Source organism: Capricornis sumatraensis, chromosome 14, assembly GCF_032405125.1.
Source record: "Capricornis sumatraensis isolate serow.1 chromosome 14, serow.2, whole genome shotgun sequence".
Lineage (NCBI taxonomy): Eukaryota > Metazoa > Chordata > Mammalia > Artiodactyla > Bovidae > Capricornis > Capricornis sumatraensis.
In genome coordinates, this window is record NC_091082.1 from 8,953,476 (window position 1) to 9,025,235 (window position 71,760).

Sequence of the window (71,760 nt, forward strand, 5' to 3'; positions counted from 1 at the left end):
TAACAGGTTCCCCTGGACCTCCTACAGTTTGTGAATTGCTTACAGCCCCCCAATCGCGAAAGGCACAAAGCTTGAAAGCATCTTAAAGAAACAGAGTCTTTTCTAAAGAGTTAAAAATTATATTGGGAGAGGGTTTTCACTGTTGACTGAAGGATTGCTGCCAGACTTCCATATTCTTTATCTTTTAGGCATCTGGAAGGATGTTACTCAATGTAAGCAGGATGTAGAAAAAGATACACAGTAGTTTTGATGTTAGCAACACTAGACTTTTGAGTTAATTGCTTCTCTTTTGCTGTAAATCACTGTACTCCCTCTACTTGTTATAAGTTGCTGTATCTTTGCTGTGTAAGAATGTGACTTTGTTTAGTGCTTTCTGAGAGTGGCACCAGACCTTGGGAAGATCAACCCAAATAAGTCTTCTGGTTGACTAACCCTTATCAGAAAAAAAGGCTGTAAATTGTTAATTGGCCCTTTTGGCTGGAAGATGATGTAAATTGCCTAAGACTTGTGTATACAATTAGGTATGCAGAGAGAAAAGCCTGGTTTTGATAAGAGTCTGGACTGCTAATGCTGCATAACTTTGTGTTACCCATTGATCTCCATGTTTTATCAAAAGTATAAAAGGCCTTCCTGAACAATAGGGGCCGGAGCTAGTTGCTGGACTGGTTTCCCCCATGTCTCTCTCTTTCTTCTCCTCTTTACTCTTATTTCAGGCTGAATTTCCACCTGGGGCGTGGAGGCTCGCCAAGTCTACTTACTTGCCCTGGCTGTTAAGACCCGGGCAAAAGGGAGCCCAATGAGAGGCACCCTTAGATATTCAAGCAAGTGCCGGTGGCCCAACGTAGATGGTGCAAATTCCTTGTCTGGAATTTTATTGATCTGTGTAATCCAAGCTATTCAGCCCTCTTCCTCCACTTAATCTTCCTACTACACTATTTCTTCCTAATCTAATCTTATATTTCTTATATCAATCAATAAATAAGTTTTTCTCACACCAACACTGTCCACCCTTCCAATTCCCTGGATCCACCGGGCCTGGACCCCAGCAAGTGGCGCCCGGAACAGGCTATTTGAAGGTAGGTTCCCAAGCAATCAGGGTCATCAGCCCTATTGCCACCCCTTTGGAACAAGTAGGGTCATCAGCTCTATTGCTCTGGACATCTAGGGTCATCAGCCCTGTTCCCCTAGTAAGCAGCAAGTAGGGTCATCAGCCCTATTGCTCAGAACAACTAGGGTCATCAGCCCTGTTGTTCCCCCAGTGTTGAGTGTTCGGGACGCATAGGACCCCACTCAGGGTGCCACGGAACCCCCTGTAGGATAGACAGGGTGAGTAGGAGTGGGAAGTGTTGAAGGGTTTAAGAGAAACCTGCTTTCTTCGGGTCAAACCCCTCCTTGCCCAGGTTAAAACCCTTGACAAGGTAGACTTTTCTATGCTAGGGTTGAAAAGAAAACCCCACTTGCAAAAGGTAAAACCTTTTGTCAAGGCAGACTTTTCTATAAATCTTAATTTTCTGACACGGGTAACAATGACTCAAAAGAACGACAACTCTTTTTAGAAGTAATTTAGCAACTGTTAAACAAAAGAGAAATTAACGTTAAAAAAGGCTAGTGTTACAGGAGCAATGCCCTTGGTTTTCACAAGAGGGTACTGTTAATTTAGATATTTGTGTGAAGCTACAGAAACAGCTAAAAACTTATTATACTTATTATACTTTGCATAAGCCAAAAAACGTTCCTGTAAATGCTTTTGCTCTGTAAAATATGATCAGCAATGTTCTGGACCCCCGTCATGAGGCTGTTAGATAGCCTATGGGAGAGGCTATAGCGGTAGATGATAGTGGGTCTCCACCTTCTACGCAGATCATATTTTCTGCCATTGGCAAAGAAAAGGAAAAATACTGTACTCTTCCTCCCGAGGAAGGAGAGTGCTTACAGGACGCAGGGGTTGAGCGCCCTGGACAGCCCCCTCCCCCTCTACACAAACCAAACCTTTAAAAAGTTATCTTATTTAAGGCGACCACTGCAACCTCTGCTTGCGCCTCCCCAGGGCTTAAGAACTCCCTACTTTGCATCCAAAGCCTCCTAGAACATTGCCTAATGTTAAAAAGGATAGGGAGAATAATTTTGAGCAAAAGAGCTTTTAAAACAGAGCCTGCTCCTTGCATAAAATCCCCTCAGGAGGGGCCTCACCCAAGGAAAAAAAAGAGAAAAAAGAAAAGAAAAAAGGAAGAAAAACAGATAAAAAGAAAGAAAAATAATCGTAATAAAAAGGATTTTACAAATACAAAATGTTTCTCTTGTGGGCAAATGACACATTTTGCTGGCAATATCCTGCTAAACAGAGACAAAAAGCACCGCCAATTAACCCCAGGACTTAGCAGCAGCCGCAGCAGCAGTTCAGGACTAGACCTCAGCTCCGCTACGGCAACAATATTAACCCCTGATGTACCAGTTGCTCAGATTCCAATGGGAGTCGCTCGCCCCCTGCCTTAGGACATTATAAGACTTGTGCTAGGGAATAGCTCGCTTTCTTTTCAAGGAATTTCAGTGGTATCTGGAGTAGTAGATTCTGATTATACTGGAAAAATTAAAGTTTTGATCTCGCTACCTGCTAAAACTGTGCAAATTAATAAAGGTTAAAGAATGGCACAGCTTTTGCTTTTACCTTATTACCAGACAGAAAAAGCCCCAGAGGATCTAGATCTAGGTTTTGGGGTGCACAAAATTACAGCTTCTAGGCCTTAGAAAGATTTTTTTAATTCAACGAATAAAATGTCAGGGCTGTTAGACACTAGAGCAAACGTTTCTTGCATGACTGAGGAAGACTAGCCCAGCTCCTAGCCAACATATACTACTAAGAAGGAGTTGGTGGGATTAGAGAAAGTGGTATGCAGGATTGGAATGCTGTAGACAAGAGGTGAAAAAGAGTTTAAAACTTTAGCGAGTAGTGAGCTCCCCGTTACTGGAAGTATTCAAGCAACGATTAAATGGTTACTTGTCATCTAAAAGGCTATAGACCATATTTGGGTTATAAAAAGATCATTGGAAAAGCTTATAAAGATATTGTGTAACAGCTCTTTACTTTCTTCTTATATTTAGGTTTGCCAAAAGTTTTAAAAACTGATACTGTCCCTTTAAAGTTGCAGAGAGATTGTTTACTAATCTTAAATGACTTTCAAAAATTATTAGGGGATATTAATTGGATACGCCCACATTTAAAACTGACCGCTGCAGATTTAAAGCCTTTTGTTTGATTGCTTAATAAACAATCCTAATCCCGGTTCTAGGAAAAGGTTAGTGAGACAGAGTTGGCTTTTGTTAAAGTGAATTAGGCTTTAAATGATGAGTTAATTAAGATTAATATTGCCAAAAGAGGAGATTAAATTTTTCTTGCCACAAAACAAGATGCTTGTGACAAGAAGGCCTAGTGGTTCCATCTACCTTTGACCCCCCAAAAATAGTTTTATCTTATCCCAGCTTGGTGGCACAATTAATTTTAAAAAGAAGAAAAGGAAGTATGGAACTTAGGGAAAAAAGTAACAAATATAGTAATTCCATTCAATAAAGATCAACTGCAAGTCTTTTACAGAATAGTGATGATTGGCAAGTTGCTCTGATGGATTTCATGGGTCAAATTTTGTTTCATTTGCCCTCAAGCCCCCACAGTAGTTAAAAGTACAAAAATGTAGATTGGCAGTTTGAGGATACCTGTGAAACTTTCCTAACTCTATGTAGTTCCTTCGCTCCCCTTTACCCTATGGGGGAGGGACGTGCTGTTTCAAATAGGAGTTGCTTGGAAAAGGGATTTCTCAATTTCTTAGTTCTCAATAGGCAGTACAATTAACAATACTTCATATATTGATATAAATACATATTATATGTGCCTAATTACAGTTTGCCTGATTGAGTATGGGTATAAATAAAATATAATAAAGGTGTTTTAAATTACTAAGGTTTTAAAGGATTACAAACAATGTAACATCCAGAAGCGACAAGCACAAAGGTATAAAAGTCTAAACTGGAAAAAAAAAAAAAACTTGAAACCCTCATGTTAATTCTTAAATGTAATATTTCTAACTTGTGACAAGACAGATTGGTAGGCAGCCATTTTTGTGTCTTAAAATAACTGGGGGCATAGTTAAGATTTTATACATTAAATGATTGCTAAGGAACGTTGCAGGCAAGATGTGGTTATTTTTAGTTTATTTGAAATGTCTTAAGGTGAGGGAAGGAGGGAGAGCAAATATTTAGATTCGGAAAACTCTAAACCTTTTGATAAGAAATTGTAATTTTCACCTTTTTATCTTTAAGGATATAAAAGGTTGATAAATTGGTGTCGTTAAATTAAGCCATAACCATTGGTGATCATGGGGACCTGTAATTAAGCATGCAGAAAAAAAATTATTATTACAATCTAAGAATTTAAAAAATAAGATCCTAAAGATTTTGTTTAATTGCATCAATTTCTGTATTTTATGTGCATTTAAAAACTGCAGTAAGTTGAATTGGGCTAATCTTGTCTAATATAAGTAAATGAGTCTGTAGACTGTGATCTCCCCAAACTAAAAAATACAGTACTTGAATTTGTGTTCTTTATGGTTGTAGTGTTGGTAGAGCACTGATGTGCAGAAAATGATGGAATTACACAGTGCAAAAAAAAAGGGGGGGTATACCTAATTCTATTTATAGATCTATACTTAATTAATTCATATATAAATTAAGATGTATACTATATATACATATTGAATATATACTGTATAATTATATTATATATATGTGTATATTGCAGTAATATAGTATGTATGTGGCTGATATTAATTGGCAAAGATTGGCATGCTGTGGTAACATATGTTATATATACTGTATAATTACACTGTGTGTGAGACGTGTTATTACAGTACATTGGTTTGTGTTGGTTGGTATTAGTTGTGTGCATGTTGTATTGCTGCAATATGCATTAATTATAAAGATTAATTCAAGTATATTGATTTATTAAATTATTTAGTAAAGAGTCATCAAAAATTGTAATTCCATATAACAGAGAACAACGATGCTTTTCAAATGTTTGATGATGATTGGCAGATTGCTAAAGGAAATTATTGGGGTCACATATTACATCATTTACCCTCACGTGCTTTGTTAATTCAAAAATTAAAAAAGGAGAATTTAAGTATAGCTTTTCCCCATCAGATTTTACAACATGTTCTCCTCGTAATAAGTTAAATGCTGATTCATCTGGAACAGTAAAATGGAAAGCCATTGGTAAAGTGAAAAGATCTCCTCCAGAAAACAAAAAGATCCCAACCCAGAATTTACTGCTGGTTGAGGAACTGTTTATATTTTTTCCACAGGGCGCAGATTCGTCAATTTGGATCCCGGACAGCCTGATTCGCCACAAAAGAAAAAGGAAACTCCTTTGCTGCCGCTCGCGCCGCTGCCGCCGCTCAAAACAGCCGCTCGCCGGGTGCCGCCGGCGGGGCCAGCCTGACTGACTGACGGAACCCAGTGCGCCGCACTCACAGCCCCGTAACAGTGCCAGCATCCGTTTGCAAAACTGTGGGATAGAGACCTGACAGAGAAAAGAGATATATGGGAACTGTATTATTTGCTCAAGTTTTTGTGTCCCTTGACCGCCGCGGTTTCAGTAGAGGGCAGGGTGAGGGCTGCCGCGCGCGATGGCAGGAGAGGCAAGATAAACATCAAGATCCCGGTGAGACTGACAGCTGCTGCAGCACAAACTCCAACCAGAAAATGACTATTTACTCTATTTTGGCTTTTCTATCCTCTCCTTATGTTTTTCTACCTCCAAGGATTCCGGAAAACTCAAAGTACAAATGGACCTAATGTAGTGTCTTGTGAACAATGTTTGCTTTCATCCTGTTTAACTCCTCAATATATGTCTGCTCTTTTGTGGCTTTAAAACGTCCACCCTGTAACTGTAACAACTGATGCCTGTAACTGTAACAACTTATTGATATGATAATTATGGTCTTGCTGTGTTACAACAACTGTTACTGTTATTGTTATTGTTACTATGGCAGTGATCATTGACTTAACAAGTGTAAATGCCCAATATGTTTTAGGTGTTTGGAACAGCTCAGATATTAGCTTAGACTTAGGGAAACATCATAATCAGATTCAGATCTTGAAACACTCCCGATTAGATTTTTCTGGCCCAGGAGAAGCCAATGACGTTTTCCACACCTTTTCTAACTTCATTTCTAGAAAGACTATTCTGTCTACTGTTTATAATCTTACTCCTCATAATCATTCTTCCCTGTATTGTCTAGATTCTTTGGCAGAGCACTCAGAATCTCGCAACTGAACTGCACCTGATTTTAAAAATAAATAAATAAAATAAAAAAGGGTGAGATGCTGGGAGCCAGCGTGAGGAATTCCACCCGTGACAAGGTTATGCAGCAAGAGCTCTGATGGGCAAGGCTAATCAGACCTCAGGTTTTCCCCCTGGAATTTCCTGAGCATTCACCCCCCAAAAAATAAGAATCTGCCAACTTTTCTCCTCTTCTGATATTCTCTGGAAAAAAAGTAAATTCAGCGCTTAAGTCTTCTGCATTTGAAAGGGATGTTTCAGTTAAACCGCCTCTGATAGCTCTCTAGCTTGCCTAACAGGTTCCCCTGGACCTCTTACAGTTTGTGAATTGCTTACACCCTCCCAACCGCGAGAGGCACAAAGCTTGAAAGCATCTTAAAGATACAGAGTCTTTTCTAAAGAGTTAAAAATTATATTGGGAGAGGGTTTTCACTGTTGACTCAAGGATTGCTGCCAAACCTCCATACTGGTTAACTTTTAGGCACCTGGAAGGATGTTACTCAATGTAAGCAGGATGTAGAAAAAGATACACAGTAGTTTTGATGTTAGCAACACTAGACTTTTGAGTTAATTGCTTCTCTTTTGCTGTAAATCACTGTACTCCCTCTACTTGTTATAAGTTGCTGTATCTTTGCTGTGTAAGAATGTGACTTTGTTTAGTGCTTTCTGAGAGTGGCACCAGACCTTGGGAAGATCAACCCAAATAAGTCTTCTGGTTGACAAACCCTTATCAGAAAAAAAGGCTGTAAATTGTTAATTGGCCCTTTTGGCTGGAAGATGATGTAAATTGCCTAAGACTTGTGTATACAATTAGGTATGCAGAGAGAAAAGCCTGGTTTTGATAAGAGTCTGGACTGCTAATGCTGCATAACTTTGTGTTACCCATTGATCTCCATGTTTTATCAAAAGTATAAAAGGCCTTCCTGAACAATAGGGGCCGGAGCTAGTTGCTGGACTGGTTTCCCCCATGTCTGTCTCTTTCCTGTCCTCTTCACCCTAATTTCAGGCTGAATTTCCACCTGGAGTGCGGAGGCTCGCCAAGTCTACTTACTTGCCCTGGCTGTTAAGACCTGCGCGAAAGGGAGTCTAATGCGAGGCATCCTAAGATATTCAAGCGAGCACCAGTGGCCCAACCTAGATGGTGCATATTCCTTGTCTGGAATTTTATTGGTCTTCCACGAAATCCAAGCTATTCAGCCCTCTTCCTCCACTTAATCTCCCTACTACACTATTTCTTCCTAATCTAATCTTATATTTCTTATATCAATCAATAAATGAGTTTTTCTCATGCCAACGCTGTCCACCCTTCGAATTGGCTGGATCCACCTGGGCTGGACCCCAGCAGTGGTGTGAGTGGATACTCAGCAATGCAGGGAAATCAGTTCCTCTGGAGTGGACTGAGACATTTTGGGGACTTTTGGAATGGTGGCCCGACCCCTTGAGTTCTTTTCGACTTTCTTGTTGAGAGCGCCTCCTCTTGAGATGTGACGGGAATGCCTGGAAACCTTTCCTGAAGAAGCAGGGAAAGGAACCCTCATGTCGAGCTGAGGCGGAAATGGGGTTCCTCTTGATGCTGGCGGGACCCTCGGTGTTTCTCTCGGGTGGATACGGGTATGTTGGGGAACTTCTTGAGTTACAGCAAGAGTGTGAAGGACGCTTTCGAAGTTCAAGAGGGAATGTGTGATTTGCCTCGAGACGCCTCAGCGGAAAAGGGCCTCATGTCGCCTGGAGGGGAGAACCTCCTGGATTTTCTCAAGTTGCGGCAGGTGCCTCTTGAGTTATGACAGGAACATCAGGGACCCGCTCCTGTGGCCTCAGGAAAGGCCAGTCACCATGCGAGTTGCGAGGGGACTCTTGGGAATCCTCTCCAGTCGGTGCTGGGGCCTAACCTCCTGTGGAGTCGAGACCGAAACCTGAGGATTCCTCTCCAGTGCTGACATGGATCTTGGGGGATTTCTGTAGTCTCCACAGGGGAGTCAGTCCTCATCTAGAGTAGGGGCATGCACCTCCGCTTTCCTCCCAAGCTGTACCAGCAGTATCAGGCTTCCTGTCGCGTTGATACAGGGATCTGTGGCTTTCCCTCGAGACTTTCCCACAGGGCTCTACACGTGCCACCGTGGTGTGAGTCGATACTCAGCGCGAAAGTCGAGGCAGTGCAGGGAAATCAGGTTCCTCTGGAGTGGACTGAGACGTTTGGGGGACTTTTGGAATGGTAGCACGACCCCTTGAATTCCTCTCGACTTTCCTGTTGAGAGTGCCTCACCTTAAGATGTGACGGGAATGCCGGGACTCCTCTCTCAATGAAGCAGGGAAAGGAACCCTCATCCCGAGCTTCAAAGAGGAAAGAAGCTCCGCTTGATGTTGGCGAGACCCTCGGTGTTCCTCTCAAGTGGATACTGGTATGTCGAGGAACATCTTGAGTTGAGTATGGGTGTGACGGATCCCGTCGAAGTTCAAGACGGAAAGTGTGATTTGCCTCTAGACGCCTCAGCAGAAAAGGGCCTCATCTAGCCTGGAGGGGAGTACTCCTGTGTTCTCGCCAGTTGAGGCACGTTCCTCTCGAGTTACAATGGGGAACAAGTGACCCACTCTTGAGGCCTCAGGAAAGGCCAGTCTCCATGTGAGTTGCGAGGCACCTCTCGGAATTCCTCTCCAGTCGGTCCTGCAGCCTAAGACCTCATGTAGAATCGAGGCAGGAACCTGAGGATTCCTCTCCAGTGCTGACATGGATCTTGAGGTACTTTTGGAGTCCCGACAGGGGAGTCAGGCCTCGTCTCATGTGGGGACATGCACGTCTGCTTTCCTCCTGAGCTGTAGCAGCAGTGTCAGTCTTCCCATCGTGTTGATACAGGGATCTGTGGCTTTCCCTCGAGGCTTTACCATAGGGCTGTCACAAGTGCCACTGTGGTGTGAGGCTATACTCAGCGTGAAAGTCGAGGCAGTGCATGAAAATCAGGTTCCTCTGGAGTGGACTGCAACATTTGGTGGTCTTTTAAAATGGTGGCACGACCCTTTGAAGTCCTCTCGACTTTCCTGATGAGAGCGCCTCATCTTGAGATGCGATGGGAATTTCGGGAATTCTCTCCCAAAGAAACAGGGAATGGAACCCTCATCTTCATCTGTGAGGTGAAATGGGGCTCCTCTGGATTTTGGCAGGACCCTGGGTGTTCATCTCGAGGGGAGACGGGTATGTCGGGAAACTTCTTCAGATGCAGCAAGGGTGTGAAGGACCCTTTCGAAGTTCAAAAGGGAAGGTGTGATTTGCCTCGAGACGCCTCAGCGATAAAGGGCCCCATCTAGCCCAGAGGGGAGAACTTCCTGGATTTTTTAGTGTTGCAGCAGGTTCCTCTCGAGTTACATTGGGGACCTCAGGGACCTGATCTTGTGGCCTCAGAAAAGGCCATTCACCATGCGAGTTGTGAGGGGCCACTCGGGATTCCTCTCCAGTCGGTGCTGGGGCCTAATAGCTCGTGTGGATTCGAGGCCAGAACCTAAGGATTCCTCTCAGTGATGACATGGATCTTGGGGTACTTCTGGAGTTCCCACAGGGGAGTCAGGCCTCGTCTCGAGTGGGGACATGCACGTGCGCTCTCCTTCTGAGCAGTACCAGGAGTGTCAGGCTTCCCGTTGCATTGATACAGTGTTCTGTGGCTTTCCCTTGAGGCTTTCCAGTAGGGCTATCACACGTGCCTCCGTAGTGTGTGTCGATACTCGGTGTGAAAGTTGAGGCAGTGCAGGAAAATCAGGTTCCTCTGGAGTGGACTGTGATATCTGGGGGACTTTAGAAATCGTGGCACGACCCCATGATCTCCTCTCGACTTTCCTGTTGAGAGCGCCTCTTCTTGAGATGTGATGGGAACGCCGGGATTCCTTTCCCGAAGAAGCAGGGAAAGGAAACCTCATCTCGAGGTACGAGACAGAAACAGGGCTCCTCGTGTTGTTGGCAGGACCTTCGGTGTTCCTCTCGAGTGGAGACAGGTATGTCCAGTAACTTTTTGAGTTGCAGCAAGGGTGTGAAGGATCCTTTCGAAGTTCAAGAGGGAAGGTGTGGTTTACATAGAGATGCCTCAGCAGAAAATGACCTCAACTCGCCTGGAGGGGAGAACCTTCTGGATTTCCACTAGTTGCCGTAGGTTCCTCTCGAGTTACTATGGGGACCTCAGGGACCCGCTCATGTGGCCTCAGGAAAGGCCAGTCTCCATGCGAGTTGTGAGGGGACTCTCCGGATTCCCCTCCAGTCGGTGCCGGGGCCTAAGACCTCATGTGGAGTTGAGGCCGGAACATGAGGATTTTTCTCCAGTGCTGACATGGAACTTGGGGTACCACTGGAGTCTCCATAGGGGAGTCAGGCCTCATCTCGAGTGGAGACGTGCATCTCCACATTCCTCCCAGCCGTAGGAGCAGTGTCAGGCTTCCCGTTGCGTTGACATAGGGATCGGTGGTTTTCTCTCGTGGCGTTCCCACAGAGTGTAACACGTGCCTCCCTGGTGTGAGTCGATGCATGGCGTGAAAGTCCAGGGAGTGCAGGGAAATCAGGTCGCTCTGTAGTGGAGTGAGACATTTGGGGGACTTTTGGAATGGTGGCACGTCCCGATGTGTTCCTCTCGACATTCCTGTTCAGAGTGCCTCTTCTTGAAATGCGACGGTAACGCTGGGAATCCTTTGTGACTAAGCAGGGAAAGGAACCCTCATCTCGAGCTATGAGGCAGAAACGAAGCTCCTCTTGCTTTTGGCAGGACCCTCGGTGTTCCTGTCTAGTGGAGATGGGTATGTGGGGGATCTTCTTGAGTTTCAGAAATGGTGTGAAGGACCTTTTCAAAGTTCAAGAGGGAAGGTGTGATTTGCTTCTAGATGCCTCAGCGGAAAAGGGCTTCATCTCGCCTTGAGGGAGAACCTCCTGGATTTCTCGAGTTGGGCAGGTTACTCTCGAATTAAGATGGGGACCTCTGGGACCCTTTCGTGTGGCCTCCAGAAAGTCCAGTTTCCCGGCTAGTTGCCAGAGGCTTCTCAGGATACCTCTCCAGTCTGTGCCTGGGCCTAAGACCTCGTGTGGAGTCGAGGCCGGAACCTGAGGATTCCACTCCAGTGCTGCCATGGATGTTAGGGTACCTTTGGAGTTTCCACAGGGGAGTCAGGCCTCGTCTCCCTTGGAGACATGCATGTCTGCTTTCCTCCCGAGCTCTAGCAGCAGTTTCAGGCTTCCAGTCGCATTTACAGAGGGATTTGTGGTTTTCCCTCATGGCTTTTCCACAGGGCTGTCACGAGTGATATCGTGGTGTGAATCAATATTCGGTGTGAAAGTCGAAGCAGTGCAGAAAAATCAGGTTCCTCTGGAGTGGACTGAGACATTTTGGGGACTTTTAGAATTGTGGCACGACCCCTTGAGTTCTTTTCGACTTTCCTGTTGAGAGCACCTCCTCTTGAGATGCGACAGGAATGCTGGAAATTCTTTCCTGACGAAGATTGGAAAGGAACACTCATCTTGAGCTAGGAGGTGGAAACGGGGCTCCTCTTACTTTTGGCAGGACCCTCGGTGTTCCTCTCGAGTGCATATGGGTATGTCGGGGAACTTCTTGAGTTGCAGCAAAGGTGTGAAGGACCCTTTCGAAGTTCCAGAGGGAAGGTGTGATTTGCCTCAAGACGCCTCAGCGGAAAAGGGCCTCATCTCGTCTAGAGTGGCGAACCCCCAGGATTTCTTGACTTGGGCAGGTTCCTCTCGAGTTACAACGGGGACTTCAGGGACCCGCTAGTGTGGCCTCAGGAAAGGCCAGTATCCATGCGAGTTGGGAGGGGCCTCTCTGGATTCAACTCCAGTAGGTGCCGAGGTCTAAGACCTCATGTTGTTTCGAGGCTGGAACCTAAGGATTCCTCTCTAGTGCCGACATGGAGAGTGGCATAGCTCTAGAGTATCCACAGAGGAGTCAGGCCTCGTCTCGAGTGGAGACGTGCACGTCCAATTTCCACCCAAGCTGTAGTAGCAGTGTCGGGCTACTCCTTTGGTCGACACAGGTATCTGTGGCTTTCCCTTGAGGCTTCCCAAGAGATGTCACACGTGCCACCATGGTGTGAATTGATACTCGGCTTGAAAGTCGAGGCAGTGCAGGGAAATTAGGTTCCTCTGGAGTGGACTCAAGTATTTGGGGGTCATTTGGAATTGTGGCACGTCCCCTTGTGTTCCTCTCAGCTTTCCTGTTGAGAGCGCCTCCTCTTGAGATGCGATGGGAATGTCAGGAAAAATTTCAGGGAAGAATCAGGGAAAGGAACCCTCATTTCGAGCTTCCAGGCAGAAACGGGGCTCCTCTTGATTTTGGCAGGACCCTCGGTATTCCTCTTGAGTGGAGACGGGTATATCAGGGAACTTCTTGAGTTGCAGCAAGGGTGTGAAGGACCTTTTCAAAGTTCAAGAGGGAAGGTGTGAATTGCCTCGAGACGCCTCAGCATAAAATGGCCTCAACACGCCTGGAGGGGAGAACCTCCTGTATTTCCTCGAGTTGCAGCAGGTTCCTCTCGAGTTTCGATGGGGACCTCAGGGAGTGACTTGTGTGGCCTCAGGAAAGGCCAGTCTCCTTTCGAGTGGCGAGGGGCCGCTAGGGATTCCTCTCTAGTTGGTGCCGGGTCCTAAGACTCCATCTGGAGTTGGGGCAGGAACCTGAGTTTTCCTCTCCAGTTCTCACATGGATCATGGAGTTCCTCTTGTCTCCAAAGGGGAGTCAGGCACCGCTCTAGTTGAGAAATGAACGTCCCCTTTCCTCCCGAGCTGTAGCAGCAGTGTTAGGCTTCCCTTCGTGTTGACACAGGGATCTGTGACTTTCCCTCTAGGCTTTCCCACAGGGCTGTCACATGTGACACCGTGGTGTGAGTCGATACTCAATGTGACAGTTGAGGCTGTGAAAGGAAATCAGGTTCCTCTGGAGTGGACTGAGACATTTAGGGGACTTTTTGGTTGGTGGCACCAACCCTGGGTTTCCTGTCGACTTTCCTGCAGAGAGCGCGGCCTCTTGATATGTGACAGGAATGCTGGAATCCTTTCCCGATGAAGCAGGGAAAAGAACACTTATCTCGAACTAGGAGGTGGAAACGGGGCTCCTCTTGATTTCGGCTGGACCCTCGGTGTTCCTCTTGAGTGTAGACGAGTAGGTCGGGGAAATTCTTGAGTTGCAGCAAGGGTGTGAAGTACCCTTTCGAAGTATAAGAGGGAAGGTGTTATTTATATCGAGACACCTCATTGGAAAAGGGCCTCATCTCGCCTGGAGTGGAGAACAGTTGGGATTTTCTCAAGATGCTGCAAGTTCGTCTCAGGGTTGGACGGGGACCTCAGGGACCCGCTCTGGTGGCCTCAGGAAAGGCCAGTCTCCATGTGAGTTGCTAGGGGGCCTCTCGGGATTCCTCTCCAGTCGATGCTGGGGCCTACGACGTGGTGTGGAATCGAGGCTGGAACATGAGGATTCCTCTCCAGTGCTGACATGGATCTTGGGGTACCTCTGGACTCTCCACAGGGGAGTCAGGCCTCATCTCGACTGGAGACATTCATGTCCGCTTTTCTCCCGAGCTGTAGCAGCACTGTCAGGATTCCTGTCATGTTGACAAAGGGATGTGTGGCTTTCCCTTGAGGCTTTCCCACTGGGCTGTCACACGTGCCACAGTGGTGTGAGTCAATCCTTGGTATGAAAGTCGAGGCAATGCAGGGAAAACAGATTCCAATGGAGTGGACTGAGACATTTGGGGGAATTTCGGAAAGGTGCAACGGCCACTGGAGTTCCTCTGGACATGTCTGTTGAGAGCACCTCCTCTTGAGATGAGACGAGAACACACGGAATCCTTTTCCAACCAAGTAGGGAATGGAACACTCATCTCGAGATGGGAGGAGGAAATGGTGTTCCTCTTGATTTGGTGGGACCCTCGGAGTTCCTCTTGAGGGCAGACGGATATGTCGGGGAACTTCTTGAGTTGCAGCAAGGATGTGAAGAACCCTTTCCTAGTTCAAGAGGGAAGATGTGATTTCCCTGGAGACGCCGCAGTGGAAAATGGCCTCATCTCACCTGGAGGGGAGAACCTCCTGGCTTTTCTCGAGTTGTGGCAGGTTCCTCTCGAGTTACGACTGGGGCCTCAGGGACCCGCTCGTGTGGCCTCAGGAAAGGTCAGTCTCCATGCAAGTGCCGAGGGGCTGATAGGGATTCCTCTCCAGTTGGTGCCGGGTCCTAAGACCTCGTCTGGTGTCGAGGCAGGAACCTGAGGTTTCCTATCCCGTTCTGACATTGATCTTGGTGTTCATCTGGTGTCTCCAAAGGGGAGTCAGGCCTCTTTCCAGTTGAGACATTTACGTCCGCTTTCCTCCAGAGCTGTAGCAGCAGTATCAGGCTTCCCGTCGTGTTGACACTGGGATCTGTGTCTTACCCTCGAGGCTTTCCCACAGGGCTGCCACACGTGCCACCGTGGTGTGAGTCGATGCTCAGTGTGAGAGTCAAGGCAGTTAAAGGGAATCAGGTTCCTCTGCAGTGGACTGAGACATTTGGAGGACTTTTGGAATGGTGGCACCAACCCTGGATTTCCTATCTACTTTCCTGTTGAGAGTGCCTCCTCTTGACATGCGACCGGAATGCCTGGAATCTTTTTCCAACGATTCAGGGAAAGGAACACTTATCTCAAGCTAGGAAGTGGAAACGGGGCTCGCTTGACTTTGGCGGAACTCTCGGTGTTCCTCTCGAGTGCAACGGGTATGTCAGGGAACATCTTGGGTTGCAGCAACGGTTTCGAAGTTTAGGAGGGAAGGTGTTATTTATATCGAGACACCTCATTGGAAAAGGGCCTCATCTCGCCTGGAGAGGAGAACCGTAGGGATTTTCTCAAGATGCGGCAAGTTCCTTTCAGGGTTTGGCAGGGACCTCAGGGATCCGCTCGTGTGGCCTCAGAAAAGGCCAGTCTCCATGCGAGTTGGGAGGGGCCTCTCGGGATTCTTCTCCAGTCGGTCCCGGGGCCTACAACCTGGTGTGGAATCAAGGCTGGAACATGAGAATTCCTCTCCAGTGCTGACATGGATCTTGGGGTACCTCTGGACTCTCCACAGGGGAGTCAGGCCTCATCTCGACTGGAAACATTCAAGTCCGCTTTCCTCCCGAGCTGTAGCAGCACTGTCAGGATTCCAGTCGTGTTGACAAAGGGATGTGTGGCTTTCACTCGAGGCTTTCCCACAGGGCTGTCACACGTGCCACCGTGGTATGAGTCGATACTCGGCGTGAAAGTCGAGGCAGTGCAGGGAAATCAGATTCCTCTGGAGTGGATTGAGATATTTGGGGCACTTTTGGAAAGGTGGCACGGCCCATGGAGTCCCTCTGGACATGCCTGTTGAGAGCGCCTCCTCTTGAGATGAGACGGGAACACACGGAATCCTTTTCGGACCAAGTAGGGAATGGAACACTCATCTCGAGATGGGAGGAGGAAACGGTGTTCCTCTTGATTTGGTGGGACCCTCGGTGTTCCTCTCGAGGGCAGGCGGATATGTTGGGGAACTTCTTGAGTTGCAGCAAGAATGTGAAGAACCCTTTCCTAGTTCAAGAGGGAAGATGTGATTTCCCTGGAGATGCCGCAGTGGAAAAGGGCCTCATCTCTCCTGGAGGGAAGAACCTCCTGGCTTTTCTCGAGTTGCGGCAGGTACCTCTCCAGTTACGACGGGGACCTCAGGGACCCGCTCATGTGGCCTCAGGAAAGGCCAGTCTCCATGCGAGTGCTGAGGGGCCGATAGGGATTCCTCTCCAGTTGGTGCCAGGTTCTAAGACCTCGTCTGGTATCGAGGCAGGAACCTCAGGTTTCCTAAGCAGTTCTGACATGGATCTTGGTGTTCATCTGGTGTCTCCAAAGGGGAGTCAGGCCTCTTTCGAGTTGAGACATTTACGTCCCCTTTCCTCCCGAGCTGTAGCAGCAGTATCAGGCTTCCAGTCACGTTGACACTGGGATCTGTGTCTTACCCTCGTGGCTTTCCCACAGGGTTGACACACGTGCCACCGTGGTGTGAGTCGATGCTCAGTGTGAGAGTCAAGGCAGTTAAAGGAAATCAGGTTCCTCTGGAGTGGACTGAGACATTTGGGGGGCTTTTGGAATGGTGGCACCAACCCTGGATTTCCTGTCGACTTTCCTGTTGAGAGTGCCTCCTCTTGAGATGCGACTGGAATGCCGGGGATCCTTTTCTGACGAAGCAGGGAAGGGAACACTTATGTCAAGCTAGAAGGTGGAAACGGGGCTCCTTTGATTTTGGTGGTACCCTCAGTGTTCCTCTCGAGTGGAGACGGGTATGTCAGGAAACATCTTGAGTTGCAGCAAGGGTGTGAAATACCCTTTAGAAGTTTAAGAGTTAAGGTGATTTAAATCGAGACACCTCAGTGGAAAAGGGCCTCGTTTCTCCTGGAGGAGAGAATCTTCGGGATTTTCTCAAGTTGCGGCAAGTTCCTCTCAGGGTTCGACGGGGACCTCAGGGACCCACTTGTGTGGCCTCAGAATAGGCCCGTATCCATGCGAGTTGCAAGGGGCCTCTCGGGATTCCACTCCAGTCGGTGCCAGATCCTAAGATCTCATCTGGAGTCAAGGCCTGACCTGAGGTTTCCTCTCCAGTGCCCACATGGATCTTGGGGTTCCTCTGGAGACTCCACAGGGGAGTCACGCCTCGTCTCAAGTTCAGACATGCATGACCACTTTCCTCCCAAGCTGTATCAGTTGTGGTTTTCTTCCCGTCGCGTTGACACAGGGATCTGTGGCTTTCCATCGAGGATTTCCCACAGGGCTTTCACACGGCCACCGTGGTGTGAGTCGATACTTTGCATGACAGTCGTGGCAGGGCAGGGAAATCAGGTTCCTGTGCAGTGGACTGAAACATTTGCGGAACTTTTGGAATGGTGGTATGAACCCTGCAGTTCTTCTTGACTTTCCTGTAGAGAGTGCCTCCTCTTGAGATGCGACGGGAAGGCCAGGAAACCTTTCACAACGAAGTAGGCAAATGAACCCTCATCTCGAGCTACGAGGCGGAAACAGGGCTCCTCTTGATGTTGGTGGGACCCTCGGTGTTCGTATCTAATGAGGACGGGTATGTCGGGGAAGTTCTTGAGTTGCAGCAAGTGTTTGAAGGACCCTTTCAAAATTCAAGATGGCTGGTGTGATTTGCCGTGAGACGCTTCAGCGGGAAAGGTCCACATCTCGCCTGGAGGGGAGAAACCCCTGGATTTGATTGAGTTGCAGCAGGTTCCTCTCGAGTTACTACAGGAACCTCAGAAACCCGCTCGTGTGAACTCAGGAAAGGCCAGTCTCCATGCGAGTTGCGAAGGGCCTCTCTGGATTCCTCTCCACTTGGTGCTGGGACCTACGACCTCATGTGAAGTCCAGGCTGGAACCTGAGGATTCCTCTGCTGTGCTGACATGGATCTTGGGGTGCCTCTGGAGTCTTTTCAGGGGAGTCAGGCCTTGTCTCGATCGTAGACATGCAGGTCCGCTCTCCTCCTGAGCTGTAGTAGCAGTGTCAGGCTTCCCATCACGTTGACACAGGGATCTGTGGCTTTCCCTCTAGGCTTTCCCACAGGGCTGTCACATGTGCCACTGTGGTGTGAGTCGATACTCAATGTGACAGTCGAGGCCGTGAAAGGAAATCAGGTTCCTCTGGAGTGGACTGAGACATTTGGGGAAATTCTGGAATGGTGCCAGGACCTCTGAAGTTCCTCTCGACTTTCCTGTTGAGAGTGCCTCCTCTTGAGATATGATGGGAACGCCGGGACGCCTTTCCCGACGAAGCAGGAAAAGAACCTTCATCTCGTGCTGCGAGGTCGAAACTGGGCTCTTCTTGATTTTGACAGGACCCTCGTTGTTCCTCTCGAGTGTAGACGGGTATGCCGGGGATCTTCTTGAGTTGCAGCAAGGGTGTGAAGGACCCTTTCGAAGTTCAAGAGGGAAGCTGTAATATGCTCGAGACGCCTCAGCAGAAAAGGACCTCATCTGGCCTGGAAGGGAGAACATCCTGGATTTCCTAGAGTTTTGGTAGGTTCCTCTCGAATTACAATGGGGATCTTTGGGACCCGCTCCTGTGGCCTCAGGAAAGGCCAGTCTCCAGGCGAGTTGTGAAGGGCCTTTCTGAATTCCTCTCCAGTCATTGCTGGGGCCTAAGACCTCATGTGGAGTCAAGGCCGGAACCTGAGGATTCCTCTCCAGTGCTGACATGGATCTTGGTGTACCCCTGGAGTCTCCACAGGGGAGTCAGGCCTCGTCTCGAGAGGAGACTTGCATGTCCGTTTCCTTTCCGAGCAGTAGCAGTAGTGTCAGGCTTCACGTCGCATTGACACAGGTATCTGTGCTTTCCATTGAGGCTTTCCCACAGGGCTGTCACACGTGCCATCATGGTGCGAGCCGATACTTGGCTTGACAGTCGAGGCAGTGCAAGGAAATCAGGTTCCTCTGAAGTGGACTGAGACATTTGGGGGACTTTTGGAATGGTGGCACGACACCTTGAGTTTCTTTCGACTTTCCTGTTGAGAGCACCTCCACTTGAGATGCGACGGGAGCACTAGGAATCCTTTCCCGACGAGCCAGGAAAGGTACACTCACCTTGATATACGAGGTGGAAATGGGGCTTCTCTTGATTTTGGCTAGATCCTCCTTGTTCCTCTCGAGTGGACATGGGTATGTTGGGAAACTTCTTGAATTGCAGCAAGGGTGTGATAGACCCTTTCGAAGTTCAAGAGGGAAGATGTGATTTACCTCGAGACGCCTCAGCATGAAAGGGCCTCATCTCGCCAGGAGGGCAGAACCTCCTGGATTTTCTCGAGTTGCAGCAGGTCCCGCTCAAGTTACGTCGGAGTCCTAGTGGACCCGCTCTTGTGGCCTCAGGAAAGGCCAGTCTCCGTGAGAGTTGTGGGGGGGGGGGCTCTCTAGATTCCTCTCCAGTCGATGCCAGGGCCTAAGACTTCGTGTGGATTTGAGGTCGGAACCTGAGGATTCCTCTCCAGTACTGATATGGATCTTGGGGTACTTCTGGAATCTCCACAGGGGAGTCAGGCCTCGTCTCGAGTGGAGACTTGCACTTTCGCTTTCCTCCCGAGCAGTAGCAGCAGTGTCAGGCTTTCCGTCGCGTTGACACAGGGATCTGTGTCTTTCCCTCAAAACTTTGTCTCTTGAGTTGCAGCAAGGGTGTGAAGGACCGTTTTGGATTTCAAGAGCTAAGGTGTGATTTGCTCTGATACGCCTGAGAGGCAAAGGGCCTCATTTCGCCTGAAGTGGAGAATCCTACTGGATTTTCTGGAGTTGCGGCAGGTCCCTCTCGAGTTATGATGGGGACCTCAGGGACCCGTTCGACTGACCTCGTGAAGGGCCATTCTCTAGGTGAATTGTGAGTGGCCTCTCGGGATTCCTCTCCAGTCGTTTCTGGGGCCTAAGACCTCGTGTGGAGTCAAGGCCGGAACCTGAGGATTCCTTTCCAGTGCTGACATGCACCTTGGGGTACCTCTGGAGTCTCCACAGGGGAGTCAGGCCTCGTCTCTAGTGGAGACATGCACGTCTGCTTTCCTCCTGACCTGTAGTAGCAGTGTCAGGCTTCCCGTCGCGTTGACACCAGGATGTGTGTCTTTTCCTCGAGACTTTTCCACAGGGCTGTCACACGTCCCACCATTGTGTGAGACGATACTCAGCGTGAAAGTCGAGGTAATGCAGAGTAATCAGGTTCCTCTGGAGTGGACTGAGACATTTGGCGGACTTTTGGAATTGTGACACGACCCCATGAGGTCCTCTCGACTATTCTGTTGAGAGCGCCTTCTCTTGAGATGCGACAGGCACGCCGGGAATCCTTTCCTGATAAAGAATGGAAGGGAACCCTCATCTCGAGCTACGAGGCGGAAACGGGACTCCTCTTGATTTTGGCGGGACCCTCGGTATTCCTCGAGTGTTAACGGGTATGTCGGGAACTTCTTGAGTTGCAGCAAGGGTGTGAAGGACCCTTTCGAAGTTCAAGAGGGAAGGTGTGATTTGCCTCGACATGCCTCAGATGGAAAGGACCTCATATCGCCTGAAGGGAGAACCTCCTGGATTTTCTCCAGTTGTGGCAGGTTTCTGGTGAGTTCCAACAGGGTCCTTAGGGAACCACTCGTGTGGCCTCAGGAATGGCCAGTCTCCATGCGAGTTGTGAGAGGCCTCTCCGAATTCCTCTCCAGTCGGTGTCGGGGCCTAAAACCTCATGTGGAGCCGAGGCAGGAACCTGAGGGTTCCTCTCCAGGGCCGTCATGGATATCTGGGTTCCTCTGATGCATCCACAGGGAAGTCAGCCTCGTCTCATTTGGAACCATGCCAGTCGGCTCTCCTCTCGAGCTGGAAAAGCAATGTCAGGCTTCCTGTCGTGTTGACCATAGGGTTCGGTGGTTTCTCTGGTCACTCCACAGGGCTTTTATACCTACCATAGTATTTTGATTCGGTCCTCTGGGTGACTGTCGAGTCAGTGCAGGCGAGTAAGTTGTATCTGCAGTGCACTGGGACGTCAGGGATCTTTTGAAATGGTGACATGGCCCCTGAAGTTACTTTCGGGAATCAAGTGAGACCACCACCTCTTGAGGTGCGACGGGAACCCTGGGATTCCCTCCATGAGGAATCAGGGAAATGGACCCTCCTCCCGGAATGAGGAGGGAGAACCGGGGCTCTACTTGAGTTGTGGCGGGAACCTCAGTATTCCTCTCGAGTGCAGATGGGGTTGTCAGGGAACTTGATATTCCTCAAGGGTCTCAAAGACTCTTTCGGGGCTCAGGAGGGAAGGTGGAATTTCCCTCGAAACGTAGCATCGGAAAAGGGCCTCAGCTAGCTTTAAGGGGAGAATCTCCTGGTTTTTCTCGAGTTGCGGTGGGGTTCCTCTCGAGTTACGATGGGGACCTCAGGAACCCGCTCGTGGGGCCTCAGGGAGGTTCAGTCTCCATGCGAGTCACGAGGGGCCCCTCGGTATTCCTCTGCAGTCGCTGCCAGGGCCAAGGTCCTCATCTGCAGTTGAGGCCGGAACCTCAGGTTTCCTTTCCAGGTCCTACATGAATCCAGGGGGTTCCTCTGGGGCGTCCACTGGGGAGTCAGGGCCTCATCTATTGTGGAGCCATTCACGTCCACTCTCCTCTTGAGCCGAAAAGGCAGTCAGGCTTCCTGTCAGGTTGACTATAGGGATCGTTGGCTTTCACCAGAGGCGTCACAGGGCCGTCACAGCTGCCATCGTGTTTTCAGTCGATCCTTGGAGTTACCGTCGAGTTAGTGCAGGGGAGTCAGGTGTGTCTGGAATACATTGGGACATCGGGGATCTTCTGTAATGGTGGCACGACGCCTGGAGTTCCTCTCGACCGTCAAGTGGAGACCGGCTCCTCTGGAAGTGCGAGGGGAACGCCAGGATTCCCTCCCCGAAGAAGCAGGGAAACGGACCCTACTCTTGGGATGAGGAGGGAGATCCGGGGCTCTTCTTGAGTTGTGGTGGGACGATCGGTGTCCCTCTCGAGGGCAGACGGGAATGTCGGGAACTTCTTGAGTTGCATCAAGTGTGTCAAGGACCATTTCGGGGTCAGAAGGGAAGGTGGGATTTCTCTCGAGACGCCTTAGCGGAAAAGGGCCTCAGCTCGCATTGAGGGGAGAATCTCCTGGTTTTTCTCAAGTTCCCCTGGGGTTCCTCTCGAGTTAAAACGAGGACATCAGGGACCCCCTTGTGTGACCTCAGGGAGATCCAGTCTCCACACGAGTCGCAAGGGGACCCTAGTGATTCCTCTGCAGTCGCTACTGGAGCCGAGGTCCTCATCTGGAGTTGAGGCAGAAACTTCAGGGTTCCTCTCCAGGGCCGACATGGATCTTGGGTTTCCTCTGGGGGGTCTACAAGGGGTCAGGCTTCATCTCGTGTGGAGTCATGCACGTCCGCTCACCTCTCAATCCAGAAAAGCAGTGTCTGGGTTCCTGTCGGATTGATCCTAGGAATCGGTGGCTTTCTCTCGAGGTGCTACAGGGCTGTCACAACTTCCATCGTGTTTGAAGTCGCTCCTCGGGGTGACTGTCGAGTCATTGTATGGGAGTCAGGTGTGTATGGAGTGCACTGGGACATCAGGGGTCTTTTGAAACGGTGGTACGACCCCTGGAGTTCCTCTTGAGCGTCAAGTGGACACCGCCTCCTCTTGAGGTGTGACGGGAATGCCGGGATTCCCTCCCCGATGAAGCAGGGAAATGGACACTCCTCTCAGGATGAGGAGGGAGAACCGGGGCTACTCTTGAGTTGTTGCAGGACCATCCGTGTTTCTCTCGCATGCAGATGGGGATGTCAGGGAACTTCTTGAGTTGCCTCAAGGATGTCAAGACCCTTTCAGGGTTCAGGAGGGAAGGCGGGTTTTCTCTCGAGTCGGTGCAGTGGAAAAGTGCCTCAGCTAGCGTTAAGGGGAGAATCCCCTGTTTTTTCTCGAGTTTCGGAGATGTTCCTCTCTAGTTACGACGGGCCAGCAAGACGCGAGGGGACCCTCGAGATTCCTCCGCAGTCACTGCCAGGGCGGAGGTCCTCATATGGAGTTGAGGCCGGAACCTCAGGGTTCCTCTCCAGGACCGACATGGATCTCGGGGTTCCTTTGGACGCTCAGGGGAGTCAGGCCTTGTCCCATGTGGAGTCATGCAATTCCTCTCTACTCTCGAGCCGGAAAAGGAGTGTTTGGCTTCCTGTCAGGTTGAACATAGGGATCGGTGGCTTTCTCTAGAGGCACCACAGGGCTATCACACCTGCCATCTTGTTTTGAGTCAGTCCACAGGGTGACTGTCAAATCAGTGCATGGGAGTCAGGTGTGTCTGTAGTGCAGTGGGACTTCCGGGGTCTTTTGAAATGTTGGCACCACCTCTGGAGTTCCTCTCGAGCGTCAAGTGGACACCGCCTCCTCTTGAGGTGCGATGACAATGGCGGGATTCCCTTTCCGACGAAGCAGGGAAACGGACACTCCTCTTGGGATGAGGAGGGAGAACTGGGGCTTTTCTTGAGTTGTGGCCTGACCCTCGGTGTTCCTCTCGAGGGCAGATGGGGATGTCGGGGATCTTCTTGAGGTGCCTCAAGGGCGTCAAGGACACTTTTGGGGCTCAGGAGTGAAGGTAGGATTTCTCTCGAGACGCTGCAGTGGAAAAGGGCCTCAGCTCGCGTTGAGGGGAGAATCTCCTGGTTTTTCTTGAGTTACGACGGGGACCTCAGGGACCCGCTCGTGGTGCCTCAGGGAAGTCCAGTCGCCACGCGAGTTGTGAAGGACCCCTCGGGATTCCTCTACAGTCACTGACTGGGCTGATGTCCTCATCTGGAGTTGAGGCCAGAAACTCAGGATTCCTCTTGAGGGCCGACATGGATCTCGGGGTTCCTCTGGGGCGTCCACAGGGTAGTCAGAGCCTGGTCTAGTGTGGAGCCATGCAATTCCGCTCTACTCTCTAGCCGGAAAAGCAGTGTCAGGCTTCTTGCCTGGTTGACCATAGGGATTGGTGACTTTCTCTCCAAGCGCCACAGGGCTGTCACACCTGCCATCGTATTTTGAGTCGGTCCTCGGGGTGACCGTTGAGTCAGTGCAGGGACGTCAGATGTGTCTGCAGTGCACTGGGATGTCGGGGGTCTTTTGAAATGGTGACAAGACCCTTGGAGTTACTCTCGAGCGTCAAGTGAGACTGCCTCCTCTTGAGGTGCGAAGGGAACCCTGGGATTCCCTCCATGAGGAAGTATGCAAATGGAACCTCCTCCCAGAATGAGGAGGGAGAACCGGGGCTTTTCTTGAGTTGTGGCGTGACCCTCGGTGTTCCTCTCGAGTGCAGACGGGGATGATGGGGAACATCTTGAGTTGCCTCAAGGTTGTCAAGGACCCTTTTGGGGCTCATGATGGAATGTGGGATTTCTCTCGAGACGCTGCAGCAGAAAAGGGCCTCAGCTCATGTTGATGGGGGAATCTCCTGGTTTTTCTCCAGTTTCGGAGGGGTTCCTCTCGAGTTACGACGGGGATCTCAGGGAACCGCTCCTGGGGCCTCAGGGACCCACTTGTGGGGCCTTGGGAAGGTCCAGTCTCACTGCGAGTAGCGAGGGGCCCCTTGGGATTCCTCTGCAGTCGCTGCCGGGGCTGAGGTCCTCATCTGGAGTTGAAGCCGGGAACTCAGGGTTTCTTTCCAGGGCTGACATAGATCTCGGGGTTCCTCTGGGGCGTCCACTGGGGAGCCAGGCCTCGTCTCATGTGGAGCCATGCAAGTCCACTCTCCTCTCGAGCCGTAAAAACAGTGGCAGGCTTCCTGTCGTATTGATCATAGGGATAGGTGGCTTTCTCTCAAGGTGCCACAGGGCTGTCAACCTGCTATCCTGTTTTGAGTCGGTCCTAGATGTGACCGTCGAGTCACTGCAGGGGAGTCAGGTGTGTCTGGAGTGCACTGGGGTATCTTGGGTCTGTTGAAGTGTGGCAAGACCCCTGGAGTTCCTCTCAAGCGTCAAGTGGAGACCGCCTTCTCTTGAGGTGTGACAGGAATGAGGAGATCCCCTCCCCGACGAAACAGGGAAATGGACCCTCCTCTCAGGACGAGGAGGGAGAACCGGGGCTCTTCTTGAGTTGTGACGGGACCCTCAGTGTTCCTCTCGAGTGCAGAAGGGGATGTCCGGGAACTTCTTGAGTTGCCTCAAGGCTGTCAAGGACCCTTTCGTTGCTCAGGATGGAAGGTGGGATTTCTCTCGAGACACCTCAGTGGAAAAGGTCATCAGCTAGCTTGAGGGGAGAATCTCCTGGTTTTCTCGAGTTGCGGCGGCGTTCCTCTCGAGTTATAACGGGGACCTCAGGGACCTGCTTGTGGGACCTTTGGGAGGTCCAGTCTCCACGAGAGTCGCTAGGGGCCCCTCGGGATTCCTCTGCACTCGCTGCCGGGACCAAGGCCCTCATCTGGAGTTGAGGCCGGAACCTCAGGGTTCCTCTCCAGGGCCGACAGGGATCTCAGGGTTCCTCTGGGGCGTCCACAGGGCAGTCAGGCCTTGTCTCTTTTGGAGCCATGCAAGTCCGCTCTCCTCTCAAGCCACAAAACAGTGTCAGGCTTCCTGTCTGGTTGAACATAGGGATCAGTGGCTTTCTCTCGAGCTGCCACAGGGCTGTCACACCTGCAATCGTGTTTTGAGTCGGTCCTCGGGGAAACTGCCGAGTCACTGCAGAGGGGTCAGGTGTGTCTGGAGTCCACTGGGATTTGGTGGTCTCTTGCAATGGTGGCACGACCCCTGGAGTTCCTCTCAAGCGTCAAGTGAAGACCGCCACCTGTTGAGGTGTGACGGTAATGCAGGGATTCCCTCCCCGACGAAGCAGGGAAACGGACCCTCCTCTCGGGATGAGGAGGGAGATCCAGGGGTCTTCTTGAGTTGTGGTGGGACACTTGATGTTCCTCTCGAGTGCAGACATGGATGTCGGTGAACTTCTTGAGTTGCCTCAAGGGTGGCAAGGACCCTTTTGGGGCTCAGGAGGGAAGGTGGAATTTCTCGTGAGATGCTGCAGCGGGAAAGGTCCTCAGCTCACGTTGAGGGGAGAATCTCCTGGTTTTTCTCGAGTTGCGGCAGGGTTCCTCTCGAGTTACGACAGGGACCTCAGGGACCCATTCGTGGGGCCTCAGTGAGGTCTAGTCTCCACGTGAATCGCGAGGGGCCCCTCGGGATTCCTCTTCAGTCATTGCCCGGGCCGAGGTCCTCATCTGGATTTGAGTCTGGAACCTCAGGTTTCCTCTCCAATGCCGACATAGATTTTGGTGTTCCTCTGGGGCATCCGGAGGTAAGTCAGGCCTCGTCTCGTGTGGAGCCATGCAAGTCCACTCTCCTCTCAGCCCCGAAAAGCAGTGTCAGTGTACCGGGTGGTTTGACCATAGGGATCGGTGGCTTTCTCTTGAGGCACCACAGGGCTGTCACACCTGCCATCATGTTTTGAGTTGGTCCTCGGGGTGACCGTCGAGTCATTGCAGGGGAGTCAGGTGTGTCTGGAGTGCACTGGGACAGCGGGGGTCTTTTGAAATCGTGGCAAGACCCCTGGAGTTCCTCTCGAGCGTCAAGTGGAGACCGCCTCCTCTTGAGGTGCCACAGGAATGCTGGGATTCACTCCCCAACGAAGCAGTGTAAAGAAACATACTCTCATGATGAGGGGATGAAGAGGGAGAACCGGGGCTCTTCCTGAGTTGTGGACAGATCCTCGGTATTCCTCTCGAGTGCAGACGGGGATGTCGGGGAACTTCTTGAGTTGCCTCAAGGGTGTAAGGACGCTTTCGGGGCTCAGGAGGGGAGGTGGGATTTCTCTCGATATGCCGAAGTGGAAAAGAGCCTCAGCACACGTTGAGGGGAGAATCTCCTGGTTTTTCTCGAGTTGCAGCGGGGTTCCTCTCCAGTTATGACGGGGCATCAGGGACCAGTTCGAGGAGCCTCAGGGAGGTCCCGTCTCCACGCGAGTCTCGAGAGGCCCCTCGGGATTGCCCTGAAGTTGCTGCCAGGACCGAGGTCCTCATCTGGAGTTGAGGCTGGAAACTCAGGTTTCCTCTTCAGGGCCAACATGGATCTCGGGGTTCCTCTAGGGTGTCCACAGGGGAGTCAGGCCTCGTCTCGTGTGGAGCCATGCAAGTCCGCTCTCCTCACGAGCTGGAAAAGCAGTGTCAGGCTTCCTGTCAGGTTGTCCAAAGGGATCGGTGGCTTTCTCTCAAGGCGCCACAGGGCTTTCACACCTGCCATCATCTTTTGAGTTGGTCCTCGGGGTGACCGTTGAGTCATTGCAGGGGAGTCAGGTGTGTCTGGAATGCACTGGGACATTGGGGGTCTTTTGAAATGGTGGCAAGACCCCTGGAGTTCCTCTTGAGAGTCGAGTGGAGACGGCTTCCTCTTGAGGTTCAACGGGAACGCTGGGATTCCCTCCAAGATGAAGCAGGGAAATGGACCCTCCTCTTGGGATGAGGAGGGAGAACTGGGGCTCTTCTTGAGTTGTGATGGGACCCTCAGTGTTCCTCTCGAGTGCATACAGGAATGACGGGGAAATTCTTGAGTTTCCTCAAGGGTATTAAAGACCCTTTCGGGGCTCAGGAGGGAAGGTGGGATTTTTCTTGAGACTCATCAGAGGAAAAGGGCCTCAGCCCGCGTTGAGGGGAGAATCTTCTGGTTTTTCTCCAGTTGCTGCGGGGTTCCTCTCGAGTTACGACGGAGACCTCAGGGACCCGCTCTTGGGGCCTCAGGGATGTCCAGTCTCCATGCGAGTATCGAGGGCCCCTCGGGATACCTCTGCAGTCACTGCTGGGTCCGAGGTCCTCATCTGGAGTTCAGGCCGGTAACTCAGGTTTCCTCTCCAGGGCTGACATGGATCTCAGGGTTCATCTGGGGTGTCCACGGGGGAGTCAGGCCTCGTCTCGTGTGGAGCCATGCAAGTCCGATCTCCTCTCGAGCCAGAAAAATAGTGTCAGGCTTCCTGTTGGGTTGACCACAGGGATCAGTGGCTTTCTCTCGAGGCCCACAAGGCTGTCACATCAGTCATCGTATTTTGAGTCAGTCCTCGGTTTGACTGTCAACTCAGTGCAGTGGAGTCAGGTGTTTTTGGAGTGCACTGCGACTTCGGGGGTTGTTTGAAATGGTGGCACGACCCCTGGAGTTTATCTCGAGTGTCACGTGGAGACCGTGTTCTCTTGATGTGCGACAGGAACGCTGGGATTCCCTCCCCAACTAAGCAGGGAAAAGGAATCTCATCTTGGGATGAAGGGATGAGGAGGGAGAACGGGAGCTCTTCCTGAGTTTTGGCAGAACCCTCGGTGTTCTTCTCGGTGCAGACGGGGATGTTGGTGAACTTCTTTATTTGCCTCAAGGGTGTCAAGGACCCTTTCGAAGCCCAGGAGGGAAGGTGGGATTTCTCTCGAGACGCTGTAGTGGAAAGGGGCCTCAGCTCGCGTTGAGGGGAGAATCTCCTGGTTTTTCTCGAGTTGCGGCAGGGTTCCTCTCTAGTTATGACGGGAACTTCAGGGACCCGCTAGTGTGGTCTCAGGGAAGTCCAGTTTCCACTCCAGTCACGATGGGCCCCTCGGTATTCCTCTGCAGTCGCTTCCAGGGCCAAGGTCCCCATCTGGAGTTGAGGCCAGAATCTCAGGTTTCCTCTCCAGGGCCGACATCGATCTTGGGGTTCCTGTGGGGCCTCAACAGGGGAATCAGGCCTCGTCTCCTGTGGAACCATGCAAGTCCACTCCCCTCTCGATTGGGAAAAGCAGTGTTAGGCTTCCTGTTGTGTTGTCCAAAGGGATAGGTGGCTTTCTCTCGAGGCTCCACAGGGCTGTCACACCTGCCATTGTGTTTGGAGTCGGTCCTCGAGGTGACCGTCGAGCCAGTGCAGGCGAATCAGCTGTGTCTGGAGTGCACTGGGACATTGGGGGTCTTTTGAAATGATGGCATGACCCCTGGAGTTCCTCTCGAGCATCAGGTGGAGACAGCCTCCTCTTTAGGTGTGACAGGAAATTCTGAATTTCCTCCCTGTCGAAGCAGGGAAACGGACCCTCCTCTCGGGATGAGGAAGGAGAACCAGGGCTCTTCTTGAGCTGTGGGATCCTTGGTGCTCCTCTCGAGGGCAGACAGGGATGTTGGGGAACTTCTTGAGTTGCCTCAAGGGTGGCAAGGACCCTTTCGGGGCTCAGGAGGGAAGGTGGGATTTCTCTTGAGACGCTGCAGAGGAACAGGGTCTCAGCTGGCGTTGAGGGGAGAATCTCCTGGTTCTTTCCCTCTTGTGGCGGGGTTCCTCTCGAGTTATGACGGGGACCTCAGGAACCCGCTCTTTTGCCTCAGGGAGGTCCAGTCTCCTAGCGAGTCGTGAAGGGCCCTTCGGGATTCCTCTATAGTCGCTGTTGGGGCCGCGGTCCTCATCTGGAGTTGAGGCCAGAAAGTTGGTTCCTCTCCAGGGCCGACATTGATATCGGGGTTCTTCTGGGGCATCCACAGGGGAGTCAGGCCTCGTCTCGTGTGGAGCCATGCAAGTCCGTTCTCCTCTCGAGCCGGAAAATCAGTGTCAGGTTTCCTGTCGTGTTCACCGTAGGGATCAGTGGCTTTCTCTCGAGGAGCCACTGGGTTGTCACATCTGCCATCGTGTGTTGAGTCGGTCCTCGGGATGACCGTCGAGTCATTGCAGGGGAGTCAGGTGTGTCTGGTTTGCAATGGGACATAGGGGCCTTTTGAAATGGTGGCACGACCCCTGGAGTTCCTCTCAAGGATCAAGTAGAGACCGCCTCCTCTTGAGGTGCAACAGGAACGTCGGGATTTCCTTTCCGACAAAGCAGGGAAACAAACCCTCCTCTCGGGATGAGGAGGGAGAACCGGGGCTCTTCTTGAGTTGTGCTGCGACCCTCGGTGTTCCTCTAGTGCATACGGGTATGTCAGGGAACTTCTTGAGTTGCCTCAAGGGTGTCAAGTACCCTTACGTGGCTCAGGAGGGAAGGAAGGATTTCTCTAGAGACGCTGCAGCAGAAAAGGGCCACATCCCGCGTTGAGGGGAGAATCTCCTTGTTCTTCTCCAGTTGCGGCAGTGTTCCTCTCGAGTTAAGATGAGGACCTCAGGGACCTGCTCGTGGGTCCTCAGGGAGGTTCAGTCTCCACGTGATACGCAAGCGGCCCATCGGGATTCCTCTGAAGTCCCTGCCGGGTTTGAGGTCCTTATCTGTAGTTGAGTCCAGTACCTCATGTTTCCTCTCCAGGGCCGACATGGATCTCGGGGTTCATCTGGGGCGTCCACAGGGGAGTCAGGGCCTCGTCTCGTATGGAGCCATGCAAGTCTGATCTCCACTCGAGCCGGAAAAGCAATGTCAGGCTTCCTGTCGTGCTGACCATAAGGATCAGTGGCTTTCTCTCAAGGCGCCACAAGGCTATCACACCTGCCCTCGTGTTTTGAGTCGGTCCTCAGGGTGACCGTCGCATCAGTGCAGGGGAGTCAGGTGTGTCTGGATTGCACTGGGACATTGGGGGTATTTTGAAATGGTGGCACGACCCCTGGAGTTCCTCTCGAGCATCAAGTGGAGACCTCCTCCTCTTGAGCTGCGACGGGAATGCCGGGATTCCCTCCCCGCTGAAGGAGGGAAATGGACACTCTGCTCCGGATGAGGAGGGAGACCTGTGGCTATTCTTGAGTTGTTTTGGGACCCTCGGTGTTCCTCTCAAGTGCAGACAGGGATGTCTGGGAACTTCTTGAGTTGCCTCAAGGGTGTCAAGGACCCTTTCTTGGCTCAGGAGAGAAGGTGGGATTTCTCTCGAGATGCTGCAGCGGGAAATGGCCTCAGCTCGCGTGAAGGGGAGAATCTCCTGGTTCTTCTCGAGTTGTGGAGGGTTCCTCTCAAGTTACGACGGGGACCTCAGGGACCCGCTCATGGGGCCTCAGGGAGGTCCAGTGTCCACGCGAGTCATGAGGGGCCCCTCGGGATTCCTCTGCAGTCCCTGCCGGGGCTGAGGTCCTCATCTGGAGTTGAGGCCAGAATATCAGATTTCCTTCCCAGGACCAGCATGGATCTCAGGGTTCCTCTGGGGCCTCCACAAGGGAGTCAGGGCCTCATCTAGTGTGGAGCCATGCAAGTCCGCTCTCCTCTCGAGCCGGAAAAGCAATATCAGGCTTCCTGTCAGGCTGACCATAGGGATCGGTGGCTTTTTCTCAAGGTACCACAGGGCTGTCACACCTGCCATCGTGTTTTGAGTTGGTCCTCGGGGTGACCATCAAGGCAATGCAGAGGAATCAGATGTATCTGGAGTGGATTGGAACATCAGGGTCTTTTTGTGTGGCTGCACGCCCTCTGGAGTTCCTCTTAACATTCAAGTGGTCACCACCCCTTGTGCAATGGGAACACCGCAAATCCTTTCCCAACGAAGCAGGGAAAGGGACCCTCATCTCAGATGAGGAGGTGAAAAAGGGGTTCAACGTGAGTTGTGGCAGGATCTTCGGTATTCCTCTAGAGTGGAGACAGGAATGTCAGGGAACATCTTGAGTTGCATCAAGGGAGTCAAGGACAGTTTTGAGGCTCAAGAGTTATGGTGGGATTTCTCTCGAGACGCCGCAGTGGAAAAGGGCCTCATCTCGCTTTGAGGGGTGTATCTCTTGGTGTTTCTCGAGTTGCGGCAGTAAAATTACAGTTCCTCTCGAGTTACAACGGGGACCTCAGGGACCCACTCGTGTGGCCTCAGGAAAGTCCAGTCTCCATGCAAGTTGCAAGGGGCCTCTCAGGATTCCTCTCCAGTTGATACCGGGTCGTAGGTGCTCATCTAGAGCTGAGGTCACAACCTCAGGTTTCCTCTCCAGCGCTGAAATGGATCTCAGCCATCCTATGGAGTTTCCACAGGGGAGTCAGTCCTCATCTCATAAGGACACATGCAAGTCCGCTTTCCGCTCGATCTGGAAAAGTAGTGTCAGGCTTCCTGTCCAGTTGACATTGGGATCTGTGGCTATCTCTCGAGGTGCCACAAGGCTGTCACACGTGCCATCATGTTGTGAGTCAATCCTCGGTGTGACAGTCAAGTCAGTGCAGGGGAATCAGGTGTATGGGGAGTGGACTGGGACATCGGGGTCTTTTGGAATGGTGGAACGACCCCTGGAGTTCCTCTCGACTTTCAAGTTGAGACCACCTCCTCTTGAGGAGCGATCAGAATGCCATAATTCCTTTGCTGAAGAAACAGGGAAAGGGAGCCTCATCTCGAGATGAGGAGGGTAAAACGGAGCTCTTCTTGAGTTTGAGTGGACCCTCGGTGTTCCTCTAGAGTGGAGATGGGTATGTTGGGGAACTTCTTGAGTTGCATCAAGCGTGTCAAGGAACCTTTCTAGGCTCAAGAGGGAAGGTGTGATTTCTCTCGAGACACTGCAGTGGAAAAGGGCCCCATCTTACTTTGAGGGGAGTTGGGGACTTGTTTTTCTCCAGTTGCGGCAGGAAATGTGGGGTTCCTCTCGAGTTACGACGGGGACCTCAGGGACCCACTTGTGTTACCTCAGGAGAATCCAGTCTCCATGCGAGTTGCAAAGCCCCTCTCGGGATTTCTCTGCTTTTGGTGCTGTGTCTTAGGTCCTCATCTGGAGCTGAAGTCGGAACTTCAGTGCTGGAAGCCAGCATGAGGAACTCCGCCCATGGCAAAAGTCATGAGGAAGGAGGCTTCAGCACATGCAAAGGCGGGATTGAGTCTCAGGATCCCCCCTGTTCATGAGCATCTACCCCCCAAACCAGAGTCTGCCTGCTTTACTGCTTTATGCTCTCACCTACACCTCTGACTTTATGGTGGGCAGTCCCCCACCACCTCTCTCGGAGAAATATTTAACTTGCAGCACCAGTCAATAAACATTCCTGGGCATGACAAGAGTGTTTCAACGTACAAACTCCTCTGAAGTTTCTCTAGGCTGCCTGAGCAGGTTCTTCGGGCCACATGTGATTGTTTAGAGCCTCCCAACCGTGAGAGGCATGAGATGCTTTAAACTTTCTAAATACAGATTCTTTTGAGAAGTTAGACTTTATTAGTATATTGGGTTGGTGATAAATTATACTGGTGAAGGCTTTTCATTTGTTGGGCAAATATTTGCTGCTAAGTCTCCATATTCCTTGCCTTTATATACATTAATCAATATAACTAGCATATAAGAGAAATAAGTATTAACCTTTGGTATTAATCATGTTAAACCTTAGGCTAGGTAAATTCCTTTCTCGATTGTAACCCATTGCACCTTCACTCTATAGGAATGCAACTTTATCTGGTACCTTCAGAGGGTGGCCTCTGGTTTAAGAAAATTCACCCCTGGAAAATAGGTTTTCTGGTTGACTGACCATGAACAGAAAGAAAGGGTCATAAAATGTTATCAGGCCTCATGGCCAGAAGATGATGTAAAGCCACCTAAGACCTTTTGTATACATTTATATGAAGCACCTGATTTTTATAAAAGTCAGGTCTGCTGACCCCACGTGACTTTGTATTCTATCTCTATGTATAACAAAAAGTATATAAGCAAACCTGAAAAATAAAGAAAACGGACCATTTCCTGGAAAGACTGGTTCCCCCGTGTGCTCTTTTATCGTTCTCTTCTTTTCTGGCTGAATTCCCATCTGGACTGGGGAGGCTCACCATGTATACTTACTTGCCCTGGCTTCTAAGACCCACAGGAGAGGGAGCCGAAAGTGGGGTGTACTCCGCTATTCAAGCAGGCGCCAGTGGCTTATGTAAATGGTTCAAATTCCTTGTCTTGGAGTTTATTGGTTTTCCATGTAAACCAAGTTATTCAGCCTCTTTTCTCCACTAATTTTCCTACTACACTATTCTTTTCCAATCTCTCTATATATTTCTATTAAATAGATTTTTCCTAGGACAACAACTCCATCTCTCTTTCTAATTACCCTGGATCCAAGGGGGCTGGACCCGGGCACATCAGGTTCCTCTCCAGTGCTGACATGGATCTCAGGGTTCCTATGGAGTTTCAACAGGGAGTCAGGCTTCATCTCGTCTGGAGACATGCAAGTCCCCTTTTCTATTGAGCTGTGACAGTAGTGTCAGGCTTCCTGTCCAGTTGACATAGGGATCTGTGGCTTTCTCTCAAGGTGCCACAGGGCTGTCACACATCCCATCGTGTTTTGAGTCGATACTTGGGGTGATAATCGAGGCAGTGCAGGGGAATCAAATGTATCTGGAGTGGATTGGGATATCTGTGTCTTTTGGAATGGTGGCACGACCCTTGGATTCCTCTAAACTTTCAAGTTGAGATCGCCCCATCCTGAGGTGCGACGGGAACGCCGGGCTTCCTTTCCCGACGAAGCAGCGAAAGGGACTCTTACCTCAAGATGAGGAGGGAAAAACGGGGCTCTTCTTGAGTTGTGGCGGGATGCTCTGTGTTCCTCTCCAGTGGAGACAGGTATGTTGGGGAACTCCTTGAGTTGCATCAAGGGTGTCAAGGACCCTTTCTAGGCTCAAGAGGAATGGTGGGATTTCTCTTGAGACGCTTCAGTGGAAAAGGGCTTCATCTCGTGTTGAGGGGAGAATCTCCTGGTTTTGCTCGGGTTGCGGCAGGAAATTTGGGGTTCCTCTCGAGTTATGGCAGGGACCTCAGGGAACCGCTCATGTTGCCTCAGGAAAGTCCAGTCTCTGTGCGAATTGCGAAGGACCTCTTGGAATTCCTCTCCAGTCTTTGTTGGGTCCTAGGTCCTCATCTTAAAACTGAAGTCGGAACTTCAGGGTTCCTCTCCAGTGCTGACATGGATCTCGGTGTTCCTAAGGAGTTTTAACAGGGGAGTCAGACCTCATCTTGCGTGGAGATATGCAAGTCTGCTTTCCTCTCGATCTGTAACAGTAGTGTCAGGCTTCCTGTTGAGTTGACACAGGGATTTGTGGCTTTTTCTCGGAGTGCTATAGGGCTGTTGTTGGGGTCCAGCCCTGGTCGATCCAGGGAATTCGAAGCAAGGAAGGAGACACAGTCTGGGAAAGGACTATTTAATTAGAAATATAAGAGAGATTATGAAAAAGTATTGTAGTAGTAAAATTTAATGGAAAAAAGAGGCTGAATACTTCCTCCTCCTCTTCACCGCCCGGCCTCCCCCTCCTTCCCCCGCGGGCCCCCTCCCCGCAGGGATGATATGGTCTCCGGTGATGGACGCCCCAAGTGCAGGATATGCCTTTGAGTACCTTATTGAAACATTAAATGACAGTTCACATAAGAAGTTCTTCAATGTTCCTAGACTTGGAGGCACCAAGTATGGCCATTGGTCACTGACCTGCCAAGTGGTTGGCTCTTGCTTCAGTGCTATAGCCAGGCAGGTAATGGGACACTGAGCACTCTCCATTCCATGGCTGGCAGTTTGGACAGGCACCATGAAGTCCGCCTTCGCTGTTAGCAGATGGTGCAAGATCACGTGCTTGCCAGGAGCAGATGAGAAGAATGTTCTGCCTTACTCAATACGGGTTCTCTTGGAAGCTGCTGTGCGAAATTGTGATGGCTTTTTAATGAAAAAGGAAGATGTTATGAACATTTTAGACTGGAAAACCAAACAGAGAAATGTTGAAGTGCCCTTTTTCCCTGCCCGTGTTCTTCTTCAAGATTTTACTGGAATACCGGCAATGGTGGATTTTGCTGCTATGAGGGAGGCAGTGAAAACTCTTGGAGGTGACCCTAAGAAAGTCCATCCTGCCTGTCCGACAGATCTCACGGTTGACCATTCCTTGCAAATTGACTTCAACAAATGTGCAATACAGAATGCTCCGAATCCTGGAGGTGGTGACCTACAGAAAGCAGGAAAGCTCTCTCCACTTAGAGTGCAGCCTAAGAAGCTTCCCTGCAGAGGCCAGACTACCTGCCGAGGATCGTGTGATTCTGGAGAACTAGGGTGAAACTCAGGAAAATTTTCTTCACAGATTGAAAACACACCCATCCTTTGTCCTTTTCATTTGCAACCAGTGCCTGAACCTGAAACAGTATTAAAAAATCAAGAAGTAGAATTTGGCAGAAATCGAGAGAGGCTTCAATTTTTCAAGTGGAGTACAAGAGTTTTTAAGAATGTGGCTGTAATCCCTCCTGGAACCGGAATGGCTCATCAAGTAAACTTAGAGTATTTGTCAAGAGTGGTTTTGAAGAGAAGGACCTCCTCTTCCCAGACAGTGTTGTTGGCACAGATTCTCATATAACCATGGTGAATGGTTTGGGGATTCTGGGGTGGGGGGTTGGAGGCATTGAAACAGAAGCAGTTATGCTTGGCCTTCCAGTTTCTCTTACTTTACCAGAGGTGGTTGGATGTGAATTAACTGGTTCATCGAATCCTTTTGTTACATCCATAGATGTTGTTCTTGGCATCACGAAGCATCTCAGGCAAGTAGGAGTGGCTGGAAAGTTTGTTGAGTTTTTTGAAAGTGGAGTTTCACAATTATCTATAGTAGATCAAACTACAATAGCAAACATGTGTCCAGAATATGGCGCTATCCTCAGCTTTTTCCCTGTTGACAATGTGACATTAAAACAGTTAGAACATACAGGTTTTGACAAAGCCAAACTCGAGTCAATGGAAGCATACCTTAAAGCTGTAAAATTGTTTCGAAATGAGCAAGATAATTCAGGAGAACCTGAATATTCCCAGGTGATCCAGATTAATCTGAATTCAATAGTTCCATCTGTCAGTGGTCCAAAAAGACCTCAGGATAGAGTTGCTTTGACAGATATGAAAAGTGATTTCCAAGCTTGCTTAAATGAAAAGGTTGGATTTAAAGGCTTCCAAATTGCAGCTGAAAAGCAAAATGATATCGTCTCTATTCATTATGAAGGAAGTGAATACAAGCTGGCTCACGGATCTGTGGTCATTGCTGCCGTTACCAGTTGTACCAATAATTGCAATCCATCTGTCATGCTTGCTGCAGGTCTTTTGGCTAAAAAAGCTGTTGAAGCTGGTCTACAGGTTAAACCTTATATAAGAACAAGTTTATCTCCAGGCAGTGGGATGGTTACACATTACCTCAGTTCAAGTGGAGTATTACCGTATCTTAGTAAGCTTGGATTTGAAATCATTGGCTATGGATGTTCAACATGTGTGGGAAATACAGCACCCTTATCAGAAGCAGTTTTAAATGCAGTGAAACATGGTGATGTGGTTACTTGTGGGGTTTTATCTGGAAATAAAAATTTTGAAGGTCGTCTTTGTGATTGTGTTCATGCCAATTATCTTGCTTCTCCACCCTTAGTGGTAGCTTATGCCATAGCAGGCACAGTGAATATAGATTTCCAGACAGAGCTTTTAGGTACTGACCCTACTGGAAAGAACATTTACCTGCATGATATTTGGCCTAGTCGAGAAGAAGTTCATCAGATAGAGGAGGAACATGTTGTATTATCCATGTTTAAAGCATTAAAAGAGAAGATAGAGATGGGAAATAAGCGGTGGAATTCTTTAGAAGCACCAGATTCAGTTTTGTTTCCATGGGATTTAAAATCTACTTATATCAGATGTCCTTCATTTTTTGATAAGCTTACCAAAGAGCCAGTTGCACTCCAGCCTATTGAAAATGCCCATGTCTTATTATACCTGGGAGACTCTGTCACAACAGATCATATATCACCTGCTGGAAGCATCGCTAGGAGTAGTGCTGCTGCTAAGTATTTGACAAAGAGAGGCCTTACCCCTCGTGAATTCAACTCTTACAGGGCCCGAAGAGGTAACGATGCTGTAATGACAAGAGGCACTTTTGCAAATATCAAGCTTTTTAATAAGTTTATTGGAAAACCAGCTCCCAAAACAATTCATTTTCCATCAGGACAGACGCTGGATGTATTTGAGGCTGCAGAGCTATACCAGAAAGAAGGTATCCCACTGATTATTTTAGCAGGGAAGAAATATGGTTCAGGAAATTCAAGAGATTGGGCTGCCAAAGGACCATACTTTCTGGGTGTGAAAGCTGTTTTGGCTGAAAGTTATGAAAAAATTCACAAAGATCATTTGATTGGAATTGGCATAGCTCCACTTCAGTTCCTTCCAGGAGAAAGTGCAGATTCCTTGGGCCTCTCTGGCAGAGAAACATTTTCTTTAACATTTCCTGAAGAACTGTCTCCTGGAGTTACATTAAATATAAAGACAAGCACTGGAAAAGTATTCAGGGTGATTGCTTCATTTGAAAATGATGTGGAGATAACATTGTACAAACATGGAGGATTATTAAACTTTGTGGCATGAAAATTCTCATAGTATCTACTCACCATGAATACCTTTCATAACTGGTGACTGCAAATAAAGCCTTTTGTGCTGGACCCAGGAATCCTTACCATGGAGCTGCAGATAGTCCCAGTATGCCCACTTATCTCATCCATGGATGTAAATGATGATGAATCAACGTAGTGACTGAAATGAAATCTTGATTTTAAATAATATATGAATGGTGCTAATAACATTGCTAAAATCAATGTGTGAAGTGTGTTGTGGAAGAGGCCTATAAGTAAGGGGGAATATTTTATCAGACCATTTTGTAAATAAAGGCAGAATTTGAAAAAAAAAAAAAAAAAGAGACTGAATAACTTGGTTTACATGGAAAACTAATAAAACCTGGAAACAAGAGGTTTGCACCACCTACGTTAGGCCACCAGTGTCCGCTTCAATAACGGAGGTTGCCCTGCATTACGCTCCCTCTCGTGTGGGTCTTAGAAGCAAGCACATATAAATAGACGTGGTGAGCCTCCATCCTCCAGATGGGAATTCAGCCTAAAAAGGAGAGGGAGGGAGAGTGAGAAAGAGAGATAGACGAAGTTGACACGGGGGGAGCCAGATTTCCAAGAAACCAGTTCCAGAAGCTGGTCTGAGAAACTGGTCATCCTTTATTGTCCAGAAAAGCTTTTTATACCTTTGGTTGTACATAGAGATCAGTAGATATTCCAAAATTATGCAGTGTCAGCAGCCCTGACTCTTATTGAGACCAAGGTTTCTCTCTGCATACCTTATGTATAAACAAGTCTTGGTGATTTACATCACCTTCTGGCCAGAAGGCCAATTAACATTTTACAGCCCTTTTCTGATAACGGTCTGTAACCAGAAAAGCTTAAAAGTGTTGTTCTTCCCAAAGTCTGGTGCCACTCTCAGAAAGCACCAAATAAAGTTAAATTCTTACATAGCAAGGACACAATTTATAATGAAGAAAGAGGAGTACAATGATTTATAACAAAGAGAAAATTAATTAGCTCAAAGGTCTAAAGTTGCTAACATCAAAACTACTATTTTCCTTTTTCTATATCACAAATATATTGATTAATATCCTTCAGGTGTATAAAAGATAAAGAATATGGAGGCCTGGCAGCAGTATTTGACTCAACAGTGAAACCCATCACCAAAATAATTTCTAGCTTTTAGACAAGGCTCTGTATCTTTAAGATGCTTTAAGCTTTGTGCCTCTCGCAGTTGGGGGGCTGTAAACAATCACAACTTGTAAAAGTCTGGGGGAACCTGTCAGTCAAGTTAGAGAGCCATCATACGGATTTGAGCTGAAACATTCCTTTCATATGCAGGAGACCGGTTTGAGCTCTGAGTTAACATTTTAAGAGAAAGGTGGTGCAGGATAGCCCCTGTTAATGTCACAAGAGTGGAAAGCACAGTACAATAAGGCAGGCAGACTCTGGTTTGGGGGGGTAGATGCTCAGGAGAATCCAGGGGGAACCCCTGAAGCCAGATCACACCTTTGTGTATGTCCAGATTCCTTCTTCATGACTTTTGCCACGGGCGGGATTCCTCAGGCTGGCTCCTGTCAGGCTGTCACACGTGCAATCGTGTTGAGTCAATAGTTGTGGTGACAGTGGAGTCAATGCAGGGAAATCAGGTGTATCTGGAGTGGACTGGGACATTGGGGTCTTCTGGAATGGTGGCATGGTCCCTGGAGTTCCTCTCGACTTTCAAGATGAGACCGCCTCCTCTTGAGGTGCGACAGGAATGCCGGGATTCCTTTCCCAATGAAGCAGGGCAAGGGACCCTCATCTCGAGATGAGGAGGGAAAAATGGGGCTCTTATTGAGTCATGGCGGGACTCTCGATGTTCCTGTCAAGTGGAGACGGGTATGTCAGGGAACTTCTTGAGATGCATCAAGCGTGTCAAGGACCTTTTTGAGGCTCAAGAGGGAAGCTGAGATTTCTCTCGAGATGCCGCAGCAGAAAAAGGCCTCATCTCGCATTGAAGGGAGAATCTCCTTGTTTTTCTTGAGTTGCAGCAGGAAACATGGGGTTCCTCTTGAGTTAGGATGGGGACCTCAGGGACCTGCTCCTGTGGCCTCAGGAAAGTCCAGTCTCCTTGCGAGTTGTGAGGGGCTTCTCGGGGTTCCTCTCCAGTCGGTACTGGGTCCTAGGTCCTCATCTGGAACTGAGGCCGCAACCTCAGGTTTCCTCTAAACTGCTGACATGGATCTCGAGGTTCCTATGGAGTTTCCACAGGGGAGTCAGACCTCTTCTCGAGTGGAGTCATGCAAGTCTGCTGTCCTCTCCAGCTTTAACAGTAGTGTCAGGCTTCCTGTAGAGTTGACATATGAATTGGTGGCTTTTTCTTGAGGTGCCACAGGGCTGTAACACATGCCATCATGTTTTGAATCAATTCTCAGCTTGACATTCGAGTCAGTCCAGGGTAATCAGATGTATCTGAAGAGGACTGGGTAATAGGGGTCTATTGGAATGGTGGCATGATCCCTGGGGTTCCTTCGAGTTTCAAGTTGAGACGGCCTCCTCTTGACAAGCAACGGGAACACCGGGATTCCTTTCCCGATGAAGCAGGGAAAGGGACCCTCATCTAGAGATGAAGAGGAAAAAGGGTCTCTTCTTGAGTTGTGGCTGAATCATCGGTTTTCCTCTCGAGTGCAGACAGGTATGTCTTCATTGATAAAGGAATCTCTGAGTTACCATCGCTCCTCAAGAGGAGGCAGTCTCAACTTGAAACTCGAAAGGAACTCCATGGGTCCTGCCACCATTCCAAAAGACCCCGAAGTTCCAGTCCACTCAAGTTACACCTGATTCCCCTGCACTGACTCCACTGTCACCCCGAGTATCGACTCACAACACAATGGCACGTGTGACAGTCCTGTGGCACCTCAAGAGAAAGCCACAGATCCCTATGTCAACTCGACAGGAAGCCTGACACTACTGTTACAGCTGGAAAGGACAGCAGACTTGCATGTCTCCACTCGAGATGAGGCCAGACTCACCTGTTGAAGCACCATAGGAACCCAGAGACCATGTCAGCACTGGAGAGGAACCCTCAGGTTCCGGGCTCAGCTCCAGATGAGGACCTAGATCCTGGCACCAACTGGAGAGGAATTCCGAGAGGCCCTTTGCAACTCGCATGGAGACTGGGCTTTCGTGAGGCAACATGAACATGTCCCGGATGTCCCCGTCGTAACTCTAGAGGAATCCCATATTTCCTGCAGCAACTCAATAAACGCCAGAAGATTTTCCCCTCAACACAAGATGAGGCCCTTTTCCACTGTGGCGTCCCGAGAGAAATCTCACCTTCCCTCTTAATCTTGAAAGGGTCCTTGACACCCTTGATGCAATTCAAGAAGTTCCCTGACATACCCGTCTCCAATCCAGAGGAACCCCGAAGGTCCCGCCACAACTCAAGAAGAGCCCCGTCTTTCCCTCTTCAATTTGAGATGAGGTTCCATTTCCCTGCTTCGTCGAGAAAGGAATCCCAACGTTACCATCACACCTCAAGAGGAGGTGATCCCTACTTGAAAGTCGAGAACTCCAGAGGTCGTACCACCATTCCAAAAGACCCCGATGTCCCAATACACTCCAGATACACCTGATTCCCCAACAATGACTAGACTGTCAACCCGAGTATCAACTCTAAATATGATAACACCTATGATAGCCTTTGACATCTCCAGACAAAGCCACAGATCCCTAAGTCAACTCGACAGGAAGCCTGACACTACTGTTACAGCTTGAGAGGGAAGCAGACTTTCATGTCTCCACACGAGACGAGGCCTGATGCCCTTTTGAAACTCCATAGGAACCCAAGATCCACGTCAACACTAGAGAGTAAACCTGAGGTCCTGGCCTCAGCTCCAGATGAGGACCTAGGACCCGGCACCAACTGGAGAGGAATTCTGAGAGGCCCCTGCAACTTGCATGGAGACTGGAGTTTCCTGAGGCAATATGATCGGGTCTCAGAGTTCCCTGTTGTAACTCAATAGAAACCCCAAGTTTCCTGCCGCAACTCTATTAAAATCATAAAATTCTCCCCTCAGTGTGAGATGAGGCCTTTTCTTGCAGCGGCATCTCAAGAGAAATCCCACCTTCCCTCTTGAACCTCGAAAGGGTCCTTGATACCCTTGATGCAACTCAAGAAGTTCCCCGAAATACCCGTCTCAACTCTAGAGAAACACCGAGTGTCCCGCCACAACTCAAGAAGAGCCGTTTTTCCCTCCTCATCTCGAGATGACATTCTATTTCCCTGCTTCGTCAGGAAAGGAATCCCGGCGTTCCTGTCGCACCTCAAGTGGAGGCGGTCTCAACTTGAAACTCGAAAGGAACTCTCAGGGGTTGTGCTCCAATTCACAAAGACCCCGATGTCCCAGTCCACTCCAGATAATCCTGATTCCTCTACACTGACTCGACTGTCACCCCAAGTATCAACTCAAAACACGATGGGAGGTTTGACAGCCCTGTGACACCTTGAGAGAAAGCCGCAGATCCCTATGTCAACTCGGCTGGAAACCAGAAACTACTTTTGCAGTTGAAAAGGAAAGCGGACTTGCATGTCTCCACAGGAGATGAGGCCTGGATCCCCTGTTGAAACTCCATAGGAACCCTGAGATCCATTTCAGCCCTGGAGAGGAACCCTGAGGTTTGGCCTCAACTCGAGATAAGAACCTAGGCCCCAGCACCGACTGGAGAAGATCCTGAGAGCCCTCTCACAACTCGCTTGGAAACTGACTTTCCTGAGGCAACACGAGCCGGTCCCTGAGGGCCATGTCATAACTTGAGAGGAACCCCATTTTTCCTGCCGCAACTACAGAGAAAGCAGGAGGTTCTCCCCTCAATGCGAGATGAGGCCCCTTTCTCCTGCGGTGTCTGGAGAGAAATCTCACCTACCCTCTTGAGCCTCGAAGTGGTCCTTGACACTCTTGATGCAATTCAAGAAGTTCCCCGACATACCCTCCCCCACTGGAGAGTAACACTTAGGGTCCTGCCACAACTCAAGAAGAGCCCTGGTTTCCCTCTTCATCTCGAGATAAGGATCCATTTCCCAGCTTCGTAGGGAAAGGAATCACAGCATTCCCATCATACTTCAAGCGGAGGCGGTCTCAACTTGCAACTCGAGAGGAACTCCAGCTGTTTTCCCACAATTCAAAAAGACCCTTGGGGGGGGTCCTAAGATGGCAGAGGAATAGGACGGGGAGACCACTTTTTCCCTCAAAGATTCATTAAAAGAAAATTTTAATGCTGAGTAAATTCCAAAAAACAACTTCTGAATGCTGGCAGAGGACATCAGGCACTCAGAAAAGCAGATCGTGGTCTTCAAAAACAGGTAGAAAAAAATATAAAAGACAAAAAAGGAGACAAAGGAGGTAGGGAGGGAGCTCCGTCCTCGGAAGGTAATCTTAAGAAGAGAGGTTTCCAAACTCCAGGAAACACTCTCGCTGCCGAGTCTGTGGAGAGCCTTGGAAGCACAGAGGGCAACATAACAGGAAGGAAGAATAAATAAATAATTAAAACCAACAGATTATGAGCCCAACAGTAACTCCCCCAGTGGAGAAGCAGCGCAGACACCTGCATCTGCCACTAGCAAGTGAGGCCTGGGCAGGGAGGTGCAGGAGGTGCAGGCTGCAGTGCTTTGTAAATTTGGGCCAGAATGCCTCACGCATAACCAGAGCGAACTAACTTGGGCTAGCAAACCAGACTCTGGGATAGCTACCACGCGAAAAGCTCGAACCTAAGACACCACTAGGCCTGCACACAGAACAAAGGACAGAACAGAAATAGCCAGCTGCCCCTCCAGTGACAGGCAGTCAGAGCCATAAGGGCTGGAAGGCGGCAATCGCAGTCCAAGAGAAGCATTACCTACCAAAATGCAAGCAGGTTTCTTTGCTAAATAGGACTTCTGGTGTTCTGGGCAGTCATCATTTGCCTGAGAAGGGACACCAGCGATACACCCAGAAAACTAAGCAGCAGAGATGGGAAAGGCCATAAGTCGCAGTGACTGTGCTCACCAAACACCCGAGCTACTCGGTCCTGGGAAGGGCACAAAACACAGGCCCAACCAAATCTGCGCCTCTGAGGGCTACCTCAGCGCCAAGCCTGAGGTGCATTCAGCCAAGGGCCAGCCTCAGACAGTTCCCTGGAGAGCAACATAGAGCCTGAGCAGTGTGTGCCACGAACAGGGGCAGGCCCTGCGGGGCTGAGACACTGCAAGCACACAACAGTATTATTTGTTTGCAGCATCCCTCCCCCCCCCCACAGCACGACTGAACAAGTGAGCCCCCCAAAAAAAAGTCTCCACCACTGCCCCCCCTGTGTCATGGTGGAAACCAGACACTGAAGAGACCAGACAACAGAAGAAGTTAAACAGAGGGAACCGCCTTGGAAGTGACCCCACATGGCCCACAACACCAGAGAAAGGGCCAGATATATCTTTAATATTTTTACAATCATTCTTTTTGTTGTTGCTGTTGTTGTTGTTGATATTGTTGTGTGATTGTTTTTTCTTTTTTCTTCTTTTTTTAACCTTTTTAAAATTTAAGTCCTCTATTTCTTCTTTAATTTTTATTTTTATAACCTGCTATTACTTTTCAACAAAAAAAAACACATCCTATTTTTAAAGCAAAAGCAGTATATAGTCTTTTTGTGGTTGTCCTTGTTTTATAATAATTCCTGTGGGTTTTTTTTCTTTCTTTTTCTTCTCCTTCTTCATCTTTTCTTTAATATTGTATTTTTGAAAATCCAACCTCTATTCTAGATTTTTAATCTTTGCTTTTTTGCATTTGTTGTCAATTTTGTACATTTAAAAACCTAATATTCAGTACTCAATTTTACCTGAGAGCGAGATTACTGGCTTGATCACTCTCTCCTCCTTTGGACTCTCCTTTTCCTCCACCAGGTGGCCTCTGTCTCCTTCCTCCCCTTTCTCTTCTCTACCCAACTCTGTGAATCTCTATGTGTATCAGACGGTAGAGAACACTAAGGGAACTGGTTATTGGCTGGATCTGTCTCTCTCCTTTTCATTTCCCTCTTTTATCCTCCTGGCCACTTCTGTCTACTTCCTCCCTCTCCTCTTCCTTGTACGTCTCTGTGAACACCTCTGAGCAGACCATACTGTGGAGTGCACATAAAGAAGTGATTACTGGCTAGCTTGCTCTCTCCTCTTTTGATCCCACCTCATCTCATTCCAGTCACCTCTAACTACCCCCTCCCTGTTCTCTTCTTCATGTAACTCAGTGAACCTCTCTGGGTGTCCCTCAATTTGGAGAAACTTTTCATCTTTAACCTAGATGTTTTATCATCAGTGCTGTATAGTTGGAGAAGTCTTGAGGATACTGTAAAAATAAAACTGAAAACCAGAATCAGGAGGCTTAAGTCCAAATCCTGAGAACATCAGAGAACTCCTGAATCCAGGGAACACTAATCAATAGGAGCTCATCAAAAACCTCCATACCTACACTGAAACCAAGCACCATCAAAGGGCCAACAAGTTCCAGAGCAAGACATACCATGCAAATTCTCCAGCAACACAGGAACACACGCCTGAGCTGCAATATACAGGCAGCTCAAAGTTACTACAAAACCATTGACCTCTCATAACTCATTACTGGTCACTTCATTGCACTCCAGAGAGAAGAAATCCAGCTCCACCAACCAGAACTCCAACACAAGCCTCCCTAACCAAGAAAGCTTGACAAGCCACTGATACAACCCCACCCACAGTGAGGAAACTCCACAATAAAGAGAACTTCACAAATTCCCAGAATATAGAAAGGCCCCCAAAACACAGCAATATAACCAAGATGAAGAGACAGAGGAATACCCAGCAGGTAAAGGAACAGGATAAATGCCCACCAAACCAAACAAAAGAGGAAGAAATAGGGAATCTACCTGAGAAAGAATTCTGAATATTGATAGTGAAAATGATCCAAAACCTTGAAAGTAAGATGGAATCACAGATAAATAGCCTGGAGACAAGGATAGAGAAGATGCAAGAAAGGTTTAACAGGGACCTATAAAAAATAAAAAAAAGAGTCAATATATAATGAATAATGCAATAAATGAGATCAGAAACACTCTGGAGGCAACAAATAGTAGAATAATGGGGGCAGAAGATAGGATTAGGGAAATAGAAGATAGAATGGTAGAAATAAATGAATCAGACAGGAAAAAAGAAAAACAAATTAAAAGAAATGAGGACAATCTCAGAGACCTCCAGGACAATATGAAATACTTCAACATTCGAATTACAGGAGTCCCAGAAGAAGACAAAAAGAAAGACCATGAGAAAATACTTGAGGAGATAACAGTTGAAAACTTCCCTAAATGGGGAAGGAAATAATCACCCAAGTCCAAGAAACCCAGATAGTTCCAAATAGGATAAACCCAAGGCAAAACACCCCAAGACACATATTAATCGAATTAACAAAGATCAAACACAAAGAACAAATATTAAAAGCAGCAAGGGAAAAATAACAAATAACACACAAAGGGATTCCCAGAAGGATAAATGCAGATCTTTCAATAGAAACTCTTCAGGCCAGAAGGGAATGGCAAGACATACTCAAAGTGATGAAAGAAAATAACCTACAGCCCATATTACTGTATCCACCAGGGATCTCATTCAAATACGAAGGAGAAATGAAAAGCTTTACAGACAAGCACAAGCTGAGAGAATTCAGCACCATTAAACCAGCTCCTCAACAAATGCTAAAGGATATTCTCTAGACAGGAAACACAAAAAGGTTGTATAAACCCGAACCCAGTAAAGTAAATGGCAATGGGATCATACTTATCAATAATTACCTTAAACGTAAATGGGTTGAATGTCCCAACCAAAAGGCAAAGACTGGCTGAATAGATACAAAAACAAGATCCCTATATATGCTGCCTACAAGTAACCCACCTCAAAACAAGGGACACATACTGACTGAAAGTGAAGGGCTGGAAAAAGATATTCCACGCAAATAGAGACCAAAAGAAAGCAGGATTGGCAATACTCATATCAGATGAAATAGACTTTAAAACAAAGGCTGTGAAAAGAGACAAAGAAGGCCACTACATAATGATCAAAGGATCAATCCAAGAAGAAGATATAACAATTATAAATATATATACACCCAACATAGGAGCACTGCACTATGTAAGACAAATGCTAACAAGTATGAAAGGGGAAATAAACAGTAGCACAATAATAGTGGGAGACTTTAATACCCCACTCACACCTATGGACAGATCGACTAAACAGAAAATTAACAAAGAAACGCAAATTCTAAATGATACAATAGACCAGTTAGTCCTAATTGATACCTATAGGACAATTCACCCCCCAAAAATGAATTTCACCTTTTTCTCAAGTGCACACGGAACCTTCTCCAGGATAGATCACATCCTGGGCCATAAATCTAACCTCGATAAATTCAAAAAAAACTGAAATCATTCCAAGCATCTTTTTCTGACAATAATGCATTAAGATTAGACCTCAATTACAGTAGAAAAAATATTAAAAATTCCAACATATGGAGGCTGAACAACATGCTTCTGAATAACCAACAAATCACAGAAGAAATCAAAAAAGAAATAAAATATGCATAAAAACAAATGAAAATGAAAACACAACAACCCAAAACTGTGGGACACTATAAAAGCAGTGCTAAGAGGAAAGTTCATAGCAATACAGGCATACCTCAAGAAACAAGAAAAAGTCAAATAAATAACCTAACTCTACACCTAAAGCAACTAAAAAAAGAAGAAATGGAGAACCCCAGGGTTAGTAGAAGGAAAGAAATCTCAAAAATTAGGGCAGAAATAAATGCAAAAGAAACAAAAGTGACCATAGCAAAAATCAACAAAGCCAACAGCTGGTTCTTTGAAAGGATAAAGAAGATTGACAAACCATTAGCCAGACTCATCAAGAAACAAAGAGAGAAAAATCAAATCAATAAAAATAGAAATGAAAATGGAGAGATCACAACAGACAACACAGAAATACAAAGAATCATAAGAGACTACTATCAGCAATTATATGCCAATAAAATGGACAACGTGGAAGAAATGGACAAATTCTTAGAAAAGTACAACTTTCCAAAACTGAACATGGAAGAAATAGAAAATCTTAACAGATCCATCACAAGCACAGAAATTGAAACTGTAATCAGAAATCTTCCAGCAAACAAAAGCCCAGATTCAGACGCCTTCACAGCTGAATTCTACCAAAAATTTTGAGAAGGGCTAACACCTATCCTACGCAAACTCTTCCAGAATATTGCAGAGGAAGGTAAACTTCCAAACTCATTCTATGAGGCCACCATCACCCTAATACCAAAACCTGACAAAGGTGCCACAAAGAAAGAAAACTAGAGGCCAATATCACTGATGAACATAGATGCAAAAATCCTCAACAAAATTCTAGCAATCAGAATCCAACAACACATTAAAAAGATCATTCACCATGACCAAGTGGGCTTTATCCCAGGGATGCAAGGATTCTTCAATATCCGCAAATCAATCAATGTAATTCACCACATTAACAAACTGAAAAATAAAAGCCATATGATCATCTCAATAGATGCAGAGAAGGCTTTTGACAAAATTCAACATCCATTTATGATTAAAACTCTCCAGAAAGCAGGAATAAAAGGAACATATCTCAGCATAATAAAAGCTATATATGACAAACCCACAGCAAACATTATCCTCAATGGTGAAAAATTGAAAGCATTTCCCCTAAAGTCAGGAACAAGACAAGGGTGCCCACTTTCACCGCTACTATTTACCATAGTTCTGGAAGTTTGAGCCACAGCAATCAGAGCAGAAAAATAAATAAAAGGAATCCAAATTGGAAAAGAAGTAAAACTCTCTCTGTTTGCAGATGACATGATCCTCTACATAGAAAACCCTAAAGACTCCACCAGAAAATTACTAGAGCTAATCAATGAATATAGTAAAGTTGCAGGATATAAAATCAACACATAGAAATCCCTTGCATGCCTAAACACTAATAATGAGAAAGTAGAAAAAGAAATTAAGGAAACAATTCCATTCACCATTGCAAAGAAAATAATAAAATACTTAGGAATATATCTACCTAAAGAAACTAAAGACCTATATATAGAAAACTATAAAACACTGATGAAAGAAATCAAAGAGGACACTAATAGATAGAGAAATATACCATGTTCATGGATTGGAAGAATCAATATAGTGAAAATGAGTAAACTACCCAAAGCAATTTACAAATTCAATGCAATCCCTATCAAGCTACCAGCCATATTTTTCACAGAACTAGAACAAATAATTTCAAGATTTGTGTCGAAATACAGAAAACCTCGAATAGCCAAAGCAATCTTGAGAAAGAAGAATGGAACTGGAGGAATCAACTTGCCTGACTTCAGGCTCTACTACAAAGCCACAGTCATCAAGACAGTACGATACTGGCACAAAGACAGAAATATAGATCAATGGAACAAAATAGAAAGCCCAGAGATAAATTCACACACCTATGGACACCTTATCTTTGACAAAGGAGGCAAGAATATACAATGGAGTAAAGACAATCTCTTTAACAAGTGGTGCTGGGAAAACTGGTCAACCACTTGTAAAATAATGAAACTAGATCACTTTCTAACACCACACACAAAAATAAACTCAAAATGGATTAAAGATCTAAATGTAAGACCAGAAACTATAAAACTCCTAGAGGAGAATATAGGCAAAACACTCTCCGACATAAATCACAGCAGGATCCTCTATGATCCACTTCCCAGAATACTGGAAATAAAAGCAAAAATAAACAAATGGGATCCAATTAAATTAAAAGTTTCTGCACAACAAAGGAAACTATAAGCAAGGTGAAAAGACAGCCTTCTGAATGGGAGAAAATCATAGCAAATGAAGCAACTGACAAACAACTAATCTCAAAAATATGCAAGCAATTTATGCAGCTCAATTCCAGAAAAATAAACGACCCAATCAAAAAATGGGCCAAGGAACTAAATAGACATTTCTCCAAAGAAGACATACAGATGGCTAACAAACACATGAAAAGATGCTCAACTTCACTCATTATCAGAGAAATGCAAATCAAAACCACAATGAGGTACCATTTCACACCAGTCAGAATGGCTGTGATCCAAAAATCTGCAAGCAATAAATGCTGGAGAGGGTGTGGAGAAAAGGGAATCCTCCTACACTGTTGGTGGAAATGCAAACTAGTACAGCCACTTTGGAGAACAGTGTGGAGATTCCTTAAAAAATTGCAAATAGAACTAACTTATGACCCAGCAATCCCACTGCTGGGCATACACACCGAGGAAACCAGAATTGAAAGATACACATGTACCGCAATGTTCATCGCAGCACTGTTTATAAGAGCCAGGACATGGAAACAACCTAGATGTCCATCAGCAGATGAATGGATAAGAAAGCTGTGGTACATATACACAATGGAGTATTACTCAGCTGTTAAAAAGAGTACATTTGAATCAGTTCTGATGAGATGCATTAAACTGGAGCTGATTATACAGAGTGAAGTAAGCCAGAAAGAAAAACACCAATACAGTATACTAACACATATATATGGAATGTAGAAAGATGGCAATGACAACCCTGTATGCAAGACAGCAAAAGAGACACAGATGTGTATAACGGACTTTTGGACTCAGAGGGAGAGGGAGAGGGAGAGGGTGGGATGATTTGGGAGAATGGCATTGAAACATGTATACTATCATGTAAGAATCGAATTGCCAGTCTACGTCTGAGGCAGGACACAGCATGCTTGGGGCTGGTGCACAGTGATGACGCAGAGAGATGTTATGGGGAGGGAGGTGGGAGGGGGGTTAATGTTTGGGAATGTATGTACACCCGTGGTGGATTCATGTCAATGTATGTCAAAACCAATACAGTATTCTAAAGTAAAATAAAGTAAAAAATAAAAAATTAAAAATAAAATAAAATAAAAGCAATAAAATGTAAAAAAAAAAAAAAAGAAACAAAAGACCTATATATAGAAAACTAAAACACTGATGAAAGAAATCAAAGAGCACACTAATAGATAGAGAAATATACCATGTTCATGGATTGGAAGAATTAACATAGTGAAAATGATTATACTACCCAAAGCAATCTACAGATTCAATGCAATCTCTATCAAGCTACCAGCGGTATTTTTCGCAAAACTAGAACAAATAATTTCAAGATTTGTGTCGAAATACAAAAAACCTCTAATAGCCAAAGCAATCTTGAGAAAGAAGAATGAAACTGGAGGAATCAACTTGCCTGACTTCAGGCTCTACTACAAAGCCGCAGTCATCAGTACAGTATGGTACTGGCACAAAGACAGAAATATAGATCAATGGAACAAAATAGAAAGACCAGAGATAAATCCACACACACCTATGGACACCTTATCTTTGACAAAGGAGGCAAGAATATACAATGGAGTAAAGACAATCTCTTTAACAAGTGGTGCTGGGAAAACTGGTCAACCCCTTGTAAAATAATGAAACTAGATCACTTCTAACACCACACACACACAAGAAAAAACTCGAAATGGATTAAACATCTAAACGTAAGACCAGAAATTATAAAACTCCTAGAAGGGAATATAGGCAAAACACTCTCCGACATAAATCACAGCAGGATCCTCTATGATTCACCTCCCAGAATACTGGAAATAAAAGCAAAAATAAACAAATGGGATCTAATTAAAATTAAAAGCTTCTGCACAACAAAGGAAACTATAAGCAAGGTGAAAAGACAGCCTTCTGAATGGGAGAAAATCATAGCAAATGAAGCAACTGACAAACAACTAATCTCAAAAATATACAAGCAACTTATGCAGCTCAACTCCAGAAAAACAAACTACCCAATCAAAAAATGGGCCAAAGGTCTAAATAGACATTTCACCAAAGAAGACATACGGATGGCTAACAAACACATGAAAAGATGCTCAACATCACTCATTATCAGAGAAATGCAAATCAAGACCACAATGAGGTACAATTTCACACCAGTCAGAATGGCTGCGATCCAAAAGCCTGCAAGCAATAAATGCTGGAGAATGTCTGGAGAAAAAGGAACCCTCTTACACTGTTGGTGGGAATGCAAACTAGTACAACCACTATGGAGAAAAGTGTGGAGATTCCTTAAAAAATTGCAAATAAAACTAACTTATGACCCAGCAATCCCACTGCTGGGCATACACACCAAGGAAACCAGAATTGAAGGAGGCATATGTACCCCCAATGTTCATTGCAGCACTGTTTATAAGAGCCAGGACATGGAAACAACCTAGATGTCCATCAGCAGATGAATGGATAAGAAACCTGTGGTACATATACACAGTGGAGTATTACTCAGCCATTAAAAAGAATACATTTGAATCAGTTCTAATGAGATGGATGAAACTGGAGCCGATTATACAGAGTGAAGTAAGCCAGAAAAAAAAAAAAAAAACACCAATACAGTATACTACACATATATATGGAATTTAGAAAGATGGTAAGGATAACCCTGTATGTGAGACAGCAAAAGAGACACAGATGTATAAAACGGACTTTTAGACTCTGAGGAAGAGGGAGACGGTGGGATGATTAGGGAGAATGGCATTGAAACATGTATACTATCATGTAAGTAACAAATCTCCAGTCTATGTTCTATACAGGATACAGGATGCTTGGGGCTGGTGCACGGGGATGATCCAGAGATGATATGGGGTGGGAGGTGGGAGCGGGGCTCAGGATTGGGAACCCATGTACATCCGTGGCAGATTCAAGTCAATGTATGGCAAAACCAATACAGTATTGTAAAGTAAAATATAGTAAAAATAAAAATTAAAAACAAAAACAAACAAACAAAAAAAGACTCTGGTTTCCCAATCTACTCCAGATTCAACTGATATCCCTGCACTGACTCGACTGTCACCCCGAAAATCAACACAACACACGTTGGCACGTGTGACAGCCCTGTGGCACCTCGAGAGAAACCACAGATCCCTATGTCAACTCGGCCAGAACCTGACACTACTTTTACAGCTCGAGAGGAAAGTGGACTTCCATGCCTCCACACAAGACGAGGCCTGACTTCTCTTTGAAACTCCATAGGAACCCCGAGATGCATGTCAGCACTGGAGAGGAAACTTAGGGTCCAGCCTCAACATTAAAGAGGCCATAGGCCTCTGCACCAACTGGAGAGGAATCCCGAGAGGCCCCTCGCAACTCGCATGGAGACTTGACATTCCTGAGGACACGCGATCGGGAACCTAACGTCTCCGTCATAACTCCAGAGGCACCCCAAGTTTCCTGCCGTAACTAAAGAAAAACCAGGAGATTCTCCCCTCCATGGGAGATGAGGCCCTTTTCCACTGCAGCATCTAAAGAGATATTCCATCTTCTCTCTTGAGCCTTGAACGTGTCTTTGACACCCTTGATGCAACCCAAGAAGTTTCCCTACATCCCCGTCTCCACTTGAGAGGAACCCCAACTGTCCCACCACAACTCAAGAAGAGCCTCGTTTTCCCCTCCTCATCTTGACATGAGGGTCTGCTTGAGCCAGCACAGGAGATACTACTCATGACAAAGGTCACCAGGACGAGTCCTTACAGGTAAAGTTGACTCAGTACTTGCGGGATCCTCTGTATCTTCTCAAGCATCTACCCCAAATCCATAATCTGCCTGTCTTATTTTCATCAGCTCCTCTGTTACCAACATGGGGCTGTCCCCGACCACCTTTCTCTGAAGAAAATTATCTTAGAGCTCTAGATTTTAAGTCTCCTGGGCATGTAATTAGAGTGTTTCAATTCAAACACCTCTGAGAGCTTTCTAACTTGCCTGACAGGTTTATCTGGACTTTTTCAACTACGCATGTGATTGTTTCCAGCCTCCCAACTGCGAGAGGCACAGGAATCTTAGAACATTGTGGGAATGTAGAGCCTTTTGAGGAGTTAAAGATCATTAGAATAGAACTGGTTAAGGGTTTCATTGTTGACCCAATACTTGCTGCCAAGTTTTCATATCTTTTTTTTTTTTTTTATATAGTTGGTATATAGAAAAAAAACAGGTAGTAGCCCTGGCATCAGCAACATTAGATCTTTGTGTTAAGTACTTTGTTGTAAACCTCTGCACCTTTGTTCTATAGGAATGTAACTTAACTTTATTAGTACTTTTAGAGTGATGCAGATTAAAGAAAAAACACTTCAAGGGAAAAATGAGTTTTTTGGTTGATTAGTATTCATCAAGGAAAAGAGACATAAAATGTTAACAGACCTCTTGGCCAGATGATAATGTAAATCACCTGAGACGTTTTGAATACAGAAAAGTATACAGAAAGAAAGCCTGGTATCTAGAAGGGTCGGGACTGCTGCCCCTGCATGACTCTGCATCTTCCATTATGTAAAACTTAGGGTATATAAGCTCCTTTTGAAAATAAAGCTACGGGTCTTGCACAAGCTTGGCCTCCCCGTGTCGTACTTTCTTTCTCTATATACTTCTTTTTCAAGCTGATCCCTTGGGATGCAGGGGTCCTCTGTGTTCACTTCTCTGCCCAGGCTTCTAAGACCAACGTGAGAAGGAGCCCAAGGCGGGGCACCCTCTTCTATTCAAGTGGGCACCGGTGGCCTAGGTGAATGGTATAAATCCCTTGTCTTGGGACTTTATTGGTTTTCTGTGTAAACCAAGGAATATCAGCCTCTGTTCTCTCCTCTATTCTCTTAAGTGCAAATTCTTTCCTTATCTCTCTCTATATCTATATATCTCTCTTGCCTCACCGTCCATGCTTTGGATACCCTGGATCCAACCAGGGCTGGACCCCGGTAAGGGTCCATTTCCCTGCTTGGTCGAGAAAGGAATCCCGGCGTTCCAGTCGCGACTCAAGAGAAGGAAGTCTCAACGTGAAACTCGAGAGGAACTCCAGGGGTCGTGCCACAATTCAAAAAGACCCCGAAGACCCAATCCACTCCAGATATACTTGATTCCCCTGCACTGACGAGACAGTCCCCCCAACAATCGACTAAAACAAAGTTGGCAGGAGTTACAGCCCTGGGCACCTCAAGAGAAAGCCGCAGATCCCTATGTCAACTCCACAGGAAGGCTGACACTACTTTTAGAGCTCGAGAGGCAAACAGACTTGCATGTCTCCACACGAGACGAGGCCTGACTTTACTGCTGAATTTCAATAGGAACCCCAAGATCCATGTCAGCATTGGAGGGGAACACTTAGGTTCCTGCCGCAACTCCAGATGAGGACCTAGGACCTGGCACCAACTGGAGAGGAATCCTGAGAGGCCCCTCGCAGCTCGCATGGAGACTGGACTTTCCTGAGGCAACATGAGCGGGTTGCTGAAGTCCCAGTCGTAACTCGAGAGGAACCCCAAGTTTCCTGCTGCAACTCAAAGAAATCCAAGAGATTCTCCCCTCAACTCGAGATGAGACCCTTTTCCCCTGTGGCATCTCGAGAGAAATCCCACTTTCCCTCTTGAGCCTCGAAAGGGTCCTTCACACCCTTGATGCAACTCAAGAAGTTCCCCGACATTCCCGTCTCCACAGAAGAGGAACACCGAGGGTCCTGCTACAACTCAAGAAGAGCCCCGTTTTTCCCTCCTCATCTTGAGATGAGTGTCCATTTCCCTGATTCGTTTGGAAATATATACTGGTGTTCCTGTCACACATCAAGAGGAGCCGGTCTCAACCTGAAACTCGAGAGGAACTCAGGAGTCATGCTACCGGGGTCCAGTCCCGGTTGGTTCCAGCATATCCAAAGCATGGACAGCTAGGCCAGAGAGGTATATAGATATAGATTTATGTACTTAGAGTTTTACAGGGAGGTAAGAGAGCCATTAAGAAATTAAAGGAGAGGAAGAGGCTGATATTTCTTGGTTTACACAAATAGCTAATAAAGTCTCAAGACAAGAGACTAGCTCTGTTCGCGTAGGCCACAGACACCCACTTGAATAGCGGAGGTTGCCCTGCCTTGGGCTCCCTCTTGCATTTGTCTTAGAAGCCTGGGCAGAAAAGTGAATGCATAGAGCCTCTGTCTTTCAAGGGATCAGCCTGAAAACGAGAGGGAGTGAGAGGGAGAAAGAGAGAAAGAATTGACATGAGGGAGATCAAGCTTGTGCAAAAATCCCATAACTTTATTTTCAAAAGGTGCTTATATACCCTAAGTTTTACATAACGGAAGATGCAGAGTCATGAAGGGTCAGCAGTCCTGACTCTTATCGATATCAAGGTTTCTTTCTGCATACTTTTCCGAATACAAAAGGTCTCAGGTGATTTACATTATCTTCTGGCCAGGAGGTCTGTTAACATTTTATGGCACTTTTCCTTGATAAATGTTAATCAACCAAAAAACTCATTTACCCTTGAAGTGCTTTTCTTTAATCTTCATCACCCTCAAAGTACTAAATAAAGTTACATCCTTATAGAGTAAAGGTGCAGTGGGTTACAACTAAGATAGTACTTAACTCAAAGATCTAATGGTGCTATTTGTTTTTTTTCTATATACCAAATATATTATTTAATGTCTTCCCGAGTACACAAAAAATAAAGGATATGAAAACTTGGCAGCAAGTATTGGCTCAACAGTGAATCCCTTAACCAGTTCTATTCTAATGATATTTTAACTCCTCAAAATGCTCTACATACTTTGAATTTTTTAAGCATCCTGTGCCTCTCACGGTTGGGCAGCTCTAAACAATCATATGCATAGTAGTAAAAGTCCAGATAACCTGTCTCGCAAGTTAGAAAGCTATCAGATGGGTCTGAATAGAAACACTCCAATGAGGCACAGGAAACTAATTAACTAGACCTCTAAGTTAATTTTATTTAGAGAAAGGTGGTCGGGGAGAGTCCCCCGTTAATTTCAGAGGTGATGGTGAGAGACATGAAATAATAAAACAGACAGATTCTGGTTTGGGGGCCGATGCTCAGGCAGAGGAACTCTTGAGACTTGATCTGACTTGCACTGTCAGGATCTTCAGCATGACCTTGTCATGAGTGGAATCTCACGTACAGGCTCCCGGCATCATGCCACAATTCAAAAAGACCCCGATGTCCAAATCAACTGAAGATAAACTGGATTCCCCTGCACGGACTCGACTGTCACCCCGAGTATCGACTCAAAACACGATGGCAAGTGTGACAGCCCTGTGGCACCTTGAGAGAAAGACGCAGATCCCTATGTCAACTCGACAGAAAGCCTGACACTACTTTGACAGCTCAAGAGGAAAGCAGACTTGCAAATCTCCACACGAGATGAGGCCTGACTCCCCTGTGGAAACTCCATAGGAACCCTGAGATCCATGTCAGCACTGGAAGGGCGTCCTGAGTTTCTGGCCTCAACTCCAGATGAATCTCTAGGCCTCGGCAATAACTGGAGAGCAATCCCTAGTGGCCCCTCGCAACTGGCATGAAGACCTGACTTCCCTGCGGAAACACAAACAGGTCCCTGAGATCCTCGTCGTAACTCGAAAGGAGCCCCATATTTACTGCCACAACTCGAGAAAAACCAGGAGATTCTCCTCTCAATGCGAGATGAGGCCCTTTCCCTCTGCGAGATCACGAGAGAAAGCCCACCTTCTTTCTTGAGCCTCGAAAGGTTTCTTGACACCCTTGATGCAACTCACGTAGTTCCCCAAAATATCCGTCTCCACTCAAGTGAAACACCGAGTTTCCTGCCGCAACTCAAGAAGAGCCCCGTTTTGCCCTCCTCATCTCGACATGAGGGTCTGCTGGGAGCCAGCACGGGAGATCCCACCCATGACAAAGGTCATGAGGACGAGGCCTTACAGAAAAGACAACTCAGAACTTGAGGGATCCTCTGGACATGTGCGAGCATCTGCCCCAAAACCTGAATCTGCCTGTCCTGCTATTTTTCAACAACTCCTCTGTTACCAATGAGGGGCTGTCCCTAACCACCTTTCTCTGAAAAAAAAAATTAACTTAGAGCTCTAGTTTATAAGTCTCCTGGGCCTCTGATAGCTTTCTAACTTGCCTGCCAGGTTTATCTGGACTTTTTCAACTCCGCATGTGATTGTTTACAGCCTCCCAACCATGTGAGGCACAGGAATCTAAAACATTCTATAAATGTAGAGCTTTTTGAAGAGTTAAAAATTCTTGGAATAGGACTGGTTAAGTGTTTCATTGTTGAGCCAATATTTGCTTCCAAGTTTTCATATATTTTATTTGTTGATATAGTTGGTATATAGAAAAAACAGGTATTAGCCCTGGCATCAGCAACATTTGATCTTTGAGTTAAGTACTTTGTTGTTACCCACTGCACCTTTGTTCTATAGGAATGTAACTTAACTTTATTAGTACTTTTAGGGTGATGCAAATAAAAACAAAACACTTCAAGGGAAAATGTGTTTTCTGGTTGATTAACATTCATAAAGGAAAAGGGACATAAAATATTAACAGGCCTCTTGGCCAGAAGATAATGTAAATCACCTGAGACCTTTTGTATACGGAAAAGTATGCAGAAAGAAAGCCTGGTATTGATAAAGGTCAGGACTGCTGCCCCTGCATGACTCTGCATCTTCCATTATGTAAAACTTAGGGTATGTAAGGTCCTTTTGAAAATAAAGCTACGGGTCTTGCAGAAGCTTGGTCTCCCCATGTCGAACTTTCTTTCTCTGTTTACTTTTTTTTCAGGCTGATCCCTTGGGATGCAGGGGTCCTCCGTGTTCACTTCTCTGCCCGGGCTTCTAGGACCCACGTGAGAAGGAGCCCAAAGCGAGGCACCCTCCGCTATTCAAACGGGTGGCCTACGTGAATTGTATAAGTCCCTTGGCTTGGTATTTTATTGGCTTTCTGTGTAAATCAAGGCATATCAGCCTCTGTTCTCTCCTCTATTCTCTTAATTGCAAATTATTTCCTTATATCTCTCTCTATATATATATATAGCCCTTTCGCCTCACTGTTCAAGCTTTGGATACCCTGGATGCAACTGAGGAAGGACCCCGGTAAGGGTCCATTTCCCTGCTTGGTTGGCAAAGGAATCCAGAGGTTCCCATCGCACCTCAAAGGAAGGTGATCTCATGTTGAAACTTGAGAGGAACTCCAGGGATCGTGGAATAATTCAAAAAGACCCCGATTCCCAATCCACTCCATTTACACCTGATTCTAATGCACTGACACGACTGTTACCCCGAGGATCAACTCAAAACACGATGGCATGTGTGACAGCCCTGTGGCACCTCGAGAGAAAGCCACAGATCCCTATGTCAACTCGACAGGAAACCTGACATTATTTTTACAGCTCTAGAGGAAAGCGGACTAGCATGTCTCCACACGAGATGAGGCCTGACTCACCTGTTGAAATTCCATACGAACCCCTAGATCCATGTCAGCACTGGAGGGGAACACTGAGGTTCCAGCCGCAACTCCAGATGAGGACCTAGGGCCCAGAATTGACTGGAGAGGAATCTTGAGAGAACCCTCGCAACTCACATGGAGACTGGACATTCCTGAGGCAACACGAGCGGGTCCCTGATGTCCCTGTCATAACTCGAAAGGAATCCCAAGTTTCCCGCTGCAACTCAAGAAAATCCAAGACATTCTTCCCTCAATGCGAGATGAGGCCCTTTTCCACTGTGGTGTCTCCAGAGAAATCCCACTTTCCCTCTTGAGCCTCGAAAGGGTCCTTCACACCATTGTTGCATCTAAAGAAGTTCCCTGACATACCTGTCTCCACAGAAGAGGAACACCAAGGGTCCTGCCACAACTCAAGAAGAGCCCCATTTTTCCCTCCTCATTTTGAGATGAGTGTCCATTTCCCTGATTCATTTGGAAAGATATGCCAGGGTTCCCTTCGCACCTCAAGACAAACCTGTCTCAACTGGAAACTCGAGAGGAACTCAGGAGTCATACCACCGGGGTCCAGCCCCGGTTGGTTCCAGGGTATCCAAAGCGTGGACGGCTAAGCCAGAGAGTTATATAGATATAGATTTATAGACTTAGAGTTATAGAGGGAGTTAAGAGACCCATTAAGAAATTAAAGGAGAGAAAGACGCTGATATTCCTTGGTTTCCACAAATAGCTAATAAAGTCTCAAGACAAGAGACTAGCTCTGTTCTTGTAGGCCACAGGTGCCCACTTGAATAGTGGAGTTTACCCCACCTTGGCTCCCTCTTGCGTGGGTCGTAGAAGCCCAGGCAGAAAAGTGAACGCATAGAGCCTTTGTCTTCAAAGGGAATAGCCTGAAAATGAGAGGAAGTGAGAGGGAGAAAGAGACAAAGAATTGACATATGGGAGGTAACACTTGTGCAAAAACCCCATAACTGTGTTTTCTAAAGGTGCTTATATATCCTAAGTTTTACATAACGGAAGATGCAGAGTCATGAAGGGTCAGCAGTCCTGGCCTTTATCAATATTAGGCTTTCTTTCTGCATACCTTTCCGAATACAAAAGGTCTTAGGTGATTTACATTATCTTCTGGCCAGGAGGCCTGTTAACATTTTATGGCACTTTTCCTTGATAAATGTTAATGAACCAAAACACTCATTTTCCCTTGAAGTGTTTTTCTTAATCTCCATCACACTCAAAGTACTAAATAAGGTTACATCCTTATAGAAATGAGGTGCAGTGGGTTACAACTAAGAAAGTACTTAACTCAAAGATCTAATGTTGCTACTTGTTTTTTCTATATACCAACTATTTTATTTAATGCATTCCCGGGTACACAACAAATAAAGGATATGAAAACTTGGCAGCAAGTATTGGCTCAACAATGAAACCCTTAACCAATTCTATTCTAATGATGTTTTAACTCCTCAAAACGCTCTGCATACTTAGAATTTTTTAAGCATCCTGTGCCTCTCGTAATTGGGCAGCTCTAAGAAATCATATGCATAGTAGTAAAAGTCCAGTTAAACCTGTCAGGCAAGTTTGAAAGCTACTAGATGGGTCTGAATAAAAACACTCCAATAGGTCCAGGAGACTTATTAACTAGACCTCTAAGTTAATTTTATTTAGAGAAAGGTGGTCAGAAACAGTTCCCCATTAATGTCAGAAGTGTTGGTGAGAGACATGAAATAATAAAACAGACAGATTCCGGTTTTGGGGCCGATGCTCAGGCAGAGGAACTCTTGAGACTTGATCTGACTTGCACTGTCAGGATCTTCGACATGACCTTGTCATGAGTGGAATCTCACGTACAGGCTCCCGGCATCATGCCACAATTCAAAAAGACCCCGATGTCCAAATCAACTCAAGATAAACCGGATTCCCCTGCACGGACTCGACTGTCACCCCGAGTATCGACTCAAAACACGATGGCAAGTGTGACAGCCCTGTGGTAACTTGAGAGAAAGTCGCAGATCACTATGACAACTGGCCAGGAAGCCTGACACAAATTTTCCAGCTAGAGAGGAGAGCGGAATCACATGTCTCCATAGGAGATGAGGCCTGACTCCCCTGTTGAAACTCTGTAGGAACCCCGAGATCCATATCAGCACTGGAGAGGAAACCTGAGGTTCTGGTATCAACCGCAGATGAGGACCTCGGCCCCATCACCGAATGGAGAGGAATCCCTAGAGGCCCCTTGGAACTGGCATGGAGACTTGACTTTTCTGATGCCCCACAAGCGGGTCCCTGAGGTCCCCATTGTAACTCGAGAGGAACCCCAAGTTTCCTGTCGCAACTTGAGGAAAACCAGGAGTTTCTCCCCTCAATGCGAGATGACGCCCTTCTCCTCTGCAGCCTCTCGAGAAATCCCACCTTCACTCTTGAGCCTCGAAAGGGTCCTTGACACCATTGATGCAACTCAAGAAGTTCCCCACATACCCGTCTCCACTTGAGAGGAACACTGAGGGTCCCACCACAACTCAAGAAAAGCCACATTTTCCCTCCTCATCTCGAGATGAGGGTCCATTTCCCTGCTTCGTCAGGAAAGGAATCCCGGCATTCCCGTCGCACCTCAAGAGGAGGCGGTCTCAGCTTGAAACTCGAGAGGAACTCCATGGGTCGTGCCACAATTCTGAAAGACCCCAATGTCCAAATCCACTCCAGATACACCGCATTCCCTTGCACTGACTCGACTGTCACCCCGATTATCCACTCCAAATAAGATGGCAGGTGTGACGGCCCTGCGGCACCTTGAGAGAAAGACACAGATCCCTATGTCAACTCGACAGGAAGTCTGATGCTACTTTGACAGCTCGAGAGGAAAGCGGACTTGCAAGTCTCCACACGAGATGAGGCCTGACTCCCATGGGGAAACTCCATAGGTACCCTGAGATCCATGTCAGCACTGGAGCGGCACCCTGAGTTTCTGGCCTCAACTCCAGATGAATCCCTAGGCCCCTGCACCACCTGGAGATCAATCCCTAGTGGCCCCTCGCAACTGGCATGAAGACCTGACTTCCCTGCGAAACACTAGCAGGTCCCTAAGATCCCCACCGTAACTCAAGAGGAGCCCCATATTTCCCTCCGCACCTCGAGAAAAACCGGAATTTTCTCCTCTCTTTGCGAGATGTGGCCCTTTTCCTTTGCAGGGTCGCAAGAGAAATCCCACCTTCCTTCTTGAGCCTCGAAAGGTTCTTTGACACCCTTGATGCAACTCACGAAATTCCCTGACATACTCGTCTCCACTGGAAAGGAACCCCGAGTGTCCCGCCACTACTCAAGGAGAGCCCTGTTTTTCTGTCTTCATCTCGAGATGAGCGTCCAATTCCCTGCTTCGTCGGGAAAGGAATCTCTGCGTTCTTGTCGCACCCCAAGAGGAGGTGATCTCACCGTGAAACTGGAGAGGAACTCCAGGGGTCGTGCCACCATTCCAAAAGACCTTGATGTCCCAATCCACTCTAGATACACCTGGTTCCCCTGCACTGACTCGACTGTCATCCTGAGCATCGACTCAAAACACGATGGCATGTGTGACAGCCCTGTGACACCTTGAGAGAAAGGCACTTATCAACGCCAGGATTTTTTTTTTTTTCCCGAAGAAGCACAGAAATGGACCCTCATCTCATGATGAGGAGGGAAATACTGGGCTCTTCTTGAGTTATACTGGGACTGTCGGGGTTCTTCACGAGTGGAGACGGGAATGTTGGAAAACTTCTGGAGTTTCCTCAAGGGTGTCAAGGACCTTTCGAGGCTCAAGAGGGAAGTTGGGATTTCTCTCGAGATGCTGCAGTGGAAAAGGGCCTCATCTCGCTTTGAGGGGAGAATTTCCTGGTTTTTCTCTAGTTGGGGCAGCAAACTTGAGGTTCCTCTTGAGTTACGACAGGGACCTCAGGGACCCGCTCGTGCTGCCTCAGGAAAGTCCAGTCTCCATGCGAATTGCAAGGGGCCTCTCTGGATTCCTCTCCAGTCGGTGCAGGGGCCGAGGTCCTCATCTGGAGCTAAGGCCAGAACCTCAGGTTCCCTCTCCAGTGCTGACATGGATCTTGGGGTTCCTATGGAGTTTAAGCAGGGAATTCAGGCCTCATCTCTAGTGGAGACATACAAGTCCGCTTTCCTTTCGAGCTGTAAAAGTAGTGTCAAGCTCCCTGTCGAGTTGACATAGGGATCTGTTGCTTTATCTTGAGGTGCCACTGGGCTGTCACACTTGCCATCATGTTGTGAGTCAATACTCGGGGTGACAGTCGAGTCAGTGTAGGGTAATTGGGCTTATCTGGAGTGGATGGCGACATCAGGGTCTTTTCAAATAGAGGCACGATTCCCAGGAATGTGCTCGAGTTTCAAGGTGAGACTGGCCTCCTCTTGAGGTACGATAGGAACTTCGGGATTCCTTTCCCCACGAAGCAGGGGAATCAAACCTCATCTCCAGTTGAGGAGGGCTAAACGTGGTTCTTCTTGAGTTGTGGCATGAAACTCAGTGTTCCTACCGAGTGGGGATGGGTATCTCAGTGGGCTTCCTATGTTGCAAAAAGGGTGTCAAATACACTTCTGCATTTCAAGAGGGAACTTGGTATTCCTCTCTAGACACTGCTCTGGAAAAGGGCCTCATCTCGCGTTGAGGGGAAATCTCCTTGTTTTTCTCGAGTTGCAGCAGGAAGCTTGGGGTTCCTCTCAAGTTGTGAAAGGGACCTCATGGACCTGCTTGTGTTGCCTCCGAGAAGTTAGGTCTCTTTCCACGTTGCAAGGGGCACGTCGGGATTCTTCTCCAATTGCCGCCGGGAAATAGGGCAGTGTCTAGAGTTCTGTTGGTCAACTCAGTGTTCCTGTCCAGGGGCGATGGGGATCTGGGGCTTTCTCTCAAGGTTCAGCAAGGGAGTCAGGCCTCGTCTGGTGTCAGGGCATGAATCTCTGCATTCCTCGCGAGTTATCAAAGGGGTGTCAGGCTTCCTCTCCAGTTCAGGTGAGGAATCTGGGCATTTACAAGAGGATCAGCAAGGGAGTCAGGCCTCCCATCATGTTGTGAGGGGATCCTCGGTGTTCCTTTGGGGCTATTGGAGGGGAATTAGGACTTATCTCGAGTTGAGTGGGAACTCGGTGTCCTTTTTCCCTGTAGCAGGATCCTCGGGGTTCCACTCAAGATCAATAGGTGAGGCAGGCCTCCTTTGGCCATGCGAGGGGAAGTTGGGATTCCTCTTGAGTTGAAGCAGGGAATGGGCCCTCATCTCCACGTGAGGTGGGAAACAGGGGGCTCTTCCCGAATTGTGGCTGGAAACAAGGGTTTCCGCTCGAGGTGTGATGGGGGTCTCTGGACTCCCGTTAATTGCATGAAAAGAGTCAAGCCTCATCTCAAGATTGGAGAGGGCACTCGGGAGTGCTCTCTAGGTGCTGCAGGAACAATTGGCCTCATGTAGCGAGGATGGGGGAATCTCCTGGTTTTTCTCGAGTTGCAGCAGGGGGTTTGGAATTCTTCTCCAGCTATTCCATGGAACTCAGGGAGTCTCACGTGTTGCCTCAGGGAAGTTATATCTCCATGTGAGTTGCGAGGGGCCTCTTGGGATTCCTCTTCAGTCAGTGCAGGGTCCTAGGTCTTCATCTGGAGCTGAGGCCGGAACCTCAAGTTTCCTCTCCAGTGCTGACATGGATCTCGGGGTTCCTATGGAGTTCAACAGGGGAGTCAGGCCTCGTTTCATGTGGAGACATGGAACTCTGCTTTCCTCTCGAGCTGTCAAAGTAGTGTCAGGCTTCCTGTCAAGTTTACATAGGGATCTCTGGCTTTCTATCAAGGTGCCACAGAGCAGTCACACCTGCCATCCATTTGGACTTGATACTCAGGATGACAGTCGAGTCAGTGCCGGGGAATCAAGTGTTTCTGGAGTGGACTGGGACATCGGGGTCTTTTGGAATGGTGGCACGACCGCTGGAGTTCCTCTCAACTTTCAAGTTGAGACCGCCTCCTCTTGAGGTGTGACGGGACCGATGGTATTCCTTTCCCAACGAAACAGGAAAAGGGACCCTCACCTCAATATCAGAAGGGAAAAACGGGGCTCTTCTTAAGTTGTGGTGGGACTCTCGGTGTTCCTCTTGAGTGGGAAGGGGTATGTCAGGGAACTTCTTGAGTTGCATCAGGGGTGTCAAGGACCCTTTCAAGGCGCAAGAGTGAAGGTGGGATTTCTCTCGAGACGCCACAACAGAAAAGGGCCTCATCTCGCTTTGAGTGTAGAATCTCCTGGTTTTTCTCGAGTGGCAGCAGGAATCTTGGGGTTCCTGTCGAGTTACGATGGGGTCCTCAGGGAAGCGCTTGTGTTGCCTCAGGAAAGTGAAGTCTCAATGCAAGTTGAGAGGGGCCTCTCCAGATACCTCTCCAGGCGATGCAGTGGCCTATATCCTCATCTCAAGTTAAGGCTGGAACCTCAGGGTTCCTCTCCAGTGCTGACATGGATCTCGAGCTTCCTATGGAGTTTCAACGTGGGTGTCAGGGCTCGTCTCTTTCGGAGTCATGGAAGTCCGCTTTCCTTTTGAGCTTTAAATTTAGTGTCAGACTTCCTGTCGAGTCGACATAGGGATCTGTGGCTTCGTATGGAAATGCCACAGGGCTGTTACAACTCCCATCTTGTTTTGAGTCGATACTTGGGGTGACGGTCGATACAGAGAAGGGAATCATTTTGATCTGGAGTAGATTAGAACATTGGGATCTTTTTTAATTGTGGCAGACCCCTAGAGTTCCTCTCAAGTTTCAGTTTGAGACAGCCTCCTCTTGAGTTGTGATGGGAACTCCAGGATTCCTTTCCCGACTAAGAAAGGAAATGGACCCTCATCTTGAGATGAGGAGGGAAAAACGGGGCTTTTCATGATTTGTGATGGGATACTCAGTTTTCGTCTCTAGTGGAGACGGGTTTGTCATGGAACTTCTTCAGGTGCATCAAGGGTGTCAAGCACCCTTTCAAGGCTCAAGAGGGAAGGTGAGATTTCTCTAGAGACACTTCAGTGAAAAAGGGCCTCATCTCGCTTTGAGGGGAGCATCTCCTGTTTTTTTCTAGAGTTGCGGCAGGAAATTGGGGGTTCCTCTCGAGTTACGATGGGGACCTCAGTGAACCGCTCACTTGCCTCAGGAAAGTTTGGTCTCCATGTGAGCTCGAGAGGTCTCTCGGGATTCCTCTGCAGTTGGTGCAGGGGCCTAAGTCAGGCCTCGAGTTCACGCGGGAACTTCAGTGTTTCTCTCCAGTGCTGCCATGGAATTCAGTGTTCCTATGGAGTTTCAACAGTGGTGTCAGGCCTCGTCTTGTGTGGAGACATGGATGTGTGCTTTCCTCTCGAGCTGTAAAAGTAGTGTCAGGCTTCCTGTCGAGTTGACATACGGATCTGAGGCTTACTCTCGAGGAGCCACAGGGCTTTCACACCTGACATCGTGTTTTGAGTCAGCACTTGGGGTGACAGTCGAGTCAGTGCCAGCGAATAAATTTTATCTGGAGTGGATTGGGGCAACGGGGTCTTTTTGAAATGTGGCACCTCCCCTGGAGTTTCTTTCGAGGTTAAATTTTGGACCGCCTCCACTTGAGATGCGATGGGAATGCCAGGTTTCCTTTCCTGATGAAGCAGGGAAATGGACTCTCATCTCGAAATGACGAGGGAAAAACGGGGCTCTTCTTGAGTTGCGGTGGCACTCTCAGTGTTCCTCTAGATTGGGGACGTTTATATAGGGGAATTTCTTGAGCTGCATCAAGGGTGTCAAGACCCTTTCGAGACTCAGGTGGGAAGGTGGGATTTTGTTCGAGACACCGCAGAGGAAAAGGGCCTCATCTCGCGTTGAGGGGTGAATCTCATTGTTTTTCTAGAGTTGTGGCAGCATACTTGGGTTTCCTATCAAGTTATGATGAGGACCTCAGGGACCCGCTCCTGTTGCCACAGGAAAGTCAATTCTCCATGTGACTTGTGAAGGGCCTCTTGGGATTCCTCTGCAGGTGGTGCAGAGGCCTAGGTCCTCATCTGTATTTGAGCCTGGAAACTCAGGGTTCCTCTCCAGTGCTAACATGGATTGCAGGGTTCCTATGGAGTTTCAATAGGGTAGTCATGCCTTGTTTCTTGCGGAGACATGGAAGTCCTCTTGCCTCTCGAGCTGTCAAAATAGTGTCAGGCTTCCTTCGAGTTGACATAGGGATCTGTGGCTTTCTCTCGAGGTTCCACAGGGCTGTCACCACTCCCATCGTGTTTTGAGGTGATACTTGTGGTGACAGTACACTCAGTGCAGGGAAATCAAGTGTATCTGGCATGGACTGTGACATCAGGCTTTTTTTAATTGTGGCAAGACCCCTGAATATCCTCTCGAGGTTCAAGTAGACACTGACTCCTCTAAAGGTGCAAGGGGAACGCTGGGATTCCTTTCACGATGAAGCAGGGAAATGGAGCCTGAACTCGAGATGAGGAGGGAAAACGGGGCTCTTCTTTAGTTGTGGCGGGTCCCTCGGTGTTCCTCTCGAGAGGGGATGGGTATATCGGGGAATTTCTTCAGTTATATTAAAGGTGTCAAGGACCCGTTTGAGGCTCAAGAGCAAAGATGGGATTTCTCTGGAGATGATTCAGCGGAAATGGGCCTCATCTCACTTTGAGGGGAGAATATCCTGGTTTTTCTCTAGATGCAGCAGGAAACTTGGGGTTCCTCTCAAGTTACGATGGGGACCTCAGGGACCCACTCGAGTTGCCTCAGGAAAGTCAAGTCTCCATGCAAGTTGTGATGGGCCTCTAGGGATTCCTTTTCAGTCGGTGCAGGGGAATAGATCTTCATCTAACTAGATGCTGGAACCACAGGATTCCTCAAAGTGCTGACATGGATCTCGGGGCTCCTGTGGAGTTTCATAAGGGGAGTCATGCCTCATCTCGCGTGGAGAGAAGGAAGCCTGCTTTCCTCTCGAGCTGCAAAAGTAATCTCAGACGTCCTGATAATTTCCCTGGCATTTTTCTAGATCCGAGAGCCCATCCACAGCTGTTTCTGCCGCATTCTGTGCTAGTTCAGCCATTTATTGAATCTTGCTTTTGGAAAGTCCCAGGGCACAAGCTCCTTGTGATACCAGCCCCAGGTTGAAAGGCATGTAGGTGCTCTAGGCTGACAGACCAAGGCATTAGATGAGAGATTGACCCCACTCTGCAGATGGAGAGAATAGGGAAACCCTGAGGGGCATATGGATTTTCAAGGGCCACATAACAGATAAGAAGAAGGAGCCTGTCTGAAAGCTGTGTTTTCAGAGATCAGGCCCTGGCTGCACTCAGGCTTTGCAAAGCTGTGGGGTGAGCTGTGTGTGTGTCACTGTGCCTGCACATGGCCTAAGGTGGTGGGTGAACAGACAGAAATCCAGAGGTTCACTTGGAGAGCTTTGGTAAGAGACCTCGGCAAGGAACTTAGGAAATGATGTCACTTCCTGGCAGCAGAACCAAACAGAACATGGAAACCGGATCTCCAGGCCTCACAGTGGAGAGGAGACCCCAGCAAGTTCACGGGCAGCCAGGATGTTTTGCTGGGTGCCTCAAGAGAGCTCACTGGCCAGGTGTGTGGAAACACAGTCGGTGCAGCCTCGGGAAACCCCCGAGAGGCCTCTGGCCCTTTGACCGAAGGAACGGAAAGGTAGCAGGGGAGCTCCAGCCCGGGCCAGGTCCCCTCTCCCATCCCATCAGGGTAACCCTGAGTCCTTTCCCTGTGTGTTTATGGGGGTTTCCTGGGGTATATCTGCCTCATGCAAGCCCTTGCGGATGTGGCTCACAAGTCTGTGGGCTGGGTGTGTCCACACTCCAGGGGAGACCAGGCTGGGCTGGATGGGGAAAGTCCAGGCAGCACCGGCTCCCCAGGAAGACCTCACAGCCACAGGGGCGTCTCCTTCATCCAGGGTGGGTACCTGAGCAGACACATGTTTTTGCTGGTAGCAGAATTTCGAGCAGGCAGAAGCAGCTGCGATACTGGTCAGGCCCAGCTCAGTAGACTCCAGGCAGGGCTGGCTGATGGTCAGTGTCATTTCAGAGCTTCCTAGTCGACGTGGCCGATGAAGGGTCAACCCATTCACCTCTCCGAGGGAAGCGTCGGATCACCAACTCCCTGCCCGTGAGGCCCAGTGCAGGCTCCAGGTGAGTGTGCCTATGGAGGGATTAGCCCAACTAGGAAAGAATAGGAAGCAGGGAAGGCCTGCTCCACACACACCACCCAGGACACGCCCTGGTGCCCAGTCTAATGCTGCCCTGGAGCTCAGCACACAGCTCTGACCCTGAGCCCCGAGAACCCCTGCCTCTGAGGCAGCAGGAGGACCTGGAGCTCAGCATGGCAGAGCAGAGAGGTGAGGAGGCTGGGGCTGTGCATGTGAGTGTGTGGGGAGGGGGTGCTGATCTACACAGGGATGAGTCCCCTAGAGCTGGGTCTGGGCCTGGAACAAAGGCTGGCCTCACACCACCCATCTTTAACACTGCAGTCAGAGTGCATCCTATGCTGGGTATTCTTTGCGATTCTCTAGGAAGCTTTCTGTCCCCATATACACACATCAAAATGCTGGTGATGGGTAACCTTCTCTTCTCTCACAGATCTAGCACTGGCCTCTCATTACAATCAGACTCCACCTCCAAATCCTGTCCCTACAGCAGTGAGTGCTCCAGGTGCAGGATCCGGGGATCCACTGAGGGGACATCAAGACCTGAGACTTCCCTTCCCAAAGACACCGGGCCAGCTGGTTACTGGCCACACACTGGGAATATCAGACTTCTGTGCCTGCAGGACCCCCAGCCACAGGCACCAATGTACCACCCCCTCAGCGGGAACATCCACCTCCACCTGCACCTGTACCTGCCCGGGCTTTGGCAGAAGAACCCGAGTCAGAGGACGAGTCACCACCTCTGCAGGGAGAACCTGCCCTGGCTCCTGGACAAGACCCAGATTCCCAGGATGACTGACCCATCCCTACAGGGAGAATGGGCCCCCACTCTGGACAGAGACCCAGAGCCCTTTTGGGAAACACCTTGTCCAGGGGAGCAGTTGGCTCCGCAGCCTCCATCCCTGCCTGCTTCCTGTGGATGCCATCAACTCGATCCCCACTCAGGGCAGATTGAGTGCCCTTCCCCCGAGCTTATTTGCATCTGGTGTGTGTGTAGCTTTCTTGTGATGTTTTATTTATGGCTTTATTTATTTGTTTCTGTTAAGATTCTCTTAGTAAATTTAAATTTAATTGATGCAATTTGGGAATATTAAGGCCTTCACAGTGCTGTGTAACCATAACCAATGTCTACATTCCCACCTTCTCATTCTATCTCTCCACTTCCCAGAAAATCCATGTCAAGCACTCCCCATTCATGTCAAGCACTCCCCATTTCTTCTTCCTCCACCTGAAAACATTTAGTCTTCCTCTTTCTCCACTTCTTCCCATTCTATGGGTGTCCGCAATCAATGCCAATCACTGAAATGATAGAAAAAAATTTTTTTGACAGAAAAGGAATTTTATAGGCGCTTAGTCGTGTTAGACTCTTTGCAGTTCCATGGTTTTTACATTCCATGGAGTTATCTAGGTCAGAAAACTGGAATGGGTAACTTTTCCATTCTCCAGGGGATTTTTCTGACTCTCTACATATTGCAACATTCAACTTGAGAATTATATCTTTTTTTTTTTTTATTTGAAGTATCCTTTCGGTAAAAGAAGGGACAGTGTAGGTACTTTCAGGATGTCATCTGCAAAACCAAGCCCTTTCGGCAAATCTGGTCAGAATGTTCCAGGTAGGCATTGTTGTTGTTAATGTGACATCTCAGCCAGAAGGGAGATTCGGAGCTCTTTCTGTTCCACAAACAAATTCACAGAAGAAGCCAAAAGAGAGAGCTGGAAAATGAACAACACCAACTACCAAAAAGCGCTCCTCATTGGACAAAGCTAGAGAAAACCCAACATCCTATGGCCCAAAACCCTCTTGGAAATGAAGGTTCAGTAAGGAAGAGAAGAAACATGTGAGGGTGGACAGGCCATGCCCATGGCCAGAGTCGTTTCAAGATGGCCTGACCTCTCAGATGAAGACACATGCCAGTGTAAACCCTTTGCAGACAGCAGCGATGGTCGTCACCGTGTAAGTGTTTAGTCTGGTGTCAACATGCCCCGGGTACCACACAAGGGAGGAGACCTGGGTCCCTTCCTCTGCCCCACATCCCACCCTCAGGAAGGCAGCTGGCTCAGCCACGAGCTGCGACCACCTCCATTTTAGACTCCACCTTCTCTTCCCTATGCACCGTGAAACTGCACAGAGTGGTCCTTCAGAACCTCAAGAAACTCACCCCATTCCCACTAGAGCCAGAAGCCTCCCCTGGCATCCAAACGCCTGTTGAGTCACTTTGGCCCAAGCCCTAGTTCTGAACCCCTGGAGCCTACTTCAGCCTTTCAGTTCAGTCCAGTTAAGTCGCTCAGTCGTGCCTGACTCTTTGTGACCCCATGAATCGCAGCACGCCAGGCCTCCCTGT

At 47.9% G+C, this 71,760-nt stretch overlaps 1 protein-coding gene across 1 annotated transcript; it reads left to right on the forward strand.

Annotated features, from left to right (window-relative positions):
- Positions 1-34,907: 34,907 nt before the first annotated feature.
- On the forward strand, positions 34,908-37,969 carry LOC138090740 (iron-responsive element-binding protein 2-like). Its single transcript, XM_068986435.1, is given in 3 exon segments — positions 34,908-35,016; positions 35,188-35,877; positions 35,880-37,969. Coding segments are annotated over 3 exon segments (2,889 nt in total).
- The last annotated feature ends 33,791 nt before the right edge of the window (positions 37,970-71,760 follow it).